At 45.4% G+C, this 72,089-nt stretch overlaps 1 protein-coding gene across 2 annotated transcripts; it reads right to left on the bottom strand.

Annotated features, from left to right (window-relative positions):
- Positions 1-21,768: 21,768 nt before the first annotated feature.
- CUNH8orf74 (chromosome unknown C8orf74 homolog) lies at positions 21,769-49,295 on the bottom strand. Of its 2 annotated transcripts, none has more exons than XM_077769731.1 (4): positions 49,229-49,295; positions 47,508-47,700; positions 24,677-25,080; positions 21,769-22,127 (listed from the first exon to the last, which is right to left on the bottom strand). In XM_077769731.1, exons 1-4 carry the CDS (start codon positions 49,274-49,276, stop codon positions 21,891-21,893), a joined length of 882 nt encoding a protein of 293 aa, XP_077625857.1. In that variant the 5' UTR covers positions 49,277-49,295; the 3' UTR covers positions 21,769-21,890. The 2 variants fall into 2 exon arrangements, with proteins under 2 accessions (XP_077625857.1, XP_077625858.1); XM_077769732.1 differs by lacking the exon at positions 49,229-49,295 and adding an exon at positions 48,614-48,671.
- Positions 49,296-72,089: the final 22,794 nt, after the last annotated feature.

Raw genomic sequence — 72,089 nt, 5'->3', positions numbered from 1 at the left:
GGTACTGGGAGGGTCCAAATGGGCATATATTCGTCCTTCAATTCCGATCATAATCTATAGTCATTACTTTAATAGCACTTTATAGCTGTAGGGAGATTTATGGCAAGTTTTATGGGGTAATTCTCACCCACAATCCCAGGTGAGACACTGTTACCCATCCACCCCTTTGTGCAGCCCAGGACACTGAGGTCCAGGGTGGAAGGGGGTGCAGTGTTAGCTCACCTTGCTCAGTTAGGGGAGGCTGGGGTTCCAGCACTTTGTAGATACATTTGTTTGTTGGCAGTGTTGCCGAATGGTCTCACAGCTAGAGGCTTCATGCCTTTTTTTTAGCACTTCACCATGGCATGGAACTACATGCAGTCCAGTTCATGCCTCTCACCACTCAGGGAAAGAGAGAATGAACAAGGAGGAAATATAGGGTCAGAGTTAGATGAAACCCAAATTCATTGCCGTCCAGGCTCACCACCGTGGCTGGCTGACACTGCCAGTCTGCAGGGTCATCAGCTGGCTGGAGGACAACTCGGGCAGTGTCTGTACAGGACATCGGCCCTCGGCACTGCCAAATAGGCATATTTCATTCCAGGACACACTTTGGGGGCGGGGGCATTGTCCCTGCTTCTGGGAGGGCAGGAAACAGGCAGGCGACAGAGCTGCTCTTTCACTTTAGCTCAGCTATGAGTGAAACAGTTGTGCCCAGAAGCCAGGAGTATTTCAGAGTTTTAGCTGCTCATTCTGAGAACCCACCTGCCCCCAGTGACAAGAGCACCTTTTGCTTTGGCTAATGAGAATTGATGAGTATACACAGTTGTCCATTTTCCCCCCAAAATGTAGATGTTACTACTTCACTCTTCCCTGAGATCCTTCAGTACCTGTTCATTGCCCATGGCGTCCAGGGTGAGCACAGAAGTGGGATCATGTGAATACAATGAGGCTTATGCTTCCGGGCGTCTCACTTATTAGCCCTGGAAATGTACACATGTCCCCTGCCCCCTCACCTTCCAACTGTGTGAGCTTCAGGATCCACAACTCCCATGTGAGTGCCCCTATGGCTACCCTTCTTCCTCTTTCCAGAAGCCTTTCACAGCCTCCTCCACTGCCCCCATCATGGTATACCTGCTGCACGAAAAGCCTATTATTCTCTGAAATATTTTCCTTTCCAATACATCTGTGTTTATCCAATGCTCTTCCCCAATGAGAGAGACTCTCACTCCCATCACCTATCTGCTGACATCCCACACACTGTCCAAATTCATTTCACATGTTCCCAGCCCTACCTGGCAGAGGGGCCAGTCACTGTCCTCCTTGAGCAGGCCTTGGTTACAGCACTTACTGCCTGGCATTGGAATCATCCACCCATATGCATCTTTCCTAGCAGGGCAGACACATAGTAGCTGCTCAAAAATAACATGAATGAATAAATGAATAAACATCTGAGGTGTCCCAGTTAATCTTGGTGATAAAAACTTAAAACCTCTTGGTCCCTAATTTTCCTGCCCATCTCTCTGGACACCACCATCCTGGAGCCTTTGTGTGTGTAGTTCTCAAGGTTCTGAGGCTGGATGTGATGCATCCATGGCTATTCATTCTTACCTCCTAGAGTGTAGTCTGTAGCAAACAGGTTAGGAATGGGTGTGAGGGCATGGGAGGGGAATCTCTTTTCCCATCCCATTCTAGAGCACTGAATAAAGCTGAGGACAGATGGTTTGTAACGTTTGTAATAGCCTACTTTCATTTTGAAAATTATGCTCTTGATTTCATCTCAATGAAAGGGATTTGGAAGGAAGGGAGTGGGAGGGAGGGAGAAAAGGAGGAAGAAAGAAAAGAGATCTATCTATCTGTCTGTCTGTCTGTCTGTCTCTCTATCTGCCTACCTACCTATCATCTTTTTAATCTATTTATCCATCCATCCACCCATCCATCATTGTCTGCCTATCTATCATCTATCTTCTATTGATATTTAAATTCTCAAAAGAGACAGAGTCTTTGTAGGAAGTTTAGAGAAGAAAAGATCATCTATTATCCACAACTTTGAGACATTACTGGTAAATTTTTACATATGTCCGTTCAATCTTTAAATTTTTTTTGTCTAGCCCTACATGTACATATATCTTCCATAATAGACATTTTCATTCATTAATATTGAGTCAGCATTTTCTTATGCTATTAAGCTTAATTTTTCTGCAAAAGCTTGTTTTCTTTCCAGTTGAAAAGTTAATATGGAAAATTTTTGAAAAACAGAAAAATCACCCACTCCATAACTTTGACATTACTATTTATTGAATATGTTCATTTTGGTATACAAAACTTCCCAGTCTTGTATTTACATATTCAAAATTGTACCTGGTGTGATCACAGTGTAGATACAGATACCACTAGTATTTGGCTTTATTCTCTCAAAATCCTGTTATAGAAGTTTTGCCATATTGATATTTGTCTTTGTCGTATCATTTCTGATGATGGCTTAGTACTTCAGAGCATTGATGTAGCTTAACTTATTTGACTGCCCCCTTGCTATTAAATTTTTCTATTTTTTTCCAATATAAGTAACAATGCAGTGAACACTTACTTGTTTATGTCTTTGGCTAGATTTCCAAAAGGGTATCACCAGGTAGACAAATGAACAAGTTTATAGCTTTTTCCTTCAAAGTGCTTGTTTCTTGGTTTTCCCAATGAGCCTCAATTGGTAGTGAAGGCACAAAATGACTCCATTTAATTCCCAGAGTGAACTGACTTTTCCTTAACAAAAAGAATTAAAACCCCTGAAGACTACTTATGACTGACTTAAATCTGACCATTCTCAATTGGCTTCACTTGTCACGGTGGCTTTGTCTTTCTACACACACCTATTATGTGCTCATTGCTGGTTTCCATTGGCAAATTGTGAGTGTTCCTTTCCCCAGACACCAAAGAATGCCCTTCTCTGAGTATCAAGTTACAATATAGGGGAAAGGATTATTCTATCAACAAGGTGGCTGGGTTGGTTCCAGAGTTATTCAGATCACCATCAGCACTGCTGGCTGCATTCACATGGCACTGAGATTTCCAGACACCTTAGGAGGGCGTCTGGAAAAAGCCTGGACCTGGGGGAGGAGTCTGATTTTACCTCATCACTGGATTTTAATTGGGACATGAGTAAATCCCTGGACCTGTTGTCTCATCAATGGGATGGTGAATTTGTAGGCACTTGAGAAATTTTAAACTTTATATGAATGTACAGGATACCTATTGCCTATTTTATTTTATTTTATTTTTATTATCATTATTTTTAAATATTTATTTTTGAGGGAGAGAGAGACAGAGCATAAGTAGGGAAGGGGCAGAGAGAGAGGGAGACACAGAATCAGAAGCAGGCTCCAGGCAGAGCCTGGCGCTGGACCGGCACTGGGCTCCCGCTCACAGACTGTGATACCTGAGCTGAAATTGGATGCTTAATGGACTAAGTCACCCAGGCTCCCCTATTTTAGATTTCTTTAAACAATTCAGATTTTTTTTAGGCTTGGAGGCTGGTACAAGTTTGTAAAATCTGGATCCACATGATTATCATACTGGGGTTTGCTTGTGTGGGAGAAATAAGAGGAAAGGACCCCCATATATGGCTGGGGGGAATCACAGATGACTCACTCAGTTTCCTTGTATGGACACTGAGTGGTATTGGAAGAGACCATGGGATCATTCAGACCATTCTCCTGCCTCTACTGAGGACTGCCTCTTAGCCACTCTTGGCAGACAGCTTTCCATTTGGTCTGAGAGTCCTCTAGAAAAAGGGATCTTTCTCTCTGTAAGCTGGTTTGACAACATCCACCATCAGAAAGTTCTTTCTTCTACTTCACCTAACTCCTTCTTGCTGCAGTCCAAATCTGTGTGGACTTGACGTCATCTGTGGAGAGGGACACAATTGTCCCCATCTTGCCCGGCTAGTCCTCATCCTTGCAGGATGGTGGCCACATTCCTTCACTCACTGTGCTGTTGTGTCTGAGGCCCGGGTAGGGTGTGGTTTCCTCCAGGTCCTCTCTGAGGTCTGCATTCCCCTTAATCAGAGGTTGAACCTTGTAGGGAGGTGGGAGGGGAGGGAGGAGGAAGGTCTCATTGTAGGTTCTGTGCATAAGAGAGGTGGGGGATTTCACCAGAGAGTGGGAGTGTGGCTCTGGGCACTTGTGGAATGTTCCACATGCAGGCATAGGGTGTGGGCATTTCCCAGAGGGTCACACAGCTGAGTTGAATGGTGGGTTCCCTGGCCCTGTTCACCATCTTTCCACTGGTCACTCATCTCCCAATACTCTGAAGAGCTGTGTGGTGGGATAGTGGGTGGAACCTTAAAATAATAAATATAGAGGTGCGTGGTGGCTCAGTTGGGTTCAGCCTTCAACTCTTGATTTCAGCTCAGGTCATGATCTCCTGGTTCGTGGGACTGAACCCTGTTTCAGGCTCTGTGTTGACATTACAGAGTCTGCTTAGGATTCTCTCTCCACTCTCTATCTCAAAATAAACAAATAAACTTTAGAAACAACACCAAAGTTCCACCGGATTCTGGAAAAATCATTGGATTCTGATGAATAAAGTGTTTGCAGCCTCCAGAGTCCTTAGGGAGCTGGCTGGTAGGTCTCAGAAGCTCTGAGGACAAAATCTGAAGGTGGGGCTGTGATTTCTGTGCATAATAGATCATGTGAAGAGGGCAGGTAGCCACAGGTGTCCACCTGCTCCGGCCCGTGTCTCTCCACGCCAACTAGTTCTTAGCATGTCAGAGAATCTGGAGAGTTGTATAGAAGTCTGAGAACCTACTTTTTCTTCATTCCTTTCCCTGAAAAGCAGAAGCACTACCTCCACATCTCAGGGCTCTGTGAAGGTCAGGGAAGGTGTATATCCTTAAAATCTGCATCGCAGAGTGTGATCAGGTGATTTGTCCTCATGATGGCCATCAGTCTGTCAAGGTATCCTGATATAAACAGAAGAGTTCTATTTTACTGGAAAGAACATGGGGCTTGGAATTAGGAGATCATCGCCCCAATTCTGTGACCTTGAAAAAAAAATCACTGGAGGTCAGAGCTGGAGGGAATCATTGTTATCATGCTGTCAACCCCCAGGCTTAATGAGAATGGAAGTGAAGGTCCAGAGAGGTTAGGGGACTAGCCTGAGAGCAGAAGCTGGTGCAAGGCCATGGAGGGAAGAGCTGCAAGGGGGAGGTGGGGACAAAACCCTTCAGGACTGAGGTGGTCAGTCTTCCTTAGCCAAGCAGGTTGGCTGGGATGGGACTGTCGAGAGGCTACCCTCATGGCTTTCTCTGCTGGATCAGGGCTTTGGCAGTGGGCAGGGGCTAGTGGCCTAGGTGCAGGGATGTGGGGTAATGGGAAGAAGGGGCCGTGGGAATGAACATACCTTCAGGAGATCTCCAAAGAAGTTTCCTCCTGAAACTCAGCTGGTCCTGATGGGTGTTGGCCCAGGAGAAGAAGGCTCGGAATAAGCCTCCTATAAGACAGAATCCTAGTGCACTCTGATGGGAGGCAGGCACATGTCTCTAGGGTTCCCAGATACTTCAGGGAAAAAGTGGTGGCTTTGAGGGGCAGACACTGGCCCAGGGGAGCCTACTGAGACCACCCAGACATCTCTGGGAGACATTGGAGCCCTGTGCTGCGTTTCTGCCTTCCCTGCCTGCTCCATGCTATGTCCAGGTTGTAGGAACCCTGAGAGGCAGCAGAGAGGTCAGGGATGGCAGACAGGCTGGAAGGCCAGGGTACCTGGGTAGAGCTCAAGGGCAGCAGGCCACAACACTCAACGCTACCTCCCCAGTGGGCTGGAAGATGAAGAGGAGAGCAAAGGCATGTAGGAGGGGCCTTGAGAGGGCAGAGGAGTAGCCGGCTGCTGAGTGTTTTCCTGCTCATGGGAGCTGCTGAGACCAGAGAAGGAGGAGGAGGATGTGGCCGGAGCCCAGTGTTTCCTGCCTGATAAGCCAGCCCCTCCCTGGGAGCCCTGGCTGGGCCTACCTTCTCGCCCAAAGTCCTGCCTAGGGAGGGACTGGCTGAGGAGGAAAATCACTTCTCCAGATTAGCTTGCCCAGGCTAAGCCTTCCTCCCCCGCCCCTGTCCCTGCAGCAGCCACAGGAAATGAGGCTGGGGCCCAGCAGCCCTGAGGTCCCCACCTTCAGAGGACTCAGGCTCCAGGCCCAGGGACTCCGGTCTGTCTCAGGACCCCACCGTCCAAGTCCCCCAAGAACGGAAGCCTTCTTGCTCCAAAGTCAACCATTTCCAAGGGGGGCAGTGACTGCAAAGCTTTCATGTGTTTGTCAGATCTCATGCCTGGAGTTTGGGCCTAGAAAACTGGTCACTTTATTCACAGTCAGTCCACACACCAGCCCCCTCCTACCTGGCCAGCTGTCCAAGGGCACAGAGTGCAAAAGGCTTGGGAGGCAAGATGCTTGGCTAGCCCCTGAGACCAGTCCCTGCCCTGCTCTGCCCCGACAGGCTGTGTGGCTGGGGTGAGTTTCTGACCCTCTCTAAGCATCACTCCCCATCTGTAACCAGGGGGGGAAGTCACATAGGAGCGAAAGGCCTCCCTCCCTCCCAGCATTCATGATTGAGGACTGGATTCGGGGCACTTCTGGAGCAGTAGGAACAGTGGTCATCCCTGAGGAGGGTTGGGCACCCTGAGGGCAGTCCGTCCCCACTGAGGTGGGGTGGGGGCTGGAGGAAGAACATCTACTCTTCACTGTCTTCCTGGATGACCCAGCTTCGTGTTCACTTCTCTTCTGCCAGTAAAGAACATCTTCTTCTGGTTTCCCACCCACCATTCCGTGCCTCCAGGGATAGACTCCTCCCTGGGAGCCAGGTGCCTTGGCTCCAGGTTGGGGGCAAGTGTTGTGCATAGGGTCCCAAGGCAAAGGAGAGATGCTTCTTGAACATCATTTCAGAATAAGGACAGAGTCCCAGGCCGGGGCACTGCTCAGAGACACAGTCACAGACACAGCCCCTCTAGGACCTCAGACCACCAGTAGCAGCTGAGATCCCATCATGAGGACATGGCTCTCCTGTAAGCTTATGGCCCAGGCATTCCTTCCCAGACTGCCCCCTCCAGGATCCCAGACTAGCTTCCCACCCCCTCCTGACTCTCCCCTGCATTGGGAAGCTGATTCTTGGTAACTAAAGTATACAAAGGGAGTATTTAATGCCCCGTACAGATGAACATGTACTTGCCTAGGAGAAAACATTTACACAGGTGTGGACAGATACCTGAGTATGAGCACTCATATGGATGACCAGGCAGCCCCTCTACCTTCACATTTGGGGGTGCTTTGCCATTTATAAAGCACTTTTGGGGTGCCTAGGTGGCTCAGTTGGTTGTGTCTGACTCTTGATTTTGGCTCAGGTCATGATCTCACAGTTCATAGGATCGAGCCCCTCATTAGGCTCTGTGCTGACAGCATGGAGCCTGCTTGGGATTCTCTCTCTCTTTGCCTCTCCCCTACTCACATACATACTCTCTCTCTCTCAATAAATATTGTTTTAAAAATTTTTAATTAAATTTTTAATGTTTATTTTTGAGAGAGAAAGAGAAACAGAGTGTGAGTGGGGGAGGGCAGAGAGAGAAGACACAGAATCCAAAGCAGGCTCCAGACTCCAAACTGTCAGCACAGAACCCAACACGGGGCCCGAACTCACGAGCTGTGAGATCATGACCTGAGCTCAAGTGGGACGCTTAACTGACTGAGACAACCGACTGAGCCACATTGTTTTAAAAAAGCACTTTCATGTTTGGTATTTCATGTGATCATCACAGCAATCCCAACACAGGTATGATTACATCCCTTCACAGGTCCTGGAGCTGATGCTCAGGTGGGGCAAAGGGGCTGAGTAAGGTCACATCACTGGTAAGCAGAGACCCTGCTGAAGGAGCAGGAGACAGATTTGCTCTTTCTTGGTTCCCTCCCAGGAGGATGGGCTATTTCTCAGCCTGCTCCTGGGGTGAGAATCCACACAACCACAGCTGAGCCTGAATAACCCAGGTGCAAAACAGGAAGGTAAGGAATCCCCTGGGAAGCAAGACCACCGGCATCCTGGCGGAGGGCACAGGGCCACCCAAGCTTCTAGACCTTTGCAGTCCTCTCTGATATGTGGTCTTCTGGTCATGGGGTACCTGAAGATGAGAGAGGTGGCTGAAGGCAGAAGACTGTGGTTTACACCTTTTCATTTTATGATCTGCAGAGCCAGCCCAGCCATGCACCTGCTGTGTGACCCTGGATAAATCACTTTTTCTCTCTGGGCTTCCATAAATTAAACTCAACAGTTTTCATGAGCTAGAATACCCTGTTTCTCTAAGCCTGTGAAAGAGAATTTAAAAAGGGGGGTTGGAGTTCCCCTCTTTTGTATTCCTGGCCTAAGCCCAGAGTGGTCTTCAGGGAGCTGGCAATGGTGGTGGGGTGTCACTGAGCAAGGGTCACCCTGAACAGATCTAGAGCCGTGGTTCTGACATCCAAGCCCTGAGCACTTCCTACCGCATCGTCCAGTCCTGTCTCAGCTATCCTGGGCTACCACCCAACCTCTCTCACCAGGCTATGTCATGAGGCCCCCAGACACCTGGTCTGGCCGCATTCCCATGTGTCACCCAGCCCCGGCCCCTTATCCTCCTTGGAACTTTGCCCCACCTTACCCACGTCACCTGATCTTTCTACCTCTCCACACACATTCTGGGCAGGACAGGATGAGGTAAGAAGCCTCTGTCATCTGAGTCCAGCCTGGCAGATCCTCATGTAAGCCTGACACTTAGGAGCACCCTCTCTGTCAGTCCTGACCTGGTGCAAAGGCCACAGCTGGTCTCCAGAGGGTTGCTGGGATTCCACCTTGGTCCATGGAGACTCCTGGATGCTGGCCTATCAACCCCACTCCAGGCCTTCGCCACTGCCCCCCGCTGCCTATCCTGCTGAGATTCTTCCCTCCTGTCCAGCTAGATGTTCCACATGTTTTGGACAGATCACCCTTTTGCTTAAACTTTGGCCTACAGGATGAAGCTCAAACTTCTCAGAGGACGTTCAGGCTCCACTCTCCCGGCCAGCCCCTTCTCCCCTAACTCACTTCCCCTAGCACACCTTGTGTTCTGGGCACAGCACATTTCTAAATAGGACTTGTTTCCTCATACCCCAGTGCCTTGGCATAGGCTGCCTCCTCAGGCTGAAATGTCCTTCTCCACATCTTGGCTCTGTGGATTCCTCTTCATGTCTCAGGACCCAGCTCAAATGTTCGCCTTCTCAGAAAGCTTTTCCACTCAGTCCTCACCCCAGGTGAGTTCGCAGCCCCATCTTCTGCATATTCCCACAGCCCTCTCACGCAGCATCTATGGTGTGATGAGGCAATCACTCTGTTTTTAAGCCTCTATCCTCCCACTAGTCTGGGAACGTGTTTATCTGGGAAGACGTCTTATTTACTTTGATTCCATGGGGCCTACTTTGTGTCAGGCACATAGTAGGTGTCCAGTCAATATCTGTTGGATGATAGAACAGCTACTCAGGGTTCTGACACTTACAGGTCTATCCTCTACTTGGTGTCCTTAGATCAAGCCGCTTTATTGCTCTGTGGCTAAGTTTTCCTGTTAATTGGTGCTGGTATAAATATGGTAATAAAGAGAAGCCGTGGAAATCGCTCAGGAGATGATCAATGGTGTGGTACAAATTTCTAAGACAGTCACCCTTTGATGATTCCTGGAAAAATTTAATTCTACACTGGCTCTCTGCCACCTCCTAGCCTGTGTTCAGACCCCACCCTTGGCCGTGGGTCAGGAATGAAAACTATTTGTAATACTGTCCCCATCAGAGCAGAGTAGGAAGAAAATTGGTGCTGCATGTGGGAAAAATGATATGTATGCACACACACACACATATATATATGTGTGTACGTGTATATGTATGTGTGTGTAGCATTTATCATAGTAAGGAGATGGGTACTAACTGTATATTAAGAAGGANAACTAATTTGACAATAAACTATTAAAAAAAAAAAAGAAGGATGCTAGGTTTGCTTTGGAAGTAAATTTAGCTCTTTGGTAAGTTACCCTCTCCAGGCCTAATGAAAAAACCTTTAATTATTTCCCTTATTAAACATGTTATAGAAGTACCTACAGAGAGCTTGGAAATACATAGATACAGCAAGAGAGAGAGAGAGCGAGAGAGCGAGAGATCACCTCTATAATCTCCATGCAAAGGACACCCTCTGTTAACATTGTGTTGTATTCCTGTCAGGCTTTTTTTTTTGTTTTTTTGTTCTAGGAATATGTGTGTGCTCATATGAGTGTATTTTTCAACTTTATTTTAGAATATTGGGATTGTATCGTTTAGTAAACTCACTTTTTTTAACAAGTGAAAATGTAACCCAAGTATGTTTCTGCATCAACACATGCCTCTAAATAGGTGATAAACATTCTAGTGTGGGCTCTCGGAGTTGCTTTTCTGCTCCCTATGCTGTCAGCTCCCATGGAATCCCTGTGGTTTGCTGAAGTATGAGTTGCTCTAAATGAGGACCTATATCTTCTTTCAGAGAGCAATTCACCCACTCGTCAAACCTGATGGGAAAAGTGTGCAATCGCCACTTTTTGGGGTTTCTCAACCTTTAGCAGGATCCCCCTTTCCAGAAGTATAGCCACTCCTAGGACTCCCTCCTGTGCATGTTCCCCAAGGAGTGTGCAGAACTTTCTTATCAGCAGTGCATGTTATGAAACCAAGTCAGCATCGTTTTCACTTTCTAAGTATGGGTTATATCTTCCCGTTGAATGTCAGTTTTCAAAGAGCACGTTCCTGCTTCTCCCATGTCATTCAGACCCCTCCTCACTCAACCAGCTGCCAGTCGGCTCTGGTGAGAAAGGCTTCTCTGGCACAGGGAGTGTGGGCTCAGATCTGGGCGGCGAGGGACATTGGGATGCCCACTTTCAATGCCACGCCGGGTGCCTGGGAGGGAAGTGACTTGTCTGAGGTTTGTTTAGTGAGTCAGCAGCTTGGCCCGGCTGCCCTGAGAGTGCTGGGAATCGGCCCCAGGCCTGGGGCTGTGAGGCCTCAACCTCTGACGTGTGCTGTCTTGCTCAGGGCGGAAACCTCTCTTCCTGGGAAGGAGGGGCAAAGGCCCTGGGGTGCTCCTGAGCCTGGAGATGCCTCCCTCTGCTAGAAAATGCACAGGGTGCTTCTGGGTGGTATTTTCCTGTGTGCGTCTTCTCTGTCCAGCCAGACTGTGACTGTGCAGGACGTGGCCTTCCTGTCTCCTGTACCTTTCTAGGTTGAACCCCTTCCAGCTCATTGCTTCAGGAGAGAGAGTGTTCACAGAGGGCAGCAACTGGGACCTGGATCTCAGCTCCTCCACTTGTTAGCTGTGAGGGGCAGCGTGAGTCACTTCATTTCCTAGAGCCTCAGTCTCCTCAGCCAAAAGAATGGGGATACTGGGACCCCCCCCTCCCTGCCACAGGGTAGATAGGTGGATTGAAATCTCATGCTGTCATCTAGTGACTCAAAGCAGGCACTTAACAAATGAGCACTGTTCCTTTTGCTTCATCTTGCCACTGCCCATTTGGGAATCACAGTGGCTCCCTACCCTGGGAACACAGCTCTAAAGTCACAGCCTCATGTTGAGGGCCCTTTTCCACATTCTCCTCCCAATCCTTGTCTGCACCAAGGCTTTGTGAAGCAGTCATGGTGCCCCGGTGAGCACACAATTTATGTGTGAGCATACAATTTATAAAACAACAGAGCTTGCTATGCAGTTGCAGCTTCAGGACAGGCTCCCTAGTTCCCCTTCTTGAACTTGGAGTACAGGAGGGCCCCAGCACCCCCACACAGATATTCTGAGCCCCTGGGACCCCAGCAGCCAGCCTTACCTCTGACACTGCTGCCAACTCTAATCAGCCACCCTTCTTCCCAGCAACCAGCCTTCGCTCAGCCTACTGTGCTCACTCAGCTGTCCTGCCGCACCTTCCCTCTCTCTGAAGCCTCATATCCCTGAAGCCTGTCCTTCTGGGCCCTCCTGGGCCTTTGTCCTGCCTCTCTTGTGACCAATCCACCCCTGCATGCCTATTGGCCTGATGCCTTTGGTCACAAACTGCCCTATAAAGTTTTGGCCCCTCCTCCAGATGGAACCTTTTAGAGGAGGGAGATCAAATCAGTGTGATGGCTGATTTAAGGGAAAGAGTGGACAGTTCAGTTTAGGTCAGGGTTTGAACCTCCGAAGGTTACTTATCAGCTCAGGTGGGAACCATAGGTAAGTTCCTCAGAACCTGTTTCCTCATCTGTGAAGTGAGGATAATGAGATAAAGTGCCTGGCATTTGGTAGGTACTCAGTATTAAGTTAGAGATGGCTTTTATTGTGCTATTCTGGCATTCCCCTCTGGGCCTTGCACCTTCCAGAGGTTCCTCAGCTGCTCCAGAAATGAGGAAGCAGCACACTGTAGATGGGGTGGCAGCTGGCACCAGTGGGAGGGGCCGGGGGGCTGTGATGGGTACAAATGCACAGGGAGGCCTGATGGGTCCAGTGTGAGCTCCTCCCCAATGTTGGCACCCTCAGATCTCTCATGGGCTCCCCTCCATGCTCAGTTTTAGAGAGTATCCAATGGCTGCTTACACGGGTTGGGGTGTGGCATGCCCAGAAGCATGGATAGGGACTGGATAGGTACTCAGAGGCAGTTTCCAGCACTCCCTCAGCCAGCAGCACAGTGTGGTAGAAAGAGCATGGCTGGAGAGTAGAGCCCTGGGTTAGTGTTTTCCTTTTCAATGGCCATGGCAGTGACCTTGGGCAAATCCTTTCCTTTCCCTGGGGCTTACTTCCCTTAGCTGTACTGTGAGGTGGCTGAAGTGGCTCCCTTCAACTCTGACATTCTATGACTCCGAAGTCAAAAAATCTTCCAGTCCCAAATAAACTAGTATCAAGGTAATATTTTATTCTAAAATTTCAGGTAGAGTGACAGTGGCTGTATGGGTGCAGGGAAGATTATTGTTGAGTAATGGCTGGCAGCATTAATTAATTAATTTGTTCATGTAATTAACCATTTATTTAACCCTTCATCTACCTAGTGTTCTGTGCCAAAGTGGAAGATCAAATATGACTAAAAATGCTTTGTTACTCTCTGCACCAAGAGGTATATCTATAGTCCCTTGATACTGACCTGGACTCGCACTCTTACACCATTACACATGTGCTCGCAGTGGTATACATGTATACAGGAATGGTGCCCTTTGAGGCAGTGGATGAGATAAGGGTTCTCATCTAGAGGGTAGAAGTTCTGGTTGCTTCTGCTAAGCCTCCACCACGTGACCTTGAGCAATCATTTCACCTGTCTATTGGCTCCGTTTCCTCATCTGTCATGGGGGAAGTATTCCCTGCCCTGCCTGTCTCACTGACCTCAGTCAGATAATGGGTGTGTGCACACTGGCTCAAACCACTGACAGGGGAGAGATGCTTCTAGGGTGACTGGATAAAGGAGCAGCCTTTCAATCAATCTCTCCTCCTTTTCTTCTGGTTCCCTTTGTATATTGTCTTCCTTCTCTCAGGCTGGAATCACAGCTACTGGCTGCCCTGGTCAGAGCCCTGCTTGCCCTCTAGAAAAATCCATGAATCACTCACTAAGGCTGAGGGCATGGTAAGTGAGGTGAGAATAGAGCATTTTGATTGGTCCAGCTTGGGTCATGTGCCCATGTGTGGCTCAACCATTGTGACCAAGTGCAATGGAGTACTATGTGCTCATCCTTTGGCCCAGAAGGGAGGCACTGTGGCTAGGAACCCCCATCACAAACACTTGATTGGAGGAGCAGGAGGAAAATAGTTCTTCAAAGAAGAAGTTATTGATCTGGGCAGTCAAATCTGTAAATGCCCACTGAGGTGTGGGGCTACTTTGTAAGCTTACCTCTAAGCCATGTATCTGTAAGGTGCCATCAATGTTTCTATTGTTAGTCCTGTACCTGACTTTCTATGAGGAGGAAGAGGGACGGGACCCTGCTCCAGTGTGAGTACTCTGGCCAAGAAGGATGACTTAATTTCTTACCCATCAGTGAAAATGCTGATGTCATTTGATAGGGTAGTAGAATGGATAAAAAAACAAAATCCATCTATATGCTGTCTACAAGAAACTCATTTTAGACCTGAAGNGCTGATGTCATTTAGATAAAAACAGCTCTCTCCTTTAAAAGAGAGAACACAGGATGGTGCTTCTCTTCATCATGGTTCTCCTTTTCTACTCAACGTACGCAGCCACTTTTTCGTGAGCAGGCAGCAACGCTCAAGTCTATGGGCCTGCAACATGCCCAGCTGTGTGAGGTGGAAGAAGACATCATGCAGGTATAAAGGGTCCTGGCTCCCAAAGGAGTTACAGACTAGCTGGCAGCACAGCCGGCCAACAAGCAACAACAGTGCAGAGAGATGAATGCTCAAGAGCTGGTGGGGTAGAGCAGCTTGGGATGCCTGGTCTGGGGAGAGGAAGGTCCCTGATTTTGTGGACTTCCCCTTCCTGTCCCTGCTGTTGTCAGACTACATGGAAAGGCAGTAAAACATGGAGGTGAAGAGGATAAGTCCCATCTATCCTGCCTGGTGTTGTTTAACCCCTGCTCATCAGCTTTCACATTATACAGTGGGGATGCTAATATTAGTGCCTACATCATAGGATTACCATGAATTTAAAAGATATTGCTACATAACAGTGCTTACAAGAGTGCCTGGTACACAATATATGTTCAACACATGTAACTTGTCACCATGTGTTACATTCAATATTTACTTGTTCATTCACTTTCTTTCTCTCTCTGTGTGTGTGTCTTTATCTGTCTCTCCACTAAATCATAACCTTCATGAGCAGGGGATTTTTTCTTTTATTGTTTGGTACAATAATCTCAGAGCTTGGAATAGTCACTAGCACACAGGCACTTACTAAATATTTGTTTATTGTATATATGATCACTAATAGTATACTTGGCTTGAATTATTTTAGTAACCTCCTCCCAGCCTCTATATACCTCCAATAATTTTTCTCTCCTGCCTAAACCTTTTAAGGGCTCTTGGGACTCTTGAGTTGCTCAGTTAGTTAAGCATCTCAGTCTTGATTTCAGCCCAGGTCATGATCTCAGAGGGTTGCTGAAGGGGAGGTGAGTGGGGGAGGTGTTAAATGGGTGATGGGCATTAAGGAGGGCACTTGGTGGGATGAGCACTGGGTGTCATATGTAAGACATAAATCACTGGATTCTAATCCTGCTGCCATGACAATACAGTATGTTAACTAACTTGAATTAAAAAGAAATAAAGTCTCCTCTTTTCACAAATCAAGAGTTCACACCCTGTCTCTCTTCTGTATAATTGGCCTCAGCCTGTGTGGACAGCTTTGTCACTTTCTTTTGCCCCAACCCTTACAACCACCTGGCATAGACTGCTCCCTGTCCTAGCTCCTGCTTTTTCTCCTCCAACCAGAGCCTTTACATGAGCTTTTATTTTCTTTCTGTATAACATGACTTCCCCTATGTCCCCCTCAATTAGAATCCTAATTCCCTTTCATAGTCCATTTCACACTGTCTTTCATTTGAGAGCCTCTTCTTCACCTCTCCTCTAATACTACATTTCTCCCCTTTGTGTGCCTATTTTGGCATTTGTCTTGTTCTTCCTTGTGTTAGCATTAGGGATGTATACATCTGCCTCCTGTTTAGATCAGGAGCTCATTTAGGGCACTAGCTGTGTTTTTGTATCTTTATATTCCTGACCTATCCCAGTGTCCGGCATAGAATGGGCACTTAATATGTGCTTATTGAAGAGCCTCAAAGTTACCCCAAATCCTATAACCTCAAAGTTACTTGAGTCCTGTACTTGTATGGCCTTCATATCTCACATCCTGGTGCATGAGTATCTTGCTTATTTACTTACTCATTCATGTTCTGCTTTAGAACGTGAGCTTTGGGGCACCTGGGTGGCTCAGTCAGTTGAGCACCTGGCTTTGGCTCAGGTCACGATCTCACTGCTCGTGGGTTTGAGCCTCATACTGGGCTCTGAGCTAACAGCTCAGAGCTTGGAACCTACTTGGGATTCTGTGTCTCCCCCTCTCTCTGCCTCTCCCCCAGTCTCTCTCTCTCTCAAATATAAATAAACATTAATAAAAAAACCAAGAACATGAACTCAAAGATGAGAACCTTGTCTGTCTTGTTTACATGTGAGTCCCTAGTGCCTAACAGTGTCTGGTATGAACAATTGGTCAAGTGATATTTGGGTGATGAACGAATCAATTCCAATTGGCTCTGACACTCAGTGTCTTTGTGGGAGGAGTCTGCCTCTTCCAACTGAATCGCTTATCACTTTCCCACATCCTGCCTCCTCCGTTATTTCTACTTTCTGACTCTCTTGGTACAGGGCTGACTTCTATATGCCCAGTAGCCAATTCTAAGTACATATCTGCTCCATAATTTGTTTGTTTGTTTTTAACTTAGTGAGAAGAGTGCTCTAACCAACATTTATATATTTGAAGTGATATCATGACCTCAAAAACAATTACTTTTGTCATTCGTGTGGAACTTTTAAAAAGCACATTCCCAGTAGTATTCACAATATTGAGAGATGTTTCATCTTGAACAGAATGAACTTCTAAAAGCTTTACTTTGATTGTTTAGATTAGATGAAAAAAAGTGAATTGTTATTGGAATTAACAGATTTTTTTCTAATTGATACATCTGATTGCATTAATATAAAACTGGTATCATTTAATCGTGTTTTCCATTCTTCTCTTGGTGGTGGTTGTCAGAAAAAGTTATCACTTCACTCCTAGCATGAGTGCAGTAAAACTTGGAATTGACAAATGTATTGGCAAGATTGTCCAGAAAAACACAACCAATCGATAGAAGAGTGTATATATTTATCTAAGAGTTGTATGATAAGGAGTTGACTTACATGGCTATGGAGGTGGCAAGTCTAAAATCTTTACAGCTAATGTCTCAAGCTGGCAGGCTACTGTAGAAACAGAAAGAGCTCACAGTCCATTTCAAATGCTGCCAGGCAGGGGGAATTCTCTCTTACTTGGGGAGAAGGCATTGTTTTATTTTATTCAGGCCTTCAACTGATTGGATGAGGCTCACTCACGATTAGGGAAAACAATCTGCTTTATTTAGTCTGCTAATTCAAATATTAGTTTCAGTCAAGAACTCTCTGACACACATACCAGAATAACATTTGACCAGGATTTTAGACAGTGTTCTTAAAACCACTGATAAACTTGGAGTTACATACTGATGCTTCTGGAACAGATCTGTGTTCTGTTTTTTTATGTAGCCAGTAATATCACCATGGTTCTCAGCAAAGATGGTAAATGCTGATAACCATTTTGTGTGTGTTACAGTTTTATCGTTAACTTTTTTGAAAAAGAGAAAGATATTTACATTTCCATTACTCATGCACTTTCTTTTTTGTTGAACTCATTGCTGCTGAGGGTTTATTGTAAAATGAAAGCAGCATAGCAAACACTAAGATAAATAGTTCCAGATTTTATACCACACAGAATGTGAAAAAGTTGCTGCAGCAAGGTTGCTCCCGTTACTCTCTATGGGCCCTTGAACAAGACTCCTGCATGTCATGTGTGTCACCCCAACTTTCCCCACCGACCTGGGAGCCTGGTGGCCTGTGGCTTCCTGCACCTGACAGGTCATGGCACAACTGGAAAGAGCCGAAACACCAAGTCTGTAACTTAGCACCACCCCAGAGGGGGAATTACTCTCCTTGGTGGCTTGTGTCTGTGTGCATTTCAACATCTAGAGGAGAGCTGTACTCAGTGTCCCTAAGATGGTGGCACTGAGTCAGGAAAAGATGGGGAAGGAGAGACAGGTCAACCCTCATTGTCTTCCAGATGTAGCCTGGAGTTGAAGTTAGAACTTGCTCACTGCACATGTGACTCCCACTCCAAGAGATGCAATTGTGGCAGAAGCCGGAAGTACAAGTGAAAGGGCACCAATCCAATCATGGCTTCTTTTAAAGAAATTCTTTATTTTTTTAAATTTTTTATAATGTTTTTATTTTGTTTTTGAGAGAGAGAGAGAGAAAGAGAGAGAGAGCAGTGGAGGGACAGAGAGAGAAAGGGAGATACAGAATCTGAAGCAGGCTCCTGGCTCTGACATGTCAGCACAGAGCCTGACATAGGGCATGAACCCACAGACTGTAAGATCATAACCTGAGCCAAATTGGACACTTGACTGACTGACCCACCCAGGTACCCCTTAAAGCAATTCTTAATAGGACTCCATTAAGCAATGACAACCTAGGCAGAATACCAGGATGATATCGGTCAACAGGCACCATCCATGACAAACAGAGCATTTGGTCACCTTACCTATAGGTGCTTTATCCTTAGGCTCTAGGGATGCTCCGATCTTGGCTCACTTTTAGGGTCATTTCTCTAGGGTTTCCACGTCTGTGTAGTGTCAGCATCCAAGACTTGCAGGAGCGTGGGGGCACAGGCGGGGACTCTGCCCTCCCACAGACTCCAGGTCCTCCAAGAGTTGCTGCAGAAGGCTGGACTGTGCTGCTTCCCAGGTGGCTGGGAGGGAGGACATTCCCATGGAACCACCCATTCTCCATTCTTACCTTGATGTAGAAAGCCCAATTTTAACTCCCAGTGTGTATGGGTCTTGAGGTTTCCTCTCCTGTCCCCACGAGGCCTTAAATTCACTTGTTGTTGTGGCTTCTCTCCTCATTTCTGGTCCCTGTGACTTCCCTGTCCCAGCCTCCTTCATAAATACAACTCAGATACCCACGAAATAGACATGTGCTGAAACCAGAACTTCTATGTTTGAGTAGGAGCTGAAGGGGAAGGATTGCTTAGGGTGTCCCCTCCCTCTCAGACACCAAGCCTCCAGGCCTCCTCTGCTTTCCTTGAATAGAAGGCACCGAATGACTGTGGAAGTCAGATGGGCATAGGGGTGTTTGTCTCCCTTGTTAATTGAGGACACCTTCTTGAGGGCACAAACTTCTAGCACAAGGCAAAGCCCAGTGGAAGATTCCATAGGGAAGGCCAGGGCAGGAGAGTTTCCTAAGTCCATCACGTGGTAGAGCCTACAACTCTGCTTTTGGCCTTGGAAGGAGAGAAGAGTGTTTTATCCCTGAGGAGTTTGATAAGATAGATTCTCAATACCTCTTTGGGTTGAGAAAATGAGTTCCAGGATTTTCTTAACATTTTCATTCATTCATTTGTTCATTCATTCATTCTTCCTTAACTCCCAAAACACTTTTTTAAAAAGTTTATTTATTTATTTTGAGAGAGAGAGAGAACAGGGGGAGGGGCAGAGAGTGAGGGAGAAAGAGAGAATTTCGAGGAGGCTCCACACTGTTAGCATGGAGCCTGATTTGGGGCTTGAACCCACGAACCATGAGATCATGACCTGAGCTGAAACTAACAGTCAGCTTAACAGACTTAACTGACTGAACAACCCAGGTGCCCCATCCCCAAACACTTTTTAACATCTACACCTACTTTGTGGCTGAAATAGCTCTGATGTCAATCCTTCCAGGTTACGGAGAAGAGTTGTCTCTGAGGGCAAAGGAGGGCCTGCAGGCTGATTACGTGGACACAAGGCTTCAAGAACCACTTCCTCCCCTTTCACAGCCACTACAGGAAGTGCCTATGGCACCCACCTCTTGCTGGAAGCCTGGCTATTGTGGGGAGGAGGACCCTGGCCAGGCTGTGGGTCCACCCAAGGGGTTGGTGACTAGGGGCTCCCTTGGCAGAAGAGCAGGGGAAGGTCCAAGTCCAGTGGGGAAGACAACACCAATAAGCCACTGTCAATACCTCAGGGTCTGAGTGGCCCGAGACTAAAAGGGTTAAAAGCCTTGGGGGTCCTGAGGATCTGTCTGGGCGTTAACAAGGCAAGGCTGGGACACTGGGTGTGGACGGGATGGTTGAACAACCCTCCTCAACTTGGGAGAAAGGCAAGGCAAGAGGGAGCTATTAATCCTTTTATAATTGATTGACCCAACCCAGTGTTGACCACTACTTCCAGGGTCTTCTGGACACTCTAATAATTGTGCTCTCAACTCAGCTTCTTCCCAGGCTGGCCAGGGTGCTGATTCTCTCCTGCTCCAGCACTGAGGGTCTCCAGCATATCCCCTGGGCTTGAGCAGTGCCCACCTGCTCCTACCCCCTCCCCCCAAACACACACACACACACACACACACACACACACTTACAAGCATACATACACCCACGCCTGCACATGTGGGCACGCATGCGCGTGCGCACACACACACACACACACACACACACACACACACACACATCTCATCCATGCAGGTTGCAGGAGAGTTTTGCAATCCTGGTCAGGCCTGGGCAGGATAAGATGGCAGCTCTCATTCTTTCCTCTGGGTCACAGTGGTTTCAGCCACACAGTAGATGTGAATGTTAACAAAAAAATGTATAATATGAATACACGAATGGATGAATGAATGAAGGGATGAAAATTTTAGGAAAACCTGGAACCTCCTTCCTCTGTCCAAAGAGGTCTGGGAAAGTTTACTGCACTTCTCAGATAAAAGGCACACTCCCAGCAGCCTCAAGGTAAGACAGGAGAGAGTAGGGCAGTGCTCCTTCTCAGCTGGGGGACACCTGTCTCCTGGACTTCTCTCAGAGGGCACTCCAGGCTGGTGACATGCCCCCTCTGGGGCTCCCTCTCTTTACCTGAACCCAGTTTGACCTCCAAGAGCAGGCTGACTTTGCCTGGAAACACGTGGAACCAGGCACACTTTGAATGGCAAGACCCTGAAGGCAACAGTGGCAATGGTGAGATGATGGGTGTGATGCATGGTGGGCCATCCCATAATCAGCAAGGACACAGGGCAGATGACAGAGGTGGGCAGAGCAGGTTTCTGGCCTGGGAAAAATCAGTGAGTGGTAATGTCCTTTCTGTCCTGATCCTGGGGGCCACAGTCCCCTGTCAGTTACATGGCTGTGATAAGCTGACTACTACTGGATTCGTGCCACTGTGTGCATCAGGCATGATGCTATAGAGGCAACAGCATAGAAATAAGAGTCCAGATGCCAGAGTTCCAGTTACCATTCTCTCACTGCATCTTGTGTGACTTTGAGGTAGGTACTTGACTTCTTTGAACATTGAACTCCTAGAAAAATGGGAATAGACAACCTTACTTCATCTTTCTTCTGGGGGAGATGGGACCTTCCCAGGGTTAGAGTGAGAGCCACTCTAGAGAGACTTTAGACACCAGCCAGCAATGCCCTCACTTGACACAGATAGAGAGCTGGGGTCCAGAGAAAGAAGGGGCATGGGCAAGGTCACACAGTAGACCAGAAGTAGAGCTGGGCTCAAAGCCGGGTCTCTGGCCTCTTGGGCAGTGCTGGTTCCCCTGCCTCAGTCTAATCAGTGTGGGTCCTCACAAAAGGAAGTTTTCTAGAGGCTCTAGGTGGCTCTAAGATCTTTTAGCAGGGAGACCAGCACATGCATAGGAGGCTGCAAGCAGTCAATACTGTTGTACAAATTGTGGAAAGGAAACAGAATCCCAGGACCTGTTCCCACACTAGCCAGAGAACTACTGTGTTAGCTGAAAGTCCTTCCTGGTATCGGTCGTCACCCTCACTCTTATCCATTTAAACCCACCGGTGGTAGTTCTGTCTTTAGTGTCTAAGTTCAGCCTTAGTCAACAAGTGATGTTTGCTTGCCTACTGAGCATAAACTGTGCTTAGCAGAGAAAGACAGCTTTCTTCCAAGATGCAGGGAAAATTCATTTGGGTTGAATTTTCAGGGGGTAGAAGATGGTTTCCAGAAAGAAGAGAGAGGAAATATGATGACTGTCATTTTATTTCTTTTAATCACTAGAAAGCTCTGATTTATAGGGTGCTGAGCACGTCACGTAATACTTTCATAATTGTCAATGGCTTTTCCTCAGAGTCTTTAGTCAGTGGATATCAGGGGCTCTCTACTTCTTCTTTGCTTTTGCTTTCTTTCCTTTGTTTGTTTTGTAGAACTTAGATTCATCTTGGCCTGGCTGGCCAGTGATAGAGAGGGGGAAAGGGATAGGAGCACTGAGGTTCAAAGTCTTCTTCTGAAGTTTCAGGTCCAAAATATCAAAAGTTATCTGTATCTCATATTGAAGCAGCTCCTTCAGGCATTCTATCTGAATGTGAATGGCCTCATTGATGAGATTTTCTAACTCCTGGAAGAAATAGAACATGGCTAGTGGTCAGAGCTCTGGAGAAGGCTGAGGCCGTCTGCAGATATCCAATTCTGAACACATCAGCTCTTTTTTTTCTGTGTTCTAAAACATTCCATTTCCCCCACCAGATCTCTTGGCCACCCTTGTCCCTCTACTTTGTGCTCTGAGAGGCTGACTTATAAGGGCTGCCTCAATCGGCTACCTTGACCTATAACTTCAAGTTGAGTTCAGCCAATGGAAGATACTGGCAGGAAATCTGAACCTGGGAAGAGAATGAAGTCTCTTGACTCCCTCTGGATCTGTGGTGGGTTGGCCATAGCTCTGATCCTCTGCCTACAGCCACACCTCTTATCCCATAGCCTTCTCCTACAGCTCTCTTTCTGGATTCCAGTGACTGCTTCTTTCCTTATCCTTTCAGGCCTACTGTGGCAATAACCCTGGTTGAGTGTGTTATTTATTACTAATATGGTTCTGGGCCTATAGGCTAGTCCTATATTCCCCTATCTTCTGGTCAATGCATGTTCCACTTGGATATCATTCCCCTTCCTTCCACTCTTGCCCTCATCTCAGTTTTACATCTCAAAGTTCTAGTAGCAGATTTCATCAGAAGGGACAGTGAAAGTTTATCAGAGAGTGTCCTCCAAGCAGCCAGCCATGGAAAGAATGGAAACTTAGCCACCATCTGCCATGTTAAACTTGAGACCCTCTCTGTCATCTCAATCAGGATTATGGCACCATGGAATCCTGGAGACATAGACCATGTAATTATGTGTCTCCAAATTTCCTGCTTGAGCATCCAAACAGTAGAGGAGAGTTTGTGCTTGTCTTGAGGGTGTCAGGTGACAACATACTTGTAGTATCTAACTGTCTAGAAGACATTTCTTTGAGATATCTTATTTTAACTTAAAATATCATGCAAAATCTTATATTTGCTCCAGAATATCTCCTTGCTTGTTTTTATATAAAAATAATATTCTTCCACTAAGTCCTTGGGGAGAGGATTGTGCTCCAAGAGGATGTATAACGTTTATCCTATGGTGTTCAGTGTCCCCACCTCAGGCACACAAGCAGGGGCACACAGTGGAGGGGACCCTAGTTCATGAGCTCCATCAGGCAGGAACCAGCAGCAAAGTAATGGGGGCTGGAAGGGCAACTGGGAGGGGCAGGGAAGGACTGCAGGAGTGGGAGGGAAGGCACTCCCTCCCACCCATTCCCTTGTCCACATGTTCTAGAGCAAGATCCCCTGGAGGAGGTGAGACAGGCTATTGCTTCAGTTCTTTTCTTCTTTAAAAAAAATTTCTTTTGAGAGAGAGCACAAGCAAGGGAGGATCAGAGAGAAGAGGGAGAGAGAGGGAGGGAGAGAGAGAGAATCTTAAGCAGGCTCTACGCTCAACACAGAGCCATATGTGGGGCACAATCCCATGACCCTGGGATCATGACCCAAGCTAAAATCAAGAGTTGGATGGACACTCAACTGACTGAGCCACCCAGGAGCACCTGTTGCCTAGGTTTTGTTGGGTTCTTCCTTGCTGGACATCATATTGCACTAAGATTACCTGGCAGCCCAATGTGCTATTTCTCTGGGAGACCTGACTTAACCTAAGAAGAGTATTATTTATTCTATTGTGTTAATTGCTCTTTAGAGATTTTCCCCATGTTGTACTTCACAGGGCCATTCGCTCCTTGCCTGATAGTTTAAAAACCTTTTGGAATACACAAGCCCTGTGACTCTCCACCCTACCCCAGCCCTAATACCCCCAACACATGCACCCATGTGTACACATATACACATACTTGTCTCTGTGTTCAAAGATACTGCAATGATGCTGCTATTAAGTGCCTATGCTTAGTTAAAAAATTAATATGGACTCTTCCAGGCCCTTAATAAGTTGGTTGTCCTGGGGCCAATCTAGTCACCATTTAGTAAAGAGCTGGTTGGTCATTGAAACTCTGGCTCCTGGAACCTTTGTGGCCTTAAGACTGGTCGAGATGACAGCCCGATTTCTTCGATCCATGCCACAATCTTATAAGTTCTCCCTGGACCACTAGCCCCACTGCTTTGCCTACCTCAGCATATCACCCACCTTGAGCTGTCCTCAGTGGCCCTTCCTTCATCAACTTCCCCCACCCCCAGGCCCCGATGAATGCCAACTCTGCCGGCAGATGAAGGGCACTGAGACAATCTGTGGTGGTTCAGAGCCTGGGCTTTTCTTTAGACATTGGGATCTGTCAGGCCTTAGTCCAAATGTAAACTCTACCACCTGATACCTTGGTGACCTTGGGCAAGTGGATTAAGTTCTCTGAGCCTCACTTTTCTCATTACTAACATGGGGACATGAATTATACCTCACAGAGATATTTTGTGAAATATGTATGCAAAGGCTGTGGCTGCAGCTCAATGACTGTCTGTCCCCTTCTTCCCCATCCCATGTGTGCAGACAATGGGGTCTTGTCTGCGAGTCTGACTCCAGCCTCCATGTGTTCTTGGTAGGAGTGCGCATTTGTATGTAGTAGGTAAGCATCCTCCCCCCTCACGGGTCCAGCCTTACCTCTCTCTTCAGAACCCGGCTGGGCTGCTCGGGCACCTCAGAGAATGTTTTCTGTAGCTTGTGCTCCTGTTCCAGGTGCAGCGCCTCTTTCAGGAGCCGCACATTGGTGCGTTTCTGTACCTCAGCCATACTGAGCTCTGCCACTTGCTGCTCAATCTGCCAGATGTCCCTGTCCATGCCCTTGGCTAGCGGGAGGGGCTGCGGAGGTGCACACACTTCCAGGTGGGTGACAGTCAGGTTGACCTCCTGGTCCTGGCCTAGGACATACTGGTAGAGTTTGTAGTGGCGGATGAAGGTGTTGTGGAAGTAGTCACAGAGGGCCAGCAGGTGAGTGGTATTGAACTGCCCCTGGTAATCTCTGAGTTTATTCCCCAGGATTGTCACAGCCTCAGTGATAGAGCAGCCTGTGGGCACAGAGGGGCTGGGCATTGTCAACTGAGGTAAAGCTGCATTGATAGGTGATCAACATAGGTTCAGAAACTAGGCCCTTTGACCCCAGAAACCATGTCCTACCAGTTACTCTATTTTACCATTTATCAGTTCTTAAAAGTTATGGAGTAGGGGCACCTGGGTGGCTGAGTTGGTTGAGTGTCCAACTTCAACTCAGGTCATGCTCTCATGGTTCATGGGTTCAAACCCCTCATCAGGCTCCTGCACGGGGCCTGCTTCGGATCCTTTGTCCCCTCTCTCTCTTCGCCTCCTCTGCTCATGCTCTTTATCTCAAAAAATAATGAACACTAAAAAATATCCCCCCCCAAAAAAGCTATGGAATATATCACATTTCCCTTTTGCCTTGGCTTCGAGGAAGTTCAAAGCCAAATCTATATAGTAACTTACCTTTATCTCATTTTTAAAATATGACTATCCCACCCCTTACCGATATTTTGACCTTTAACTCTTATTTTAAAGGTTTACTTCCGCTGTTATTTATATTGTCTCCACTCCAAACCCTTAGGAAAGGAAATGAGGATGTAAAAAAAAAAAAAAAAAAAAAAAGAAATCTTGGGGTATCAGGATGGCTCAGTTAGTTGAGTGTCCGACTTTGGCTCAGGTCATGATCTCATGGTTCATGAGTTCGAGGCCCGCAATGGTCTCTGTGTTGACAGCTTGGAACCTTGGAGCCTGCTTTGGATTCTGTGTCTCCCTCTTTCTCTGCCCCTCCCTTGATCACACTCTGTCTCTCTCTCAAAAATAATAAATAAACTTAAAAAAGGATTCTAATAAGAGTAGAGTATGAGATGGCTAGAGAGACAGATGTCCATGCAACCGTTATCTTGGAGATGTGTGTCATAGACTTAGGCAAATATTGCTTCTACCATGCAAACAAAGATCAGTTTTGGGGTTACACCATAGAATGCTTTCCTGAGCGAACTGTATTCTCTCACCCTCTCCATGCACTCCTTTTGCTTACAACCCCATCAAAAGCTGTGGTCAAGGAAACAGGACTCTTCCCAGCATATGATTGGGTCTTAACACAGGGGGTGGCTCAGTAAAGGGTGTATGCCTTGGTGAACAGACATTGGGCAGAGAGAGGGACAAGAGACAAGTGATAGAGAAAGAACATGCCTTGGTACAAGGATACCTGGGTCCTCACACAGATGCCATCCCTGCCATGCACTGTAAATTCAGTTAAGTGTCTCTTGCTTTCTGACTCAGTGTCTACCTCTGCAGAATGGGAGTTTGGGCCTGCTGGCCACCAAGTCATATGATTTTGGGGATTCACAGTTTTATCCACTAAAGGTCGATACAAAGTGTTGGATGCACTGAACCTGGATTTCCTTCCGGAGTGGAGGCCCAACCTGTCTGTAGATACTCCTCCTTATCTCTCCTATGTGAGGGCCCCATGTGCTACTGGTGGAGCCTCTCATCTTTCTAGCCAGAGGGCCCCTTTCTCTTTTAGGAGGGGCTGTCTCAGTATTGCCCATGTAGTTGCTTGTAAAATCCTCCACACTCCACCCCCACTGTATGTTCATCTGGCTCCTCACTCTTGGCTCTGTGTGGGCATATTTAACCTTAAATCTCCCCAGAGTACTGAGATGGTAAGTCATCACCGTCTTAGAAAAATATTAGTAGATGGATCACTACTCCACTTTTAGCCTCATTTAGAATGTGCTGGGAAGTGTCACTTGAATTTAGACTTCAGTCTCCTGAGGGAAGGATGAAGAGAGGCATCTCCAATGTGCAGAACAGGAGGCTGGTGGCTGTTTTCTCCCTCTTTCAAGGAAAATCAGCAGGCTCAGAGGTCCAACAGAGTGCTTCTGTTTCCAGATGGTGTAGAGGGAGGGCACTGGGTTTGGAGGCCTGAGACAGCTCTGTCCCATTCTAGTTGTGACACTGGGCCTTAATTCCCACAGATGTAAAATGAGAGATAATTATATTTAATTGATAGGATTTTTATGAGGATCAAATGAGATGACTTTATCAAGTGCCTTTTACAGAGCCTGCTACAAGGTAGTAATTAATAAACACTGTAAGAAAAGATGAGTTTGTTTCTGACCTGTGAAAAGTCTCTCCTGGCCACATCTATAGTTCCTTCTTTCCATCTCTCCATCTGTTCATCCACCCATCCATCCACCCATCCATGCATCCATCCATGAGTGCATGCATGCATGTATCCATCCATCCACCCCTCCATAAATGCATCCATCTATCCACTCATCCATCCATCATCCATTCATCCACCCATCCAACCACCCATTCATCCACCAATCCACCCATTCTTCCATCTATCTATCCATCTACCCACCCATTCATTGAACCATCCAACCATCCATGCACCCATCCGTTTCCCATCCATCCACCCATTCATCCCCCCCATTCATTCCCTACCCACCCACCCATCCATTTGTCAACTGTTACTGAGTGCCTGTTAATTACTAGGAACTATGCCAAGTCAATACTATGGCAATACTATGATAAATAAGATGCATTCTTTATTTTTAAAGTACTCACAGGAAAGACACACAAGTAAATGTTTACACAATATATGTGTAAAGAGAAACAGAATCAGGTGAAGAGGAAGGTTCAGTTGAGGATAGGGATTTCCCTGGAGGAAATAATGCATGAACTACATCTCAGAGGCTTAGTGGGGGGACTGAGCCAGTAAAGATGGTGAGGGAGACACTTTCTGGGTACAGCCTGGGTGAAAGCATTGGGGTAAGATGCTTCATGGCATGGGTGGGGAACAAGCTTGGGTTTATTGTTGTTGGCATGGAAAAATCGGAGCAGAAAAAGGCAAGGGTTGTGTGGAGAGGTAGTGGAAGACAGATGGGAGGGCCTTGAATGTTGCATTCAGAAAGCAGGGCTTTGCATTATAAGCAGTGCAGGGTCTGTCCAGTGTTGTAGGAAGATTGTACACATGGCCATGCTTGCCTTGAGCTAAATCACACTGACGGTCATATGGTGATGGTGCATGGCATGGCCCAGTCCAGATGGGATTACTGTGGCCTGACAATGCCAGGTCAGCAGGTGTGGACAGGAGCAGATTTGAGTAGCAGGACCGATGGTCAGATGTGGAGTGTGGCAGCAGCCTGCATAACTCCCAGGTGCTTACATGAAAAGAGTGGTGGAACCACCAATAGAATATGATATAGGTTGGACATTCACCTCTGACATGACCCCTGCCCTCAGAGAGCTTCCAGTTTGTAGAAGTGACAATTGAAAAGATGAGATTTCCTTTTTTATGCTCAGTCCCCAGCACAAGGCTTTGTGCACAGTTGGAGCCAATGGGTAGCTAGTGAGTAAATGAACAAATTCTGATGTTAAGTGCAGTGACAGCTATTCATTTACCCATCCAACAAGTATTAGGGGCTTTCCATGTATTACAAGCTCTTCCAGGTTCCAGGGAGGCAGTGAAGGGCTAGGGAGAAAACACACAAGAGTATAACTCTGTTCAGGCTATGCGGGCTGGGTGGGCACAGAATAAGAAGTGACTTTGTTAGGGAAGTCAGGGAGCAGTTCTCTGAGAATGTGATGAAGGGGCTGAGATGAACAGTGTCAGAGGAGTTAATGGACAAAGAGGTAGGAAATAATGAAGCAGGCAAGGGCAACATTATGTGCCTGCAGATGGAGAAAGCATGGCCCATTTGAGGAACCAAAAGGCTGGGGGTGAGGGACTGATAGGCTAGAAGGCAGCCAGTGAGAGATTCCCTGGTTCTAGAAGAGGTTGGGCGGTGGACAGCAGCCCAGTGGTGCAGGACCTCCTAAGATCCTGTGGGAGGAATTTGGTCTTTATCCTAAGAGTGATGTTTTTAAAACAATGACCCTTTCACAACATGAGTCAGATCATGGTCTTCCTCTGCATAAAACCCTCCTTTCTTCTTCTCCCTCTGTTTCTGCCTGGCACAATGGCCTTCCCCTATTTTTCCACCATACCATGTATAACTTTGTGCCATACCTTAGCTTCAGATTCTATTCCTGGCTAATGATGCTCTGCCCCCAGATGCTCTGTTCTGCTGAGTGACCTTTACACACGGCACCTGTCTCAGGACCCTCTCACCTGTCACATGGCTTCTGGGTCCCTTCTTGCACAGGTGTGAGCTTTGTGCTGCTCTGATCCTGTGGGCATTTTGTTCTTTTCTTTTTTGCTTTTGGAGAGGGTTGGTTAAAAATCATACAGAATATACAAGTCTCTGTTGTTGTTGTTTTTTAAGGTGCTCATGTACATTACATAACAACATAACAAGAGGTGAAGATTTCTCTAAAAGCAACGTTCAAGCAAGTGCCCATGTTTAGGACAAAACTGGGCACTGATGTGCAGAGAGGACTAAGCGAAAGTACAAGGAGATGGGTGCTCACATGGGAAAGGTATCCTGACCCAGGACACGGGGGGACCAGGAGCCAGCAAAGTTCTCCTACAGAGAGGACACTAGAGCCCAAAGGAAGAATGGGAAGTTTGACAGAAGATGGTAGGGAAGGGCCCTCTGGGTGGAGCCCACAGGACAAAGGCTGAAAGTAAATAGGGCACAGCGTGGGCATGTACATGATCCACATGGTTCAGAGTTTCTGGGAGGAAAAGCTGGAGTCTGGGAGACTCTCTGGGGGTGGGAGTGGGGGGCGGACAGAAGGGCTTGGCATCATCAGTTTGCAAAGGGCAAGCTTGTATATGTCACATGAAACAACTGGACTTCAAAACAGAAGCCAGCCTCTTTAAAGAGAATTCATTGATCATTTAAATTTGGCTTCAGGACCAACTGGTACCTTCTGAAATTGTATCCAGAATTTCAATGCACTTTTTTTTCCTAGGGGGGGCTGTGCGTGTTCATAGAAAGAATCATCAGATTTCTGAAAGGAAAATTAAGAACTGTGGCTGAGAGCTGCAGAGCCACTCAGAGATCTTAAGCCGAGAAGGGAGAGGTCAGATGGGTATTTCAGAGGGATAGTAGTGGTGTGTGGGGATGGCAAACATGATCAGTAAAGGAATCTCAGAGTCTGGGGGACTAGGGTAAGATCATTGGTTTCTGATAATCAAAGCTGGACTCCAGGTTGGTATGGAGGCAACTGTGTGAAATTTGTGAGGTGAATCATTGCATCTTCTCTGGGCTCTGTGGAGCCAAAAGAATGTACTGGAAAATGCTGTCCCTCCTCCAGCCTGGCCTGTCAGTGCACGGAGCTGGGATCACCTGTATCCTCCAGATGTGGGTGGCCACAACTGCCTCGTTTGCCAAGGCCAGCCCATGATTTTCTCTATTGAACCTGTGGGCAGCCATGCACAGAGCCCAGGTTTGAATCAAGAAGTCTGAGGGCTCAGTTGTGCTGAGTGACCTCAGCAAATGTTGGCAAGTGCTCCCAGCTACCTGTCATCCTGGCAGGTGCCCTGTTATGGGCATGAGCTATTGCTTTAGCTTCAAGGTCATAAAACGCAAAAGTGGACCTCGTCCAGGGTCAATGGGGAAGGAGGTCTTGAGTTTGATTCTAACTTCCAGCCCCAAGACTCTTTGGACCAGCTCTGGTTTTCAACAAAGATCATCCAAAACTTGCTCATGAGACACACTTTCTTGGCCCTCAGACCATTCTCTATTTGCCGCAGGTTGAGAAGTTCCGATGACTCAGAAAGCCAAGGATTAAGTCTCAGAGAGAATCTGCCTCTGGCTGCCAGGGGACAGATCTGTACGTGCAAGTTGCTCTTCAATAACAGGGAGTGCCCTTCATTTGCATTGGCTGCTGGGAACTTCCTGAAGACAGTCCCCAAGCCCCTGGAGGCCAGCACCTGCATGGGGACGCAGGTATGGGAGAGGAGGAGAGCAATGAGGAGGTGAAGAGCGGGGCTGGGATGACAATACCAGATGCTCCAGAATCAGGGCAAAAAAGCATTGGGCTTGGACCAGGCATTCTGGACACCTGCCTCCCACCACCCCTCATATTCGGGGTCTGGGGCTGGGTGAGAGCAAGGGAGACGTGCCATGTCCTGAAAGGGCTGGGAACGGTGAAGAAGCGTTGCTCCTTCTGGGTGGGCGTGAGGGGGAGGATCCAGGTGCCACTAGTGCCCCCTGACAAACCAGTTTGGTTGCCCCCGCCTTGGCTTGAAGGGGAGGAACCAAGTCAGGCTGAAGCCTCGCTGGCTTACCTTTCTATGCACCTACCAAGGCTGACCTGGGATGGTGGAAAATAGATGAAAACACAGGACCTGCATCTCCACCCCCATCCTGCATCTTAAATGCTGCCCCCTTGCCCATCTTTCAACTCATGGTAAGGTTCTGCCAAACTCATTTACACCAAGGTGCAAATGACAGAGACAGCTCATGTGCTTTCCTTGAGGTAGCAAAAGACTCTTGTTGAGGGAGCTCCCACTGGTCCCCACATGCCCTAGGTCATCTCAGATTCCATTGAATCCCTCCTATGTGGGAGGTATATAGGCACTTTACTGGTGAGAGAAACTGAGGCTCAAGGACTCAAGGGATTTGCTTAAGGACACACAGCTGGTGCAGTGGGGATCCAGAATTCAAGCTGCAGCCTCACCCAGCCATCTAGTTCCAAGCAGCTTTGGGCTGTCTTTGTAGACCCTTAGAGATGGACACTGGAAGGAGCCCTCAATCCTTTCAGACACATGTTCAAACAACATGTCTGATGTGTTGCAATAGGTATTACATAGAAATGAGTGCTTCAAAGCCAGAGACCTTGAAGACATGTTGGATCAAAATAAATGAAGAAGGCCCTTAATATGCTAGTGGGCTCGGCAAGTGGCCCCAAAGTGTTGAGCATCTGCAATATTTCTCAAATTTATTTGAGGCAAATAGTCTCTTGGAGCAAGAAGCATATTTGAGCAACTATCCTTTCATATTAGAGATGGGAAACTAAGACCCCCTTTGCCTCTATGAACTGCTCTAGATAACCTCACATAAGTGGAATCATAAGGTACTTGGCCTTTTGTGGCTGGCTTATTTCACCTATGGTAATGTCCTCAAGGTTCATCTGTGTCATAATTTCCTTCCTTCATCGGGTTAATTAATGTTTCATTTTATGCATATAGCACGTTTTGTTTGTCCATTCTTCTGCTGTTGGACAGATAGCCCATATGGATGGGTTGCTTCTACTTTTTGACTGTTGTAAACAATGCTTCCATGAGCACAGGTGTGCAGATATCTGTTCAAGTCCCTGTTTTCAGTTCTTTGGGGGTATACCAAGAAGTGGTATTACTAAGTCATGTAGCATTTCTATGTTTAAATTTTTGAGAAGTTTCCCTACTACTTTCCTGCTCACTAAGTGTTTTGTTTTTGTTTTTAAGATAAACCAAGAAATGCTGTAAAGAAAAAAAAATCTACTCCAACAGCAGGACTAGAAAGATTCAGTTGACCTTTTAAAGATTTCCTCGCTTTTCACTTTTCTGGGACTCAAAAAGGGCAAACATAGGGCCATGTATTTTAAATTGTCATGTGCTTTTGCAAAAACTCCTCTCATTGCCCCAAATGGTCCCCTGACCTTGTCCGTTTAGCAAACGCACCCCTCACTGTTCCTCACTCCCTTTCCTCAAGAAGTTGGCATGCTTTTTTTTTCATTGAAAAGGAAGTGTTTTTATTTTTTAATTTTTTTTTCATTCCAATTAGTTAACATACAATGCTATATCAGTTTCGGGAGTACAATATATTGATTCAAAACTTCCATACAACACCATGTGCTCATCCCAACAAATGCACTCTTTAATCCCCATCACCTATTTCATCCATTCCCCTACCCACCTCCGCATTGGTAACCTCTAGTTTGTTTTCTATAGTTAAGAGTCTGTTGTAGAAGTTAGCATGCATAATGCTAAGGAACTTTGGCAGGAAGAACAGATCTGGGGCCACAAGGTCTCAAGGTTAATGCTGGTTCTGCCCTTATACTGTGTGATAATTCGTAAGTTACCTAACCTCTCTGAACGTCAGCTGCATCATTGAGAAATCCACCTACAGTTGCTGTGGACATTAAAGGAAATGACCCATGAGGAGAGCTCAGCACATAGGGACTGCTGAGTGGATGTCCCCATCTTCTTCACCCCCTAGCACAGTGCCCTGGCAATGTTTGCTGGAGGATGGCTGACTGAGTGTGATGGATTAGGCTGATTCATAGAGGAGGGCCCTGAGGGCAGAACAGAAGTCTTCAGATGGAAGTCTCTCATATGTGGAACAGGAGAGACTTAACTGAGGACCATGGGGGAAGGGAAGGGGAAAAATAGTTGGGGAGAGGGAGGGAGGCAAACCATGAGAGATTCTTGAATGCTGAGAACAAACTGAGGACTGATGGGGGTGGGAAGGGGGGTGATGGGCATGGAGGAAGGCACTTGTTGGGATGAGCACTGGGTGTTATATGGAAAGCAACTTGACAATAAACTATAAAAGAAAAAAATGACAATCTGGACTAAAAAAAGGAAGTCTCAAAGAGACAGGTTTCAGTTCAGCAGCAGGAAGGACTTTCTAGAAGCAAGAGCTTTATTTCTCAGAGCAGTCTAGTCTTGAGGGGTGAAGAGGCATTTGACTAATGAGAGGATTATTGAATAATGTATTTGTGGTGGTGGTGGTGGTGGTGGGGCTTGGGTTAGGTGAGCTCTTGGGTCCCTTTTTGATTCTCAGATGTTACAGTGATTTCCATGGAGCTGACAGTCCTCCATAGCCACATCTGGGGCACTGTGGGTACCTTGTGGCCAAGCTCTGCAGCTGTCTCAAATTTAGTAAAAGGAGTCCTGACTTTGATCTTCATCATCATCCTTGCTGTCATTATTCTGAGTTGAAAACGATCCAGGAATAACACTGTCTCAGGGACCTAGACTAAAAACGGGCTATTTTTTTTTTTTTTTTACAAATAGTTTATTGTCAAATTAGTTTCCACATAACACCCAGCACTCACCTTTCCCCCACCATTTCCGCCCTTCTTCTCCCCCTTGTTCCTCCGTCAAGTTCCTCCTAATCCTCCTATACGTGCAAACATATGATATTTGTCCTTCTCTGCCTGACTTATTTCGCTCAGCATAACACCCTCAAGGTCCATCCATGTTGCTACACATGGCCAGATTTCATTGTTTCTCATTGCCATGTAGTATTCCATGGTATAGCTAAACCACATCTTCTTGATCCATTCATCTGTTGATGGACACTTAGGCTCTTTCCATGTTTTAGCTATTGTGGAGAGTGCTGCTATGAACATTGGGGTACATGTGCTCCTATGCCTCAGCATTTCTGTATCCCTTGGGTAAATTCCTAGCAGTGCTATTGCTGGGTCATAGGGGAGTTCTATTGTGAGTTTCCTGAGGAACCTCCACACTGTTTTCCAGAGGGGCTGTACCAGTTTACATTCCCACCAACAGTGTAGGAGGGTGCCAAAAACGGGCTATTTTGTACCCACACTTTCTCCCTTCTATTGTTGGGGGGCTCTGAGACTGAGCAGCATGTCCAGCTGACTGAAGAAGGATATGGGAAGTTAGAGGTAGAGCATGAGGTCACTCCAAAGGGCCAGAGGTCGGGTTTAAGGTACTGGAACCACCCACCCGCACACAGGTGGCACATCCAGGCCAGAACACATTAGCCAAAGGGCATGGCTACTCTTTGCAACCGGGCCTGCGTCACCCACCACATTGGAGCCATCTTGTTGAGGGTCAAGATCCCAGGCACATGCTGTAACTCCAGTTGACCCAGTTAGGAACCCCACCCCCAGGTGTTCCACACCTGGTTCTCCCAGGTGTCCTGCTCTTCCTGCATGCAGGCAGCCTCAACCTCTCATCGCAGGGTGCTCTCCCAGGCTTCATGCTTCTCAGACCCTGATGTACTCTGTGGACAGTTTCCTTTGATCAAAATGGAAGGTCACATGGCAGGGTATGTGCTCTGCTATCAGACAGACCTGGATTCAAATTCATTTACTGGAGGTGTGACCTGGGGCAAGTTACTTAAACTCTCTGGGCCTCAATTCATTCATCATTAAAATAATGTCTATGATGCAAGATCATGGTGAGGATTATAGATGCCCCATGCAAAAATGACAGGATCATAAAGTCCTCACTGTTCCTCCCTCTACAGGATGTACTCTCCCCCAGGGAAGGCCAGAGAAGGTTTCTGTGACATAGTCTTGATTTCTGGCCTACTAGCTGGCACAGTCTCACCTGGAGAGCTGTGACCTTACTTATCATTATGGGCTGAATTAGCACAGTGTCTCCCACAATTCATATGTTGAAGTCTGAACACTCTGTGCCTCCTAACAGGACTGTTCTCAGAAATAGGGTCTTTAAAGAGATAATTAAGATGAAATGTGATCATGTAGGTGGCTGTAATCCATGATGACTGGTATCTTTATGAAAAGAGGTTAGGACACATACACAGGAAAAGCCATGTGAGGACACAGTGAGAAGATGACCATCTGCCAAGAGGGAGGCCTCAGAAGAAATCACCTCTGCTGACACCTTGAACTTGGACTTCTAGCCTCTAGGACAGTGAGAAGAAAAAATGTCTGTTGTTGCAACTGCCCAGTCTGTGGTACTTTGTTATGGTGGCCCTTGCAGACTGATATGCTCAGGGAGGTATCTCTGAAATGGCAGTTGCCCATTTGTCCCATGAAATGTTCCTTCAAGATTTCAACCAATGGCCTCTGTGGCAGCTTCCACTCTCCATCAACGAGGTAGTCACCTCCAAAGGGTGCCTCCTTAGAGTCTAGTGGGAGAGGCATTGGATTCAGGTTGCCGCAGAGAAGTTAGTTACCTTCCAAGAAGAGTGAAGGTGCATTTTCTCTCTGTTTGGGCTGGTCCTGAATTGCCGGAGGCTCCCTGATATAGGGTGGGGTACTTGGGGACTGGTGGAGTAGACCCTGGGCATGGCCATGAGTATTCTGGTAGAAAGAACACACACAGAGGAGCTTGGGCAAGTAATGCCTCTGGGCAGCCCCAGACTGCTGGGGGAAGGTGTGGTGGCTACCTTCCATGCTATGGCTGCCTGGATGACATTTCCTGGAGAATCAGGAGTGGCCATAGATGGAACTACAGATACAGTACAATGACCCACTTGCCCAACCACCTCATGCCTCTACCAACTGGCCATCAAGGCCTACTTCTTTTTTTTTTTTTACACAAATAGTTTATTGTCAAATTAGTTTCCACATAACACCCAGCGCTCACCCCCACAAGTGCCCTCCTCCATGCCCATCCCTCCTCCCCCCCACATCCATCAGTCCTCAGTTTTTGTCAGTATTCAAGAGTCTCTCATGGTTTGCCTCTCTCCCTTTCCCCCGCCATTTCCCTCCTTCTTCTCCCCCTTGTTCCTCACCCAAAAAACAAACAACCCAGTGAAGAAATAGGCAGAAGATATGAACAGACACTTCTCCAAAGAGGACATCCAGATGGCCAACAGACACATGAAACGATGCTCAGCATCCCTCCTCATCAGGGAAATACAAATCAAAACCACACTGAGATACCACCTCACGCCAGTCAGAGTGGCTAAAATGAGCAAATCAGAGAACTCTAGATGCTGGCGAGGATGTGGAGAAACGGGCACCCTCCTACACTGTTGGTGGGAATGTAAACTGGTGCAACCCCTCTGGAAAACAGTGTGGAGGTTCCTCAGGAAACTAACAATAGAACTCCCCTATGACCCAGCAATAACACCGCAAGGCCTACTTCTTAATAGCTGCAGGATATGGGACCAGGACAGAAGGAAAGAGGTACTTCTAGTCTAGATGTCTAGGTAAAGCATCAGAGGGAGATCAGGACCTACCAGACACTGCTGATGACAGATGCCACAGAGGCTATTCCCTACCCACCCCTCACCTGCTGTTACACGCGAGTTAGAGATAGGATGTGCAGCTCTACACATTCAATGCAATACCAATCAAAATTGCACCAGCATACTTCCCAAAACAANAGAGAGATAGGATGTGCAGGGCCTTCTGGGCACCCCAAATCTCTGCCACTCCCATATGCAAAGTGGGAGACCTCAGGGTTCCAACACCTCTCTTCTCTCCTCTCCAGAGACTCAACAGGGCATGAAAAATCTGCCCACTTCCTGCGATTTCTTCCCACCAGGACAGAGCTGAAAGCCTTCTGTTCCTCTGTGCTGTGCCTCGTGACTTCTCCCCAGGGCCCACAGAGACAGAAGAGTGGGATTTGCTCAGTGCTTCCTGGAAACTGGCAAAAGAGGTGCAGTTGACAAGACTCTTCTGGCCTGGAGTAGAGAACATCCTGGTGAGCCATTTGCCAGGACAGAATCAGCTTATGTTTTTGAATAAAGGGCCACTCTTTCCCTCCTGGTACTGAGGACCGATTGGATCAGGAAATAAGCCCAGTTGGCAACTGGCCTGTCAAAGCTCTGAATCATTGTTGTACAAACATGACCCTCCTTAAATTCTGTCTGCCAGCTTTGTTATCTAGTATGCAAACAGAACTCAGCCATCCTTAGCCCCAGATTAACAAAAACAAACAAATAAACAAATCCCTGGAGAAGCTCCCTTCCAAGAAGAGTGACAATCCACTCTGGAAATTAGTTGAAACAGAAGCTTGCACATAAGCTGGTTGAACAGTGAGACCCTGCTGTCTGCATCTTGCACTCCATGATCTATGAGGACCTGACTTGCTGTCTTGCTGGCTCTTCTTGCCCCTTGCTGCCTGGGTCCCCTAACAAGGGCAGTGAACAGGTGCCTTCTCCCCAATGCTGTTGCACAGTGGCGCTTCCTCACATATGTGCCCAAGACAGGTCATGAGTGCTGGGTGGCTCTATTAGGGGCCAGGTTTAAGGTTGTCTGTCCCTCCATTCTGTTGACCCATGATTTGAATGCATCTGCAGTTCTGCCTGCAAGGTGAGGGGAAGACAATAAATAGCACAGACAGCGAGCTCTCCGAGGGGCAGCATGCAGCAGCTTCTACTCCTGGACTGCCAGCACTTTCTGTTCATCCCACCTCCCCTCCATGTGTGATGGGCACACAGGAGCTAACACTTGTTAAGCACTTACTATGTGCCTGTTACTGTGCTATACATTTTGCAGGCCCTATTTCATTTAATCCTCCCAACTGCTCTATGAGTTAGAACTATTATGCCTTTCATTTTAGAGTCAAGGAAATGAAGGTGTAGAAAGGTATGGTAACATTTGCAAGGTTACACGGTAATAATAGTAGAGGTGGGATTTGAATCCAGATCTTCTGACTACAGAGTTTGGTGCTAATCACCCCGCCTTGCACCCTCTAACATCACCTGGACACACAACACTCAGTGAAGTCACCCTGGATGAGTTGAAAACACTAACCTCTCAGCATACAGGGCATATCATATCCACGGGCATCTAATATCCATCCATCCATCCATCCATCCATCCATCCATCCATCCATCCATCCATCCATTCATTCATTTATTCATTTAGCACCCACTGTGTGCCACATGCTGTGTTTGGCATGGGGTTATGAATAGAGAGAGAAAACTGAAATGGGCACAGACCCTTCCCCAGCAGATCCAGCCTCCCCAGGGTCTAGACTTCCTTGCTATCTAACTATGGCTCTTTGGGGGAAGAGTTTAGATCTGAATAGAGAAGGAAGGAGGACACCTTGATGTAAGCAGGGCTTGAGAAGGATGAACAAGATGGCCACCACAGGCAAAAGGGTGCTTGCAGGCATGTGGGTGCCCAGAGAGGATGCAGCTGCAGAAATCCAGGTATGAAGTGTTGAGGGCATTGGGAAGGTGTGGCCATGGTGGGGAGTGGGCCTGACATGAAAGGGCCTAAGGTTGGCTCTGGGGACCTAGGGCATGAGGAGATGGGATAAGGTGAAAGAGTGTGAGAAGACCCTGGGCTGATCTCAGAGATCAATACAGGGGGTATCTCAGAGGTGGTAGACAGCATGAGTGGACAGGGCCTGGGGAGGCGTAGGTTGAGCTGAGAAAGGATTTGGAAACATCCTCCATCAGGTGGGGCTGATGTCAGGTGCCCCTTTGTTCAGCTGGACACTGGTTCAGTTGGTCCCTACTGGGGTTGGGTTCCAGATTAGGAGGAGAGTTTACCCAGAGCTGGTAAGCACCAGAAGGAGAAAAGTGTATATGGGCCAACTCCTTAGAGAATATGGTCCAAACCTGGGCAGTGTGGTTCGGATAACATCAGATAAGAGAGCAAGAGAAGATCAAGACCAGGTCAGGAATTGAGTAGAATGGGAACAGAACTAAGTAAGAAAAGGCAGAGATTTGGGGAGCAAAGTCAAGAGGAACAAACCAGGCACCCTCAATGAACAGTACTGAATGGCTGTCTCCTGCTGCAGGTGTTAAGGCCTACATTCTGGATGGACAGTTGCACTCATGGGAGTGCCTAAAACCCCTGAAGAATGGGTATTATAATAATAGTAGCTAACCCACTGCATGCTCACAAGGCTTCCTATGTACCAGTCACTGATCCAAGTGCTTTACATAAATGTGCTCATTTAATTCTTGTGGAGATCCATGAAGTTGGTATCATTTTTGTCCCCATTTTACAAATGAGTGATCTGAAGCACAAAGAGGTTAAGGGACTCCCACAAAGTAACACAGTGAGGAAATGTCAGAACCAGAACTCAAAGCAGGGCCTCAGCAATGTTAAGGACCAGTCCAGCCCGATACTGGGATTGACTACAGACTGAAGAGGAAAATCCCAGGGAGTAAGGAGGCTTAAGATGAAATTCTATCCCCTGTCTTGGGGGTATTGATGAACTTGTTCATGCTCTTGCTAGTGACCCTGTGCTAGGTTTCTGGGAAGCAGTGTGGGCTTGGCTGCTATGGAGATGCCATCTGGGCCAACCTAACCATCTTCAGGTGCAACAGCCACCATCCTGAATGGCACAATGGGGGGCCCAAGGTGAGCAGGGCCTAGCTCAGGAGGTTTGGTTCTAGTGTGACTCTGTACCCATGGGTTCTGCTAACCCACAGTCAGCCTGGTGTTTCTCGCAAGTCAGTTACCTGGGAGCTGAGCTGGGAACAGTCTTATGGGCCTTTTTTCTTGCATCCTCATTTCTCAGACAAGTCTGCCAGTTTCCTTTACTTCCCGGGCCTGCCTCTGGCCAAAGTGCCAGCCCTCTTGCTTTCAGTCCATTGTCCTGCCCCACTCCCTGGGACACAGGGTTGGCCAGCTAGTACTGGCAGCTGGGTCTCTCTGCTGCCCTTGGCAAAGACCTGATGCTTCATTTGTATGTTTGGAAACTGATCTGTAGTGCGTGTTTCATGAAGTACATGCAGCCACATCTGATCATGCCACCTCTGAATCACATCCCGTCCTCTCAAGCCTTGGGTCTTTGTCCCTGTGGTCGTCTCCTGAGATTAACAGCTGACTCTCACTGAGTACTTACAAGGCACCAAACGCCATGCTATGGGATTTATGTATGTAATCTCATTTAATCCTTAAAATAATCCTAGGAAGTGGATGCTCTGGCTTTTTCCACTTTCTAGATGTGTAACCAGAGGCTCAGAGGTGATGTGACTTGCCGAGGACCACACATCCAGTAAGGGACTGAATGAGGACTGGAGTTTTCCCTTTGAGTGCTGAATTCTATCTTCTGTGAGTCAAATTTCAGGCATGAGGGGCTGACTCAAGAGCTTGTTCCCACTCAAGGTTTTTACCAACAATGTTTCTCAAATTTTGAGATGATTTAAAGGTAAGAGGAAGAGCCTGTAAGCTGGAGAGCCCAGGATCAAGATTTAAAAGATGTTAGGAGGAAGGGGAGATGGGTCAACACTGACGAGATGGAATCCATGGGGATAATTGTAAAGTCTTGCAAGTATACTTAAAATTGCCATTGCACAAGGGCAGGATGGGAAAAATCATTCACATGTGGGACTGCCTGCCCAATATAAATCCGTGGGACTTTGATGTTGATAAAGTAAATGCACCCATAGGCTATATAAACAGTAGCATCATCCCCAGGACAGAGGAGACAATAAAATTCCCAATCACTTCACTGACCAAGTTGCAGGTTGTTTTGTGCTTGGATTTGAATGACATATTAAGAACACTATTGACAGTCACAAGTATTCCCAGAGAAGGACAGCAAGAAAAAGAGCAGTGATGGGAAGGTAGGGGGAAAGGGCCTGTGGGAATGATGCTGCATTAAGAATGATAAAAGCAAGGTACCTGGATGGCTCAGTTGGTAAAACTCTGACTTTGGAACAGGTCATGATCTAGTGGTTTGTGAGTTCAAGCCCCGCATTGGGCTCTGTGCTGACAGCTTCAGATTCTGTGTTCCACTCTCTTTCTCTGCCCCTCCCCCACTTGCTCTCTCTCTCTCTCTCAAAAATAAAAACATTAAAAAATTTTAAAACGAAAGAATGATAAAAGCAACTGTGGATGTCTAGTTTGAAATGTAAGGACATAATAGTCACATTAGATAAAGCGCATTAAATATCTGCAGGGCTTGCATTCTGGTTCTGGGGGACAGACTTTGAGTGTTCTAGTAAAAGGTTCAGAAGGCAGATGTAACTAGATATAAACAAGACCTTCCTAATAACAGGAATGGTTGTACAAAGGAATGAGTGGCCTTGGAAAAAGGGAGCACCCTGTTGCTTGGAGGGTGTCTGCAGAGGCTGGAAGAACCTCACTGGCTGGTTGAGGGGGCTCCTTGCAATAGAGGGAATTAAGTTTCCTGGTCACTGAGTGTCCTTCCAACTGCAAGGTTTTAGAAGTCCACAAGACATATATAGGCTGTGTTGGCAAGTTATGCACTAACCAGATATGGTGAAAGCTCCAGGGTGATCTAATCTCCTTGGTTTGAAGTTGGGTCTACATCATCATTGACTGTTTTTCACGGGCTCAGCCTGTGGAAGGCTCTGATGGAAACTTGAAAGAGCCCGAGTTCCCACCTGCTTGGGGCTGACATTCTTCTTCCCGCTCGTCAGTGTTTGTTCTGGCCACAAGCCACTGCAGAGCTCAGCTCAGGTTGAACTCTGGTACCTGCGCACTGTTGTGAGCAGCAGGGAGTGGGACCCAGAGGGATGCCAGGAAGGCCCCAGGGTTGGGGTCTGGGGGATGGCTGGTAGGAGATGAAGTTTCCCAAGGATCTCTGAAGCCAGCCAGGAGCAATGCCATGTCTGGTTCAAGCCTTCAGACTGAGATCACTGGTTTGGAGGAGAGAAGTTAAAGGACATATGGGCAGCTCAAGAAATAAAAAGAGACTGATCCATGTGCACATAAGATGTGTGATTCAGTGGCAGCCACTAAATGGCTTGAAGCAGAGAGGTGACAGGATTTTATTTGTGCCTGAAAAAAAATCACTGTGCAGTCCAGTGAAAGGCTGCAGAAGTATAAGATCTGATCAGCAGTGGGCTGGTCAAGAGAGGTAGGTGGGTTAGAAAGGGTTGCGGACAAGGAGCTGGTAAAAAGTGGTGAGAGCTTAGGGAAGGACACTGAGGCACTGCCGACTGGACTGATGGATGAGCTCTGAGTGCATAAGGGGTGGGGACATGATGTACGAGGGATACAGCATCAAGTGTCCTATTTGTTTGGCAGCTGTTGGAGACTTTGGTCAGAAGTCCAGAGGAGAATTTCAAATGTGCCACATGTTAAAGAAAATATCATGCTTAAAAAAATTTCAAAATAAAGAAGCACGGAAAAGCTTCAAAAAGAGTACACCATCAGGGCTGTGTGGTATTGGCAAAAGAATAGACAAATAGATTAATGAGACAGACAGAAGAGAAAGCCCAGAAATAGACCCACACGAAATATAGGCAACTGATCTTTGACAGGGGAGCAAAGACAAAATAATGGAGCCAAGATAATCTTTTCAACAAATGTGCTGGAACAACCTGGCATCCATGTGAAAACAAATGGAATCTAGATACAGACCTCACACCCTTCACAACAATTAACTCAAAACGGATCACAGATCTAAATCTAAAATGCAGTACGATTAAACTTCTAGAAGATAATATGAAAAAACCTAGATGACCTTGGTGATGTTTGGTGATGATTTTTAGATACAACATAAAGACTTGGCTCATGAAAGAAGAACTGGTAATTGGGACTTCTCAAAAATTTAAAATTTCTGCTCTGCAAAAGACATTGTTGAGAAAATAAGACAAGCTACAGACTGTGAGAAAATACTCACAAAAGACACACCTGATAAAGGACTGTTATCCAACATAGACCAAGAACTCTTAAAATTCAACAAAAACACCTACTCTGCTTGAAAAATGGGTAAAAAATCTTAGCAGACACCTCCCCAAAGAAGATATACAGATGTTCAAGAATCTCTCATGGTTGCCAAGAACCAACTGAGGGCTGATTGGGGTGGGGAGGAGGCGAAGAGGGGCAGTGGGCATGGAGGAGGGCACTTGTAGGGATGAGCACTGGGTGTTATATGGAAACCAACTTGACAATAAACTATTTAAAAAAAGAAGATATGGTGTGTATATATATATATATATATATATGTATGTATTATATACAATGGAATACTCCTCAGCAATGGAAAAGATTGAAATCTTGCCATTTGCAGCAACGTGGGTGGACCTTGAGTGTATTATGTTAAATGAAATAAGTCAGTCGGAGAAATATACATATGATTTCATTCATATGTGGAGTTCAAGAAACAAAATAGATGAACAAAGGGAAGGGAAGGAAAAATAAGATAAAAACAGAGAGGGAAGCCAACCATAAGAGACTCAAATACAGAGAACTGTTGGGTGGAGCAATGGGGGGTGATGGGCATTAAGGAGGGGGGATGGGCACTGGGTGTTACATGTAAGTAATGATACACTGGGTTCTACTCCTGAAACCAATACTACACTGTATGTTAACTAACTTGAATTTAAATAAATAAATTTTTTAAAAGTTTAAAAAAAGATATACAGATGGCAAGTAAGCACGTGACATGATGTTCCACATCATATGTCTTCAGGAAGATGCAGGTGAAAACTGCAAGATACTGCTACACACCTCCTACAATGCCAAAATCCAGAGCTCTGACAATGCTAAATGCTGGTGAGGATGTGGGCCACAGGAACCTTCTCTCCTTTATTGCCAGTGGGAATGCCAAATGGCACAGCTACTTTGAAGGACAGTTTGGTGGTCTCCAACAGTACAAAGCATATTCTTACCTTATGGTCAACTGATCTCATTCCTTGTTATTTACCCAAAGAAGTTGAAAACTTATGTCCACCTAAAACCCTGCACACAGATATTTATTGCAGCTTTATTCATTATTGCCAAAACTTGGAAGCAACCAAGATGTCTTCCAGTGGTTGAATGGGTACATAAGCAGTGGTGCATCCAGACAATGAAATATTACTCAGTGCTAATAAGAAATGAACTATCAAACCATATAAAGATGTGAAGGAAAATCAAATGTATATTATGAGGTAAAAGAAGCCAACACAAAAAGACTGTATGATTTCAACTGTGTGACATTCTGGAAAAGGCAAACATATGGGGATGGTACAAAGCAGTGGTTGCCAGGGGCTAGCGGAGAAGGATGGATGAATAGATGGATCACAGATGTTTTCTAGGACAATGAAACTACTCTATCTGATGCTTAATGGTGGATACATGCCCTTATACATTTATCAAAACCCACAGAATGCACAAGACCAAGAATGAACCCTAATGTAAACTAGGAACTCTGGGTGATGATGATGTGTTAATGTAGATTTGTGAATTGTAACAAATGTACCTCTCTTGGGGGGATGTTGGTAGTGAGGGAGCCTGAGGCGGGGGAAGGGTTTCTGTGAGAACCTTCTGTTCCATTTTGCTCTAAGAAAAAGTCTAATAAAAAACAGCGCAAATGAAACCATAAAACTCCTACAATAAAATGAGAGGAAACCTCCTTGACATAGGTCTTGACCATGATTTTTTGGAATAGTACCTAAAGCACGAGCAACAAAAGCAAAAATAAACAAGTGGGACTACATCAGAGTAAAAGGCTTCTGCCCAGCAAAAGAAAATATCAAGACAATGAAAAGTCACTCTATAAAATAAGAGAAAATATTCACAAAACACATTTCTGATAAGGTGTTAATAGAAGGAACTCCTACAATTCAACAGTAAGATTCCCAATAATCTGATAAAAAATGGGCAATGGATCTAAATAGGCATTTTCCTAGAGAATATATTCAAATGCCCAACAGATCCATGAAAACAGCCTCAATATCACTAATCATCAGGGAAATGCAAATCAAAACGGCAATGAGATTTCACCTCACAGCTGTTAGAATGGCTAGTATCAAAAAGACAATATATAACATAGTGTTGGAGAGGATGTGGAGAAGAGGGACTCCTCATGAACTGTTGGTAGAAATGTAAACTGGTACAGCCACTGTGGAAATAGTATGGAGATTCCTCAAAAAATTAAAAATAGAATTACCACATGTGATCCAGCAATTCCACTTCCAGGTATGTATGCAAAGGAAATGAAACTGCTATCTTGAAAGAGGTACCTGTTACCCACAGGTTCACTCCATCATTATTCACAGTAACCAAGCCAAGACATGTAAACAACCTATGGTCCATCAGCGGATGAACGGGTAAAGAAAACATGTTATTTTTCAGCCATAAAAATGAAGGAAACCCTACGTTTTGCAACAGCATGGATAAACCTTAAGGGCATAAAGACAAATGCTATATAATCTCACATGTGGGTTAAAAAAAAAAACTGAAGTCATGGAAATGAGACAGACTGATGGTTCCCAGAGGTGGGGGCAAAATGGACGAAGGTGGTCAAATAGTACAAATTTTCAGTTGTAAGAGTAATAAGTCCTGGGGAATTAATGTACAGCATGGTGACCCTAGTTAATCATATCATGTTGTATATTTAGAAGTTGGTAAGAGAGTGGATCTTAAAAGTTTTCATCACAAGAGGTGATGAATATTAATTAAACTTACTTTGGTAATCACTTTGCAAAATATACATATATCAAGTCAGTATGCTGCATATCTTAAACTCATACAATGTTATATGTCAATTTTATCTGATAATAAAACTGGGAAAAAATAGTACAAAGAAAATTTTCCCACAAAATGCCCTATCATCTCAGAATGCTTTCATGTGCATTACCAAACACAGGGCATTCATAACCACTGCTATCAGAATTGGGAGATGATGTTTAAATCACTCCAGTACTGTTTAATCTCCAGACCACATTAAAGTTTTACCAGTTGTCCATTAGATACATCCTTCATAGCAAAAGGACCCAAACTGAAGCCACATGTCACATTTAGTGGCGACATTTCCTAGGAGGCTTTCAGTTTAAAACAGCTCCTCTGTCTTACCTTGGCTCTCAGGACCTTAATGTTTTTGAAGCTCACAGGAGAGGGACTTTGTTTAGTGCCGCGAATTTAATGCTTTCTCATGGTTAGATCAGGTTCTGAGTCTTTGCTAGAACCATCACAGAAGGGTGCTGGGTTCTTCTTTTTCATTCTACCAGGTAGAATGTGATTCTTGGTGTGTCCTTTTACTGATGAAATCTACTTGGATCATTTCGTGAAGGAGGTATCTGCCAGGCTAACTCACATAGAAATATTCTTTTCCCTTTGTGATCAGTAAGAATGTTGTGGGGAGGAACTATGTAAATATCCCATTTCCCATCAAGCATCCACTTACTGGTTGTAGTACTTATTGATTATTCTTGTCTGAAAATTACTATGATGGTGGCCAAAGAGAGACTGCTCGATATATTTGCTTAAGGAATGAATCTGCATTTCACAGCCCAAGACAAGTGTGGGTGTGATCACATTCTCTTGCACCAGGGAGTCACAGGAAGAGATGTTCTTCCTCTTCTCATGAAGCACAGCACAGGGCAGGGGTGGGAGAGATGCTCCCTCCATAAACTCACTTTACTGCTTTCCCCTTCACTGCTGCCAGCAAGCTGTTGCCTGTAAAGGATTCCTTCAAGACATTCAACAGACCAAAACTTGATACATGGAACAATTTGCAGTCTTTCAGGAATGCAATGGGGGGGAGGGGAGAGGTCAGTGAAGGGTTTTAAGCAGAGGAGTGACATGTTTGATTTCTGTTAAGTAAAAACAAAATTAAACAAAACAAAAATTATGAATCTTGGTTCCTTCTCTTTTCAATAAAACCTGATTCCACTCTGAGCCTACTCTCAGCTAGCTGCCCCAGATGTATTGATCTGATAAGAAAATTCATACTTAAGTATAAATGACTGACCAAGAGACAAACATTCTGGCTGCTGTGTGAACAGCTTAAAGTGCAAAATTTTCAGCCAGGGAGATAAGTATAAAGACTCAGCATGAACATTCAGTTTGCTTCAATTTCCAGAAAGACTAGACAGGAAACTTGTTTATGAGCATGCTAAATGTCAGAGAAAGAAAGAAACGGACTTCCAGCTCCTCAGAGGGTTCCTGAGGTTGTAGACTGCAAGGGGTTCCTGTGCCACCCCACCCATTCCCCTGCAAGTCTCGCTGACCCCTGCCCTGGATGTCCCATACCTTTGGTTTCCTTGAGTAGCTCTTCCGTGAACTTGACCACCTTGACCACTTCCACCCATGGGAAGCCTTTGCCCACGGCAAAGATGATGCTTTCGTAGAGGGTATCCAGCAGAATGCTTCTGCGGGAGTCTCTCACCTCATCAAACTCTTCCCAGTTCAGCAGTCTCCGTAGATGCTCCCTGCCTTCTGGTTTCTGCAAGGCATGGTATGAGGGATGGAGAGTGACACTGAGGAATCAAGATGCCATCCTCACTGAGCAAATCACCACTGGGGCCTCACAGGGCTCCCATTGTCCTAAAGAGTCATCAGAAATGTGAGTGTGCCTGGGGAGAATTATGCTTTCATTTTTGGACAGCTCTCATCCCCAACTCTTTTTTGGGAATGTACTGTTCTTTCTAGCATGGCTCCTTCCTCTGAGAGGTCTCATGCTAGTCATTGCAGCTTGAGCAGGCTTCAAGTCCTGAATTATGGTCCCTCCTTCCTCTCTAAAACAAAAGCTGACTTCCCTATGAATCCACTCTCAACTAACTGCCGCAAAGGTATTGATCTGTTCATGAAATTCATACTAAAGTATAAATGACTACAAAGAGGCTTGGTGAGGCTGTTTTAGGAGAAGGAATATGTCTTTTTCTTGGTGAAAATTTAGGCACTCTAGCAGGCCAGGAAGGGAAACCTGATCAGGGACCTAGCTAAAAGAACCCATTTCACTTGAGAGTTTGTCTGGACCTTCCAGAAAGGTTCTTATAGGTCATCACAGAAGTAGGAGAAGCAAGTGCGGGACAAGAAAAGGTGCGTCATGAGGTGGAGACCCACTGAACATGGGAATTTTGCTCCTTTGGGGTAAGGGGGGCTCTGGCTGGGGTGGAATTTGTGGGGGAACTGATGGCAGAGTTTCTGCCGGGGGGGGTCCAGAGCCCTATCCTTACCCCCCAGGAATTCCTCTCTCACCACCTGACCCAGGCAGCCATTCCTTGCAGTGCTCATGGACTCCCAGGTTGGTGTTAGCTGGTTGGGACATCTAGAGCAGCCAGGGAAAGCACATGTCCCAGGACGGGGAGGGAGGCCCCACCTGCTCATCAACTCATGACTGCAGGTCAGAAGCTAACCTGTGCACATAGTTGCATGAGGTCTTCTTGTCTGAGCTCTGAAGCAGTGCCCTGACACCCCACTGTGGAAAGCCCTATTCTGGAAGGAGCGTGCTGAAGGATCCAGGCCCCCCCTTGCTCACACCTGTTGCCATAGAATTGGGTCTATGAAATTGATGAACTCTGCCCCCTCCCTGCCTTAAAGCAACAACCCCCCCCCCACAACCACACACATTCTCTACACACATTGGCATACAAGCTCAAAGGGCTCACAGGGCCCTGAGGCTGCCTGATGAGAGGTGGCATCCCATGGTGACCATCCCCTACGGCCCTCCTGGCCCTCCTCAGAGTGGAGGCAGGCACAGTGCCTTTATGGTCATATCCTCCTTCCCTTCAGGCAGGCTCTGTCCCTATAGGCTGGAAAAACAGCTTCCAAGCTCCAAAGGCTGGTAAGCCTTTGGCCTGGCATTCCAGCTGGCACACCCCCATTGTGGGCCTTACAGGTGGTGTGCTGAAAAGGAGTCATTTCCAAGGTGTCTATCTGAGGAAGCACCATAGAGGGACCACTTCTCACACACACACTTCACTCTTACACCACTGAGAAAACTCCTTTTAAAAGCCCTGTTTTCTCTTCACCTGGAATTGGAAGACTTTTTTTACTCCCTGGGGTGTTAAGAGTGCCATGTCCCCTACATCCAGTTGCTAGGAGACCTAGCCAGTACTGACTCAGATTTTCTGGAACCCTGAGGATGAGTGTGCCAGCTTTGTGAGGTCATGAAGGCCTGCTTCGAGGTGGCCTTTTCCAGGTTTCTTTTCTCCTGGCCCCTCTGCTCCAGCTGGGCTCTGGGTCTCATCCCCCAACACCAGCTTCAGGGGCCTTGATCCTTTTCCTCCCTCCCACCTTTCCTTTACAGGAGGCGAACCTTCTCAGGCTTGCCTGTAAACACCCATGAATGCCCCCATCCTACATAGACTTCTATCCCAAGCCCCATTTCTCTCCTTCCTTTCAAGGTCAAGGATTTATCTCCATGAAAAGATAAATCCATTTTCTGTCTTCATGTTCATTTGGAGTTTCTTCCCACCAAGGTCTAGTTTCATCCCACTTCTGCACTGGCCTGTAGCATCTGTGACTTCCTGCTTCCTGCATCCTGACTTTGTTTTGGGGTTCAGGAAACAGGTCTGTGGGGGGTGAACCCTAACGTGGTGCCCAAGCATCCACATGCCAAGATTAGTAGGGGTTGAGTCTTTTCCTGGCTAGCTTTGCCCTCTGTGTCCTGGAAGCCCTGGTGCCTACCAACAAGGGTGAGTTCTGCTTTCCCTGACTCCTCGACTGTATGCCATGACGCCATGCCCGGGGGCCTCCATGAGGAAAACCTTGGATGCTGGCTTGGGTTGGCGGCTGAACTATCTGACTCTGCAGCTGCCTCCATTGGTACCTTCTCAGGCCTCTTTGTCTCTTTGGGTTTGGGCCTACCAAGGGAGTTCCTGGCCAGGAATGACAGCTCCCAGGTTATAGCTCTTGACTGAGTCAGGGAAGAAGAGCACCCAAGCTTCTAGTATCTGCCACTTCAACCACTCAAAAACATTATTCCCATCAGTCCAGTAACTCCATCAAGTTGGCTCTGTTCTGTGCCCACCTTTGTTACCCTCATGGTCATGTTACTTCAGGGCCCCTTGCTGTCTTTCCTGCCATGAGGAAAAACTTGGTTAGGACCACTTTGTTCCACTCCTGCAAATTACTAGAGATAAAGGGATAGGGAGGGGGTGTCTTTTGTTCCCATGAGGCCCTAGGGCTCCTCATTCCAACTTACCCATTGTCTTTCCAACAACTTTCACCCCCTTGTTAATCTCACGAAGGTGTCCCTTTGCAACGTGTGGCTGCTTCGTCATGGATCCCTTTCCATCCTTGTCATCCTTGGCTTGATGCTTCTTGGCTTCTCATAAGCTGCTTTCTCCTGAATGACCTCTCTCACCATGCATTCCCTCTCTGCCTTCTGCGAAGACTTCTCTTCCTCTATTTGTCCCTGACATGTTGGTGCCATCCATATTTGATCCTAACCCTCCTCTGTTTTTAAGCTACATGTTCTTTTTAAAAACTCTATTATGGTAGCACTTAACGTGAGATCTACCCTCAATACACTTTTAAGTGCACAGCACAGTCTTGTTAACTACAGGCAATCTGTTGTCTGGCAAGTCTCTAGAACCTATCCATCGCACATAACTGAAACATTATGCCCATTGATGAGCACCTCTCTGTGTTCCTTTCCTTCCAGTCGCCAGTAATCACTATTCTACATGATGAGTCTATGAGGGTGACTGTGTTAGACATCTCATATAAACAGAATCATATGGTATTTGCCCTTTCATGACTGGATTTTTTCTTTTTTTTTTAAAGCAGTTTCTGACAATGCTTTATTTTTTCCCCTTAAATAGTTTATTGTCAAGTTGGTTTCCATATAACACCCAGTGCTCATCCCCACAAGTGCCCTCCTCCATGCCCATCACCCCCCTTCCCACCCCCATCAGTCCTCAGTTTGTTCTCAGCATTCAAGAGTCTCTCATGGTTTGCCTCCCTCCCTCTCCCCAACTATTTTTCCTCTTCTTCTCCCGCACCATATGACTGGTTTCTTTCACTCAGCATAATGTCCTCAACATTCACAGGTCACATATATTTTTTTTTTACCAATAGTTTATTGTCAAATTAGTTTCCACATAACACTCAGTGCTCATCCCCACAAGTGTCCTCCTCCATGCCCATCCCCCCTCCCCCCCACATCCATCAGTCCTCAGTTTTTGTCAGCATTCAAGAGTCTCTCATGGTTTGCCTCTCTCCCTTTCCCCCACCATTTCCCCCCTTCTTCTCCCCCTTGTTCCTCCATCAAGTTCCTCCTAATCCTCCTATACGCACAGGTCACATATTTTGAGGGATTTTTTTTTTTCTAGCTGCATGACTGCAATGTCCATCCATTGCAAATGACTTCCAAATTTATGCAATGGATGGTTCTCTTCCTTTATCCCCAGCCTGGGGAGTGTTGATGTGCTCAGTCTTTTCCCATAGAATGGATGACGAGGGAGCTGTGCTAGGTTTATGGGGTCTCTGGGGACTCAGGGTTTCCATGGGGAATTTTGCCATGGCGGGTGGATCCTGACACAGTGCTTTGAGCGGGGTGAGTCCCCAAGTCTAGGCCCGCTGGGTGGAAGCTATCCCTGCTCAAAATTCTGGGGTAGGTTCTACAGGTCAGCCACTATGTCTGGTCTTTTCCTTGACTTCTCTCCTAAGTGCCGTTGGGCTCGGGCTCAACACCCTGGACATGGAACCCTTCTCATCTACTTTTCCATCCCTCTCAATTTTCTCCTCATACCCACAACTCTCTGTGTTACATCAGAAACTCAAACTAGCTTAGGCCAAGTGAGATTTTATTGTTGCACAGAAATAAAATGTCTTAGGGTATGTTTAAGGTGAGGTGCTTCCATCTGTATTCATTCTCAAAATCTTCCCTGAGATTTTGCTTTACCATCCCCTTCCTAAAATGCACTTCTCACTCCCCTCACCTGGCTAGTTCTCATTGATTTTGCAACACTCAGCCTGCATGTTAGCTCTTCTGGAAAGTCTTCTAGATTCTTCTTCCCCAGGGTAGTTAGGCGTCCCTCCAACTGCTCCAGCCAGCAACCTGAGTCATTCCTGACTGCTGCTCCTCCCCTCTGTTCCTTCCCAGACAGTCCAAGCTCTACCAACCTTTTCTTCTAACTATTTATTGAGAGCCTTCTCTTCTCTTCAATCCTCACTACTACTACCCAAGTATATCCTCTATCAATTCTTGCCCCCACCCCCATCACCCATTCTCTACACTGTTGCCAGAGTAAACGAACACACAAAACAAATCTGATTATGGGATGGACATTGGCAAGAGGGAACTTGCTAAAGTGATCATAATGTCCTGTATCTTATTTCGGGAGTTGGTTACTCTGACATGTATCCTCACTTAAAATCTCTGAATTTTATTTTGTGTAAATTATACCTTCCCTTTTCTCTACACACACAAATATATAACACACATAAAACTGAAATATGTCTGTTTCTTGGTTCAAAACTTGCAATGGTTGCTCACAGAGTAAGCCGCAAAGCTCCATGAGGCTTAAAAGGCACTATAATGATCTGGATCTTTCTTCCTTGTCCAGTCCATCCTGGTGGTTATGCCCACTGCCTCTAGGCCTCATCCATCCATACTTTCCATTCCTCCTCTGTCCTCCCTCCAGAACTTTGCACACTGTCTTCTCTCCTAGAACACTCTCTCCTCCCTCATTCTGCCTCGATCATTCTCGCACTCAGATCTCAACTTAATAATCTCTCACCCAGGGAAAGCTTTCCTGAGCCCCTGTGACATGGTCTGTAGTACTAAATGCATCACCAACAGCACTTTGCACATTGTAAGTGTTCACTTAACCATTTGAATTATTTGTCTTAATATCTGTTTCTTCCTATATTTTAAAACATGAGAACATTTCATTTTATCGATGACTATTTTATTCCCTGTTCTCCACGCCATAGTAGGCTTGTTGAGTGAATCATAATGACAGGATATTTCACCTGTTTATTGAAGGCCTCTATGTCTAGCTTGCTTGTCCCATGAAGACATGGACAATGCCTTTTTCCTCTCTGGGACCCTGCTGCCTAGCGTAGGGCCTGGATGGTGGCTGGCACTCAGCAAATGTTTGCTAGTTGCATAATTGAAAGCATCATGAAGTGATATTAACAGGAGGAAAACAGATTATAGACCTACCTATGTATTTGACTCATTTTGGCCACACCCAATGTTCTTCAGTTAAACATGGAATTTTCTCAGATCTCCCCTGAGATCTGTACAAAAGTCATAGAGTCCAGCACTCTTGAACTTAATGGTACTTAACATGCCTTTTCCTATTTACTGTTTGTGGAATGAATGTGTGTATCTCAGCTCACCTATCTTATAGACTTGTTTAGTCATAAAAACAAAACAAAACAAAACAAAACAATTTCACATACTTACCAAGCAATGCTAAAGAGTGCTTTCAGTTAGTAAATAGTGAGAGTTATATTCCAGGAGCTTTAACTATCTCTTTTAATCCTTACAATAATTCCACAGGCTAGATATAATAATGATCATTCCCATTTGACATATGAGGAAACTGAGGCTTAGAGAGATTAAATACCTTGTACAAGATCACAAAACTGATGTTGGAACCCTAACCTTAACACTTGGCAATATTAACAACTATTGAAGATTGCAGGATTCAAGAGTTTTCTAGATAAGACCTGGATGTTTCAGTTCACAGACTCTAGTCAGTGAGTGCTCAAGTAGAGTTTACATAACTGCTTCCTTCAGGCTATGATATACACTATAACCTGGAGATTTCAAACACGTTTGAGTGACTCAGGGAAGATCTGATCTTTACTTTTTCTTTTCATCCTTTAGCATCATTAACAACTTTTTTTGTAGTAACCATGTTACAACATTAGATCCTCAGACCTTATTCATTTTATAACTGGAAGTTTGTGCCCTTTTACCAACTTCTCCTTATTTCTGTTTCCCCAACCCCAGCCCCAGCAATCACTTTTTAAACTCTGTTTCTATGAGTTTGAAATTTTTTAAAAATTATTTTTAGACTTCATATATAGTGAGACTATGCAGTAACTGTCTTTCTGTGTCTGACTTTTTTCACTTAGCATATTGCCTTCCAGTTTTATCCATGTTATCACAAAAGGCAGAATTTCCTTCTTTCTTATGGCTGAATAATATTCCATTACACACACACACACACACACAAACACACACAACCCATCACATCACATCACATTTTCTTTATCCATTCATCCATCAATAGACACTTAGGTTGTTTCTGTATCTTGGCTATTGTGGATAATGCTGCAATTAATATGGAGATGAAGAAAGCTCTTTGATATCCTACTTCATTGCCTTTGGGTGCACATCCAGAAGTGAAATTGTGGGATCATATATGGTAGTTCTATTTTTAATTTTGGAGGGAATCTCCATATTCCATAAGGTTGATCAACATTGTTTCTAACCCCCTTACCATCATACTAAGACATGACTGTGGATCCTAGAAATAAAAAAAAGTATGCAGTAAAGTCATATTTTAACATGTTTGATATTAAAATTAAAGTATTTAAAATATTTAATATTTAAATCAAAACATTTAAAATAGTTACTCTTTTGAAATATCACATCTGGAAGAGAACACAAAGGTATTCTTGTCCATGCCCTTAAATTTCCAGATAATGGAATGAGGCCCAGAGCAAAGAGAATATCAATAGTTGGATATCAGAGTTCGGTCTGGAACTGACCCCATATTTGTGCCATTTCATCTACATTGTGTTATCTCCCTATGATGCTCAGTTTTATGTGCCAACTTGACCCTATTATTTAATCAAACAGTTATCTAGGTGTTGCTATGAAGGTATTTTGCAGGTGTGGTTGACAACTACAGTCAGTTGACTTTAGGTAAAGGAGACTACTCTTGATATTGTTGGTGGACCTCTTCTAATCAACTGAAGGTCTCAAGAGAAAAACTAAAACTACCTGAAAAAGAAGAAATTCTGCTTTAAGACTGCAGCATCAACTCCTACCTAAGTTTCTAGACTGCAAGCCTGTCCTATAGATTTTGGACTAATATACCATAATCATATAAGCCAATTTCCTTAAAATAAATTTCTTAATATCTATCTATCATTATCTGTCAATCATTAATCAACTTATCAATCTATCAATCTACTATCTATTATTATCATTTATGAACTATCTATCTATAATCATCATCTACCTATCTCTCTTCTTGGTTCTGTTTCTCTGTAGAACTTTGACTGGTTTCCTAAAGGGACTTACATGTCACACATAACTTTTTTTTTACATATATATAGCATAGGTACATTGAAAGAAAATACATAAAAGAATAAAAAATTTTATTTGACTTACTAAGAATGCCCAAAGTAAAGTGAAAGCAGTCTAATAATTGGACAGTTGACACATTGGCTATGAGATGCTGGCCTGTGGTATCAAGAGAACTTGAATTTCTTTAGTAGAGATACAGAGAATGCTTGTTGTTCTCCAATATTTATTCTCCTCCTTTGCATTACTAACAGAATTCTCATGTTTGGAGAGGTCTGGATGTTTGATAAAGTTTTTCCCCAATAAGATATAAGCAGAAGTTCCTAGCTGGTATATCAAAGAGCTGTTTGAAAGGGAGCAAATCCACCTGGAACACACATTTTTTTAAAGTTTACTTATTTATTTTGAGAGAGAAAGAAGAGAGAAAGGGAGAGAACGCAGAGAGGGAGAGAGAGAGAATTTCAAGCAGGCTCCACACTGTCAGCAAAGAGCCTAGTACAGGGATCGAACTCATGAATTGTGAGATAGTGACCTGAGCCGAAATCAAGAATCGGATGCTTAACTGAGCGACCCAGGCACTTCTGGAACACACATTTTAATCTCTTTTTCTCATTTACTCTTCCTGCCAAGCACATAGATGCCATGGCTGAGGTATCAGGAGCATCTTGGACCTTAAGTAAAAGGTCTTAACCTTGACATATCAAACCAGCATCATCAGTTACCTACTTGTAGACTCTTAATTAGACAATGAAAACAAACCCATCTGTGTTTAAACCACCATAATTGGGTGCCTTATGCCACCCAATTCTACCAATTCCTACCTGAGGTAGACCATGGTACCAGGAGTGGGATACTACAAATGACAACCTAATATTTGAAAGTGACAGAGTGAAGGAAGTAGGTAAAGAGATATTAATATATCAGATATTACAGAATAAAAACTAGTTACCTCATGACACATTTGAACACATTTTAAACTGTCACCTGCTGTACCTTGGAATGTACACCACATGCCAACCAGAGCTGTAGCATCAGGGAATATGATAAGAAAAATCCAGGTTTCTGGCAACAAAATTCAAAGATGGGGGTGGGGGAGAGAAATTCAGACTGGAGTAGGGCAGTCTGCAAGCAGAGATGGATGAAAATACATCTTAGAGGGGCGCCTGCGTGGCTTAGTCGGTTAAGCGACCGACTTTCGCTTAGGCCATGATCTCGCTGTTCGTGGGTTCGAGCCCTGCGTCGGGCTCTGTGCTGACTGCCAGCTCAGAGCCTGGAGCCTGTTTCAGAGTCTGTGACTCCCTCTCTCTCTGACCCTCTCCTGCTCACGCTGTCTCTCTCTCTCTCTCCTAGAAATAAATTAAAAAAAAATACATCTTAGAGATATACACTTCACCTAATTCTATGTTTGCTGAGAACATTGCATTTTATGCTTATATATTTTTTAAAGATGATTTTTAAAAAAATTGTGGCAAAATGCACATAAGATTTATCATTTTAATAATTTTAAAGTATACAGTTTAGTGACATTAAGTACATTTACACTGTCGTGCACTCATCAGCACCATCCAAATCCAGAACTTTTTCATCTTCCCAAACTGAAACTCTTACCCAGTAAATAACAACTTCCCATTCTCTTCTCTTCAAAACTCTTGGCAACCACCATTCTACTTAACTGTTTATGAATTTGACTACTCTAGGTACCTCATATTATTGGAATCATTTGTCCGTTTGTAATGAGCTTATTTCTTTTTTTTCTTCTTTTTTTTAGTAATCACGGAGCTATTTATAGGTTTTTTTATATAAAAATATTTTTTTCTTAAATCGTTTATTGTCAGGTTGGTTTCCATATAACACCCCATGCTCATCCCAAAAAGTGCCCTCCCCCATGCCCAGAATAAGCTTATTTCATTAGAATGATGTTCTCAAAGTTCATCCATGTTGTAACTTGTCAGAATTTCTTTCCTTTTTAAGGCAGAGTAATATACCATTGTATGGATAGACTATATTTTGTTTATCCATTCATCCACTGATGGACATTTGGGTTGCTTCCACCTTTTGGCCTTTAAGAATAATGCTGCTATGCATATGGGTGTCCAAAGAAATCACTGTAATTTGGAGTGTTAAAGGATCAAAAAACCCAACTCTTTCTATACTTCAAACTAAACAATTTATAAGTAATGGCTTGAGAATGACAGCCACAGTAAGATGAGACTGGACTGCTATCCCATCAGGCAAAAGTATTGATCTCCTAGTAAAATTAGGATTAAACCTTCCAACTGGAGCTTATTGTTAGTGTAAGGTTTTTGAGTGAAAAAAGACTCCAAGGCAAAAGGCTCTGCAGAAAGAGTTTTATTGTATGCACCCTCGGGCGAGGTTCTGGGACTCAAGAAAGGGAGTCAGGGAAGTCGCGCCGGGGTTGGGTGGTGGGAGGTTTTATAGCCTGTTAGTGGGGGTTCAGATAACAGGGGCAATCTCCTGACTGGAAAGTCCCGGGTTAGAAAGTTTAAATTTCTGTTTCCTGCCAATGCAGTAATGGTCACCGATGTAGTGGCGGGAAGGTCAGCCATCTTAAGAAGGTCTGCCATTCTGTGGCGTTTCTGCCCCACCTCTCAGCTGGCCCAACAGTTAGAAGTTACCTCAGGTGAGTAGTCATATTTTATGGGATAAGGGATTATACAGTGGCCAACAGAAAAAGCAAGCAGCCCTAAAAATTAAGTCTAGGTAAGATCTTTGGTTCTGTGTGGTTGTTTGCACATGGAATTGACTGGAACCAATTAGAACCAAAGTCAGCTAAGTTTTGAGAGAACAATATTATCATCAAAAGACTAAATCTGACCTGCAACATTCCAAGACTTTTAAACAAAAATGATTCCTATACATCCAACCCCAAGCATATGGGAGGTGAGCTTTAAAGGCTGTGAATTTCTAAGAAAAGTCATTCTTCCAAAGATCATTCTGAGATGGAGTGAGGGGAATAATGGATGAGGAAAAACTCCCAGAGGGGAGAACAATGAGGAAAATGCTTAAGAGAAATTCCCCCAGATGGTAAAGCAACTGGCCAGGAATACAGTACATGGCCAAGACTAAGAGTCCATGCTTATTTGGTGGTTCTATTCAGAATATTCCACAATTGCTATGGACCAATGACTGCAGTGAGTTTCTCATTATTCTTTCCTTGATGGGGGTTTTATCTGTGCATATGTACAGGTTTTTGTTTGTTTTTTGTTTTTTTTTTTTACAAATAGTTTATTGTCAAGTTGGTTTCCATATAACACCCAGTGCTCATTTACACAAGTGCCCTCCTCCAATGCCTGTCTCCGCCCCCCACACACCCATGAGTTCTCAGCAGTCAAGAGTCTCTCATGGTTTGCCTCTCTCCCTTTCCCCCACTATTTCTCCCCTTCTTCTCCCCCATGGTCCTCCATTAAGTTCCTCCCAATCCTTCTATACGTGCAAACATATGATATTTGTCCTTTCCTGCCTGACTTATCTCGCTCAGCATAACACCCTCAAGGTCCATCCATGTTGCTACACATGGCCAGATTTAGTTTTTAGACCTTTGGGCTATAGGGACTCATAGGAACATATTTAGACATAATAGAAAAGAGAACATCACTCTTAGTGGGCATGAATATGAATATGAAAAAGGATATTCATGGATAATGGGTAGCTCAAGAGGGTTGATCCTGACAGAGACTCTTTGTGGTCTATCCAGGACTTATTTGCCCCTAGTCTTACCAATAGGACCCCAATTTTCCCAGAGGGGCACTGTACACGACTGAAAAACATTACCTTGCCTCCCTTGCAGATTGGAGTGGTTATGGGACATAGTCCCTGGCCAAGTATACTAAGCTTTGGAAAGCCCATTTGCCCTTTATCCTTTTCTTTCTTCCAATTGGGAATGCAGAGATGATCACTGGGTCAGTGGCAGTGCGGTTGCAAGTACATGAGTGAGAATCCCATCCTGGGGTCCCTGATGATAGCTAAAGATACCACTGACTACTGGACTCTGGAATTTTTGTGATATGAGAGAAAAAAAAACCTACCCACTTCTTAAGCCACTGTTATTTGGGTTTAGAGTTATGTGTATTGACACTCAGTCTCTAAGTGCTATAGAAACTAATTTCTGAGGTCCAAGTTGGGTCAAATCAGGTCGTGAGATGGACCAGGCAATGGGGGTTTCACGTTCACAGAAATAAAGTGATTTGCCAGAACCAGGAAGTGGGGGCGTTTAGGTTGCAGGATATCTCCCTTGGTCACCAATGTGTATTGCAAGTCCTACTTCCTGTCAGGGCCCTGAGAAAGGGACAGTCATCAGTCATCTTGGGAGACTTTTCCAGAGTTGGGGGGGGTGTGGTCAGGAAGTCTGCTCATTAACATAAAAAAGCCCTATTAAAGACAAATTATCATGCAATCCAGAGGTCTACCCTATAGGGGACACTTGTCGGAAGGTAAATTTAGGCTTTGTCAGCATGTAACCTGTTAGTTTCCCTGGGCAAGGACCCCTGGAAGTGGAGGACATACACAGTAAACCTCAGCATGTTTCTAAACAATCATTCATTCATTCACTCAAAATGTTTATGAAGCATGTGAGAGAAGCCATTCTGCTGCTAGTGTGAGATACAGATATAACCTATAAAATCTTCTATGATGTGCCCCCTGTTCCTTGCACTGGCCTTGAGGCATATTTATTCTTGGGGATTTTGAACATTTTTCTTGCCTCTGTCCAAAAGGCTCTTCTCCCAGGTACCTGTTTGACTAGTTTTTTTCCCCCGAGGACTCAACCAAATGTCACATCCTCAGAGATACTTTCCCTGACTATGTCTCTAAAAGGGCTACCACTTCCTCTCACTCTCTGTATCCTCATCCTGCTTTATTTTCCGTCACAACACTTATTACCACCTGTCATGTATTTATTTGCTATCTGTTTTTCTCCACCTCACTAGAATGAATGTCCATGAGAGCAGGATCTTTGCTCTGCTCACTGTAGGGACCATGTGCCTAGAACAGCATCTAACAGAGAGCAGACACTTATACATATTAACTGATGAATGAACACAGGCCTCTCCAGTCTAGGAGAGGAGCAGACCAGTCATAAATACTGCTGTTTGAATATAAGGACAGAGCACTCAGGAGGAGAGGAAGGACACCCAGTCCAGACAGAGATGAATACCTGGAGAAAATCACTCTGTGGAGACAGAACAGGACTAACTGGGGACTGAGGGTCAAAGAAGAGAAAGAGGATGGAGTCTGGATTAGCCATGTAAGACAGGTTGGGGACCACTTCTTCCTCTAGTCAGGAGAAGTGAGTGGATGATAAAACAAAGAACAGGTGGGGATGTGGGGGCATGATGGAAAGTTCAGAAGGGCCATCATACAACAGGACCCTAACTTCAATGTGGGAGAGAAGTTTGAAAGTTAGCTTCAGGGCCAGGGGAGAGATCATCTCAGGGAGAGATTTTTTTAGAATAACCTAATATGCTTCTTTGGTTGTGCCAAGATGGCTCTTGGGAAATACTGAAGCAGAGGGCAGAAGTCTACATAAATGGCTCTGCATAAGAAGTGGAGAGAAAGTTCAATATTCAGCCTCAAAAAGTGGGGTCCTATTGGCAGTGAAGAAAGCAGGTATGGCAGTTAGGTGGGCAATCAACCTCACCTGCCCCAACAACAAAGCCTTTCTGCCTGAGGATAATAAGACATTTGTTGGGGGAAAATAGCAGAGCCCTGGGGTAGAAGAGGTGAGGGATCTAGGGGGTTTCAAAGAGGAATTTGAAGAAGAGGAGACAATGTAAAAAGCTAGGGTCCAAGAGAAGGGGCCACCATGAAAAGTCCTCACTGGCAGGAAAGGGTGAGGACCATTAGGATCTCCTAATCCACCTATATGTGAAAACATATGGTATCTGTCTTTCTCTGCCTGACATATTTCACTCAGCATAACACAGAGAGTGGCTAAAATGAATAAACAAACCAGGAGACTATAGATGCTGGCAAGGATGTGGAGAAATGGGCACCTTCTTACACTGTTAGTGGGAATATAAACTGGTACAGCCCCTCTGGAAAACAGAGTGGAGGTTCCTCAAAAAATTAACAATAGAACTCCCCTATGACCCAGCAATAGCACTGCTAGGAATTTACCCAAGGGATACAGGAGTGCTGATGCATAGGGGCACATGTACCCCAATGTTCATAGCAGCACTCTCAACAATAGCCAAAACATGGAAAGAGCCTAAGTGTCCATCAACGGATGAATGGATCAAGAAGATGTGGCCAGATTTATGAAATCTGTAGCAACATGGATGGAACTAGAGGGTGTTATGCTGAGCAAAATAAGTCAGGCAGAGAAGGACAGATACCATATGTTTGCACGTATCCATGGATTAGGAGGAACTTAACAGAGGACCATGGGGGAGAAGAAAGGGGAAAATAGCTGGGGAGAGGGAGGGAGGCAAACCATGAGAGACTCTTGAATGCTGAGAACAAACTGAGGGCTGATGGGGGTGGGAGAGAGGAGAAGGGGGATGATGGGCATGGAGGAGACACTTGTTGGGATGAGCACTGGGCGGTATATGTAAACCAACTTGGCAATAAACTATTTAAAAAATAAATAAAATTAAAAAAAATAGAGTGCCCGTTTCCTTATTTATATAGAAGATTTGGAGGGTGAGAACAATTTATATTCAGCTTATTAATAACAAACAGAAGTTAAAAAAATAATAAAGTTACCTGGGCAAACCCAGTGTGACTGTTAAATTTATGCATCAACTTGACTGGCCTAAGGGATGCCCAGATAGCTGGTAAAGCATTATTTCTGGACTTGTCTGTGAAGGTGATTCTGAAAGAGATTCACATTAAAATTGGTAGGCTCGGTAAAGCAGATTGTCCTCCCCAATGTGAGTGTGCATTATCTAATCTGCAGAGGTCCCCAATAGAATATGAAGGTGGAGGGAAGGTGAGTTTGTTCTCTCTGTGTGAGCTGAAACATCCATCTTCTCCTGCCCTTGGGCATCATTTCTCCTGGGTTTTGGACCTTTGGATGCAGGCTGGGACTTGCACCATCAGATGGTTCTCAGGCCTTCTGGCTGGGATTAGAACTATATATCGCCAGTTCTTCTGGGTCTCCAGCTTGCAGATGTGGGGCTTCTTAGCTTCCCTATTGCATGGGCCAATCTCTCATAATCTCTTTCTACATATCTATATCTCTAAATATTCTGTTGGTGTATTTCACTTGAGGACCTTGACTAATACACCTAGATTTCAAATACAGAGCAATCTCCACTCTGTAACCCACATCTATGCACATCTAATTGGACTGAAACCTGTTTCTGTCAGCCAGAAGCAAGCCTTGAATATTTCATTTGTGAAACTGATCAGTCATATTGATTTTGAACATACATTGGCTAACTCTTTGCTTCTTGTTGGCAATGAAATCTCAGTCCCAGTTGTTTCTGCAGGTGACTCTTTAACCTCATTAAATTCCAGTGAGGAAACCACCAAGTTTCAAGTTATATAGTTCATTCCTGCCTCTAAGCAACCCTGTACCTAAACATGAATATTCTAAGAAAGAATAGTTTCCTGCCCTCAGAGAGAGAGAGAGAGAGAGAGAGAGGATTTGATAATTGCAGGCTTCAACAGTTCCCCAGAAGTGTTGCCAACACAAAGCCAAAATGATCAGTTCAGTCTAAAATGAGTAAGTAGGGTCTTGCTAGGGGAAAACTGGTTATTCAGCATTGATAGAGAAAACAGCTGATGGATATGTGTACTTGTCAGCTGGTTCTTTTAGGACTTCATACACCAAAATTCTATCTCTTGCAATGACATCATATTTCCTTTTCTGATTTATTCAGGGAGATGGGAATCAGCTAGCCACCTCTCCCCTGGTGTCCCCAACTCAATACTTGTGTTTCCATGGAGCACCCCCTGTCAGTACAGGCTGCTTGTGGCCCACCCAAGCAGCTGGAATCAGGTGGGACCCCCTGGTTCTGGGAAGGCCTCCCTGAAAGCCCATGGGGGCTATGTTTAACAGTCTTGAAGAATGCACCCTTGGGCAGAGGGCCAGGAACAATCTGTGTAACCCACTAAGCTAATTACTCTCTCTGCAGATGGTGTCCCCCACTAATCCTCTCTTGGTTTGTCATAATCCAGTTCAGTTCTGAGGAGAGCTGCTGGGTGTCTGGCCTTCATACAAAAGGGCTGTCTGCTTAAGCAGAGGAGGTAGGGCACCTGCTCTGTGGGGCTGGGGCTCCGGGCCCTTGAGCCAAGGAGTGCAGCCACAAGGACTGTCCAGAAGAAGACCACCAGCTCCGTGTCCCCAGTAGGCTGAATCAACTTCAGAGAGAGGGCAAGCATCCATACTGGCCTAATTTTCCTCCACTGGCCATTTCCCTGGGGGCTCGGAGGAGCTAGCCATGACTGTTTGCTCTGCAGAGAACAGTGAGTCTTTTTAAGTCTCAGTAGGGTCAACTGCCCCAGGGGCAGAGTATCTTGGCTCTGGAAAGTCACAGCCAAGAGGGAAGCATTTCAGCCTGAGACTCTGGGAGGGACGTCTTGAGCAGGATGTATATGGTGATGCAAGATTGGTTCTCTTCCCCTAGCTTGCTGGGCTGTTTGGTGGTAGGTCATGTTTAAACACGGTGCTGCTAAGATTCAGGTTCCCGCTCGTTAATTTACAGGATGTTAATATTATATAGCCTGTCTGGTTCACCCACCTGCACCGGGAGGGTGAACAATGCAGTCATTGGAGCCAGAGAGGAGGAAATCCCTCCTGAGCACCCTTCTCAGTCTCTTAGGGTGAAGGGGAGCTGCCCCTCTACTCCTACAGGGTGAGGATGGCCCATGATGGGGCAGTTCAGGGGCCACATTTGCTTCTCAGAGGATCCAGACTTCAAGAGAAGGCTATAAAGAGCCAGGGTGAATATAGAGATTGGCAGGGAAAGGGGTTGGGCATCCCTAGGAATTACCTCATTGAATTTCCTCTACTGGCTTCAGGGTTAGCATCATTGTGCCCATTCCTACAGAGAAAATGGGGCATAGAGAGATTAAATAATGGAAGTGCCACTAAGTCAAACCTAGGTCTGCCTCAAGCCTCTTTCATCCATGTTGCTCTTTTTATGGTCATCCCTAGGTGAGGCAAATGCCATCCTCCTGTCCCAGATTTACTAACAAAGAGACTGAGACTTAGGGTAGCTGGGTGATTTGCAGAGAGCACCCAGCCAGTGAGGGCAGACTCCCGGCCAAGTCCAGCGTGACTGCCACTAATTGTCTCTGTGCTTCAGTTCTGCACCTTCCCACAGGGCTCCACCCCATTGCAGACTCATCCTCTACTTGGAGGAGGAGGTTCACTCCATAGTAATGGGCAAGGAGGCACAAGCCACTGCCTTCCTGTGGTGTAACCATGAAGGAGGCCAGGGAGGGTACCTGGTCCCATTCCACAGCCCAGAAGTGCCCCTCAGACAGTAAGAATATCTTCTGCTCTGGGCAATTTCTAGAGAAGTATAACCTGCATCATCCTCTATTTATACTCTTAGATATATAAACATCATCCAGAAATCCTCTTATTATGGTGACTCCAGACAGGCCTGCTTTCCTCATCTAAGCTTGAGGGAAAGAGGAGAGCTGGTTGCCATTTTCAGCATGAGGGTACTTAACTGTATGTTTGTGTATTTGTGTGTGGGTGTGCATGTCTATATGTGTATGTCTCTGTGTGTGCATGTGTAAATGTGCATGCCTGAAATAAATGTGTGAGCATGTGAATGGGTGTTTGTGTGTTTGTGCATATATATGCACATAATTTTGTATGCATGTGTGTGTGTGTGTGTGTGTGTGTGTGTGCCGATGCAGGAGACATGGTGTTGCTGAGAGACCACTGGACTAGGTGGTCACAACGCCTAGACTTGCTGGCTGCATGGAACCCTTGTTTTCCAAGCTTTCGTGTTCTAGATGGAAAACTAGCAGGATGGATTAAAGGAACCATATCTTCTTTCCAGTGCAATAGCCTATGCATGCAGTGTTCAGCAGCTTTCTCAGCTCCAAGTTAAATAACCCCAGTCCCTATAACCTTTCCCTGTAAAGCACATTTTCCAATCCTTTAATCATCTTGGTTATTTTCCTCTGAACTCCCTCCAAGATACCTATGTCATTGGATAAGTATGTCGTATAAATTAGTCAGTAAATCAATCTGTCAGCAATATCTCTTGAGCAACCACCTTGTGGCTTGCAGGAGGTACTGGGCTGATACAATCCAACCACACAGGAACAAAAAGATTTTTTTCACTGTGGCCCAGACCAAGGGTTCATTTGTCCACCAGTGGCCTGAAGCACAGTGGACGTGCTGGGAAGATATTGTTCCTTCCTATACCGTCATCTCCAGAAGCTCAGGTCTGTGCCTCAACAGCAATATCTGAGAATGTTTTCAGTAAACACTTCAGGGCACTTGCTCTGTTCAGAGTCCAGTGGTAGGCACTCTGAGGGTTACAAAAATGAGTGTGATACTGTTCCTGACCACATGCATGGAGTAGAGAGTAGGATGGGTTCAGAAGCAAAGAGGGTTAAGTGAGTCTTAATTGAGGACCTAGCCAACCTCACAGCTGCAGATAAGACATTGGTGTTCAATGTGGACTGCTTTGTAGGCTTTTTTCCCAGATGCAGCATACTCAACAATAAAGTGAAATAGCCAAAATATTTCAGAGTTTGGAGAAAACCAGACTTTCATTTGAGTAATGATTTAATCCCTTATTAACTGGGTGAACCTGGGGGCAAATTAGTTAAGGTTTCTGAGTCTCAGGTACTTTACATGGCAGGGTAATACCTACCAAGAAAGATTGGTTGAGCTGAGACATCACATTTGTAAAATGTCTGGTACATAGTAGATGATTGAGATTATAATCTCCCTTCCCCTCACCAGCTCATTAAGGATCAGTTCCTGCAAAGTCTTCAGTTTCTCTGGATGGATATATATTGTTGGCCATCCCACTAGTTGGGGTTCTAAGCTCTGTGAGTTGATCATGTGATGTATACAATAGTATCATCTTTGCTTACTGATCCTAAAATAATTTTCTTCAAAGGGCACCTGGGTGGCTCAGTTTGGTCAAGCCTCTGACTTTGGCTCAGGTCATGATCTCGCGGTTTATGAGTTCGAGCCCTGCATTGGGCTCTGTGCTGACAGCTCAGAGCCTGGAGCCTCCTTCAGATTCTGTTACTCCCTTCGTTCTGTCCCTCCCATTCTCATATTCTGTCTCTGTCTCTCAGTAATAAATAAAAACATTAAAAATAAAAAAATAATTTTCTTCAAGGTTGAAGGGCAATATTTTACTTATAGCATGTAAGTAAAAGTATATATAGTATAGGATATGCTTCATGATTTTATAGTCTGAGATCAATAGCTGTCTGTGATCTTAGCTTTTATCTTTATGGTTGGAGTCCATATTCTTTTTTCAGTTTAGCCTTAGACTTTTTGTATTAGAAAGAGCACTTGGTCCTTGACCAAGACCTCTGGCTAAACTGCAGGATAATTTTGGACAGGTCACTGAAGAGACAGCTGTGGTACAAAGCAAATACTTCTCAAATATGAGTGTGCATCAAAGTCATCTGGAGGTCTTAGTAAATAAACACAGATTGCTGAGCTCCATCCCAGAGTTTCTGATTCAGTGAGTCTGGGTGGAACCTAATAAGTTGCATTTCTAAGACATTCCCTGGTGGTGGTGAGACTGTGGGTTCTGGGCCTGCACTGTGAGAGTCACTGATGTAGGAAGAATGGCTCTGGACCTTAGTGGAGCTTGATCAAGTGAGCTGACCCTTCTGAGCCTGTTTCTTTACTTATAAACCTCTACCTTACAGATTCGATTTAAAGGTAATAATTAGAGAAATTGTGATGAGCAAAGAACTTCCTAAACTATAAAACACAATGTAACTATTAATAGCTTAATATTCCCCATCAGCTTTATCTTACTCACCTATAAATGAGGATAATAATAGTAATTTTTATAATGATTAAGTGAGATGACTGATATAAAAGCAATTTATGAAATATAAAAAACTATGGAGTTTGGTTCTTATAACTTCTCTAGGCCTCAGATTCCTCATCCATAATATGACAAGGTGGCCAATGATTTTATCTTATGTGCCAGGTCATGTGGTAGCTCATTATTCTACATGAGGATAACCAGGTTTGTTAATACCCTGCTGATGCTGCCTTGTGTCCTGTTGGATCCTTTGGTCAAAGCTACATGTTGGGCCACTGTTTCGTTAGATGCTTCTGGCTCCAAGAAATGGAATTCCCAGCTAAAAGTGGTTTTAAGTTAAGGAGTTTGTTGTCCAGAGGCAGGGTGACTTCAGGGTTGATTAATTCGATAGCCTGACCAAGTTAAGACTCTGGAATTCTTTTGGCTTTCTCCACGTGGTCACGTGGTGGTTGTAGCAGTGCCAAAAATCACATCCACATATAACAGCAATCAAAAGCAGGAAGAGATGAATACCTGACTTGTATTCCTTTTAATGTATAAAGAAGCCTTCTTATTGGCTAAGTGGTATCACATGCCCTTTGACAAGGGAAATAGAATTACATGATTAGTTTAAACTAGTCAAATATTCAACCTCTGTGGCTGGAAGAGATTCGTGAAACATGTGGTCACCCAATCAGGCCTCTGTCAGCAAGTGAGAAAGTCAGCAAGTGTTAAAGAGGAGGTGACCAGTAATGTCCCTTTCCAATCAGAATCCTGTCCTTAAGGCTTTACTTGCATACCTCCCCACAACGTTGTGAGGTTTTCCTGTACCTGGGGCACACCTAGAAAGGCCCTACCCCAGAATATCAAAAAGCAGTTTAAACAGGTATTTTCCATTCTTCATAAGAGAACTCTCTGGGAGTCAGGGGGAGCAATTCAACCTCCTTTCCCAGCAGGAAGGTTACTGGTCTAGAGGGACAGACTCAGTGGCCACAGAGTCTTTTCTAGGCAAAGTGCTTGATCCTGAGAATTCATAAATCCACACTGCAGCACTACTACTGTGCATGACATTTCCTCCTGAATCTAACATAGTACTAATACCTACAGCATGCACCTGACAGACACCTAAGTGCTTAAGAAAGATACTCTAACCGCCACAACTAAAGTAGTTTGGTCAGCAAGCAGGTTTGGGGAGAGTGAAGGCTTTTATAGTGGAATAGATATTGCTGGCATTCTAAGAAAGTCATGTCTGTGGATTTTTAAAATCTCATTCTTCTTCCTCTGTAAGAGCTTTGTGAATCCATTGGAGTAGTGAATCCAAGGGTTTTCTGAGGGAGGGGAACTCCTCCCAAGAGTTTTCTGTCTTAAGGAACAGACTCCTATCTAGGCTCAGTGATGGCCACACAGCTCTGAAAGGAGGCAAATCCTAGAGGGGAGGGGAGGGCTGTAGCTATCACTGCACTGACTCCTTCTGACCATGGGGTGGATGCCCTTGCCTCTGAAGCTCTCCACTTAACTCTTAATAAGTGTCATGGGAAAGCTGTTAGGTTAAGATCCCCAGGGGTGTCTCTAGGGGAGATATGTGCAGAGTTGAGGAAAATAAACACTGAGAAGGTGGAAGACTGTGTCTAATTCCCCTGTGTGTGTGGTATCTGTCCATGCTCAACAAAAGTGATTTCTCTAAATGAGATCCTACCTGGAGCTCTAGCACAAGAGTCAGATGGACCTTACTGCTCTTCTGTTTTGAAGGTCTCATTTTATTGGCAAAGACATGGAGGTCACTTCAAATATGACAAAGAACCCGGGGCTTTGGACGTCAAGGTCCATGCCTGCTCCACCATTCTTTGTGATTTGTTTTAAAATTTTGGAGATGTGTATCAGATCCATGCAGGAGCAGATGGTCTGGCTACTAGATTTCAGAACTGTGGTTCTCAAATCTATTTGTTGTGAAACTGCCCAAGGCATTTAAAAAACACACCCCCTCTAGGAGGAGGCCTGGAAACCTACATTGAAAAGCAATTAATGGCAAAAGTTGGTGAGGATGTGGAGGAATTGGAATTCTTGTGCACTGTTGGTGGGAATGTAAAGTGGTGCAGCCACTATGGAAAAACAGTATGGCGGTCCCTCAAAAAATTAAACATAAGATCACCATATGATTCAGCAATTCCACATCTGAGTACATACCCCAAATAATTGAAAGCAGAGTCTTGAATGGCTTTTTGTACACACATGTTTAAAGTATCAGCATCCACTATACCCAAAAGACAGAAGCAACTCTATCAATGGATGTGTGCATAAAGAAAATGTATGTATATACACACAAGGACATTCTGACATCTGCTACAACATGGATGAACTTGAAGATGTTGCGCTAAGTGAAATAAACCACCCATAAGAAAACCAAATACTGTATGAATTCACTTATATTAGATTCCTAGAGGACTAAAGTTCATAGAGACAGAAAAGGTGGTTCTATCAGAAATTGTAGATGATGGCTTCCAGGGACTAGGGAAAGGGGGAATGGGGAGTTAGTGTTTAATGGGAACAGAATTTCAGTTTTTCAAGATGAAGAGGCCTGTGGGTGGATGGTGGTGATGACTACCCAACAATATGAATGTACTTCATGCCAAGGAACTATACACTTAAAATGGTTAAGATGGTATATTTTATGTTATGTGTACTTTACCACAATTAAAAAAAAAACAGTAGCAGCAACAACAATGAAAATATGCGTTTAGCTGTCACAGATTGGGTTCCTTGGGAAGCAGAATCTGAGATGCAGATTAGGGTACTAAGGTTTATTAGGGGGTGACTTTAGACCAATCCCTACAAGAGAGAGTGAAGGAACAGGACTGGCAGAGGGAGAAGTGGGCTGCCATGGAGTCTTAGTGGTGACTCAACCAATTTATAGGGAGTTCTCAAAGCAGACAGCTATTGACGGCTGTCCCCGACTTGGAGAAAGATGACCAGGCCTTTATAACTGGGCTTGCATGGATCCATCATTGGGTGTGCACTGCCTTGCAATAGATGTGGCCCCGGGAAAGGCTGTCTTCTGCTGAAGCAGTTCCTAAGGGGGTTAATCACTGAGGGCTGTCATTTGAGAAGAATAGGTGCAAAGTGCCTAAGAGCATGAGTACCTAACAGGCTTCAACAACCATTTTTAAAAATTCACTGCAATCTTCCTAGTGCTTTCTAAGGAAAGCTATGTCTCCTTGTTTTGTACATAAGGCATTGAGCAGTTAAATCATTTGCCTAGCCACATAGCTAGTAAGTAGCTGAGCTGGTTTAGAACTCCAACATCCTGTCTAAGTTCAAGGCTCTGTCCACACCTACCACCTATAGATGCAGGTAACAGAGGCTCCACCTTGAGCCCTGGACATTAGAGGGGCTAGTCCTGGCCCACCTCTGTTGACACCCCTTCCTAGGGGATGAGGAGTCCAGAGGCACCAACGGTGTGCCTCAGCTGGAGTGCATATTGGGGACTCAGGGTTCCCTGGAAGTTTCTAGAGCTTGCATCATCTCTTCTCTAGGTCCATGCCCTCAAGGTTCATAGTAAAGTATGCAGAATCGTTTGACAGTTAGTAAATGAAAGACAAGGTCTTAACACAGCACACAAGATTCTTAACCATTCAGAAAACCAGTGCTGGTGTCCATGCTTCTAGGTTCAAACCCCAACTTCCCTTCGCAGCTGCTGCCTGTTTCTATGTATTTAATCTCCATTTTCCCACCACAAAATGGAGATGATAGTGGTGGGTCCCACATGGTGTGTGGGAATCAGATTGGCAGGGCAAGTACAATATAAACGGGTGCTGGTGTTACAGGGTCCTTATCACAGCAGTCTCTCCCAGCAACGTTGTTGAATCTGATGCACCCTCTGCTTCTCCTGACCCAGCATGGCCCTTGCCTGTCTCCAGATGAGACCCCAAGCTCCAAGGTGTAGGGATGGCTCCTGTCATGCTCTCTGGGGTGGCCCCAGTGCCCAGCCTGGGGTGTAGTCCTTATCTGCTGAGTGACAGAATAAAGATGGGCAGGGTGGCCTACAGGGTGTTGAAGGAATAAAGGTTTTCTGAGTGAGACAAAACGCAAGCTGGAGGGAGGATAAAGCTCACATCAGCAGGTGTCTTTTGAGTTCACAGTGTGGAATCTTGCACTGGTGACCAATAATGAATGTGTCCTCCACCTGGCCTGGTTGTGACATAGGAGCAGCACTTCCTCGCACAGTGGGAAACAGCCTGTGGGTTACATCTCTGAGCACTCCCAGAGCCCATCATTTCATGGTTGGGAACATGGAGACCCAGTCAGCAGAGGCCGAAGGCTCAAGGGCACATGACTGTTTCCCTTCCTGGAGGCCTTCTTTCCTGGCAGGATGTGCCCATCCCAGAATGTGTTAGCAGTGATTCTCTAAGCTGGCTGTGCTTCAGAATCACCTAGAGTGATGGCTCATACCAATTCCTCACCCTCAAAGGTTTGTATTCAGTTCTAGGAAGTGGTGTTTGGAAAATCTGGGACTTCACCCAAAACCTCTGGTGGTTTGGATGATTTGGTGTTGAAGACCGAGGCTTGGGAACCACTGGTTTGGAGAAGATCTTTACAGAAATTAATTTAAGATTTTCTTTTCTATTTGTTTATTTCTTAATTCCCACAATAATGTAAGAAACTGTAGAAATCCAAGAGATC

This window comes from Crocuta crocuta, unplaced genomic scaffold (genome assembly GCF_008692635.1).
Source record: "Crocuta crocuta isolate KB4526 unplaced genomic scaffold, BGI_CrCroc_1.0 scaffold551, whole genome shotgun sequence".
NCBI classification, from domain to species: domain Eukaryota; kingdom Metazoa; phylum Chordata; class Mammalia; order Carnivora; family Hyaenidae; genus Crocuta; species Crocuta crocuta.
The sequence above is the reverse complement of the archived record's forward strand: the minus strand, read 5'-3'. Positions and strand labels throughout refer to the sequence as shown.

Coding starts and splice junctions, on each gene's coding strand:
- CUNH8orf74 (XM_077769731.1), bottom strand. CDS start 49,276: ATGGCACTCTTAACACCCCAGGGAGTAAAAAAAGTCTTCCAATTCCAG. Junction 25,081..47,507: donor GCTACTCAAGGAAACCAAAG/GTATGGGACATC, acceptor CTGTGCCCACAG/GCTGCTCTATCACTGAGGCT. Junction 22,128..24,676: donor GCCGGGTTCTGAAGAGAGAG/GTAAGGCTGGAC, acceptor TATTTCTTCCAG/GAGTTAGAAAATCTCATCAA.